Here is a 62,468-nt window from a genome sequence, read left to right as displayed (position 1 = left end):
CTAGAGCTTGATGCTCTGATACCAATTGTTGCCCATAGTTTATTTAATGTGTTAACTCTAGACTATTTATATAAAATTTCGAACCTCAATGGGTTCTGGTACAGATCGCAAATGATAAACGTAACTTTATTGAATACTGAATGTTGAATACAATGGAATGATTACAAATGAAACTATCTATCCCTATTTATACTAATCTAATGGGTACGAGTGTAGAGACATGTCCCTTCGTGAACGGATGTGTCTTTAGATCTTGTGGTTGTAATTAAACGCGAAGAGGTGCGTCTCTAAGATCCAAAAGTCGCGTCCCTTCATCCTTGTATGGCTGCGAATTCTGAATGGATGCCTCCCAAGGGGTTTTGCACCCTTTAGGGTGGTGGTTGTCAAGTTCTGTTTTGACAACTTCAGTCCCTGTACTTTGTAACCGCCATATAACTACCTTTTAACCGCCATATAACTATCTTTTAACTAATAACTAATAAACCCTTGCACTTTGGATGTGTAGAGATTAAGGATTTCACTAAATAAACTTAAAGAATCTAAACTAACTTATCAATGGGAGTGTGATTTCATTTTTACCCGGATTGATGTTAAAGCACCCAAATTAGTTGTGGTTACGTTCTCAACTACCCGAATGAACCAACCAATGAGAGAGTGTCACCTCTTATGCATCCAACCTCTTTCTTCAGAAAAATCTCGAGTTCACCAAAAAATGATCTCAATCATTTGCGGCGATGTACCTGATGAACCCAATTCCCTGCCCGAAATGCCCCCTTCATCCATAGGATTTGATTTTATATCAAAGTTATAAATTGAGTTGTTAACTATGGTTTTGAGGAACGCCAAAACAAATTGATCGGGTTGGGTGGCTCATCGGTCCTGTCATTTTTACCGGTTCAGTTTTGAAGGTTGAACGTTCAGAGCCGAATTTTTTTCTATTAGTTTGTGTTAAAAGTTTTAAAATGATAAAAGTTTTTCATGAATGTAATACTTGTATATAATTGCATATTCTAAAAAACACACAATAAAAGCTAAACAATTGTTTTGATTTATATGGACGTTCTCAAGTTGTGTATATCAAATAATTTTGTTTCAACAAGGACATGCGTCACATTCTTATTGGCTGGTCAAAACCCATTAAGCATGCAAATGGTAGCGCTCGACGTATTTGTGCACAATGAGTAACCAACGTGCGTAATTGTGTCGTGCAACATGTTTCCATCTCATTGTGTCAACTCAATCACATGTTACACGGTATAAGCTAGCCTATTTTGTAACCACTTGTGTCCGTGTCCCCTCGTATTTGTCCACGTATTATTTGAGTTCAAAGATGCCACTTGTGATGTTGTTATTGGCTGGATAGGTGTTGAGTCCAAAGATGCCACTTGTGAGGTTGTTACTGGTTGGATAGGTGTATGTAAATAGAAAGTATAGCTTAGTCCAAGTGACCATTTTTATCCTTGCCCTAAACAAAATACATTCATTTTCCTATGATAAAACTAGTGATGAAAAACCATAATTCCTTCGTATTCTTCCAGCAAAACCTTCAGTTCGTAACTTTTGTATGTTAAGATATTTGTATTTTATCTTTATTCTCCACTACAAGTATATCATATGTATCACTAAAAACTTGATATCATATTTAATTGGAAAGTGACTCAACAATCACATGATTACATTCTATATCATGTATATATCACCAAAAGCTATAGTGATCTCACATTTAGTGGGAAAGTGACTCAACAATCACATGATTACATTGTTTCCGTTGTCCTTTCATTCTGTTTCCTTGTTTATCATATGTTTGTTAAAATTATTTCCAAATATTAAGTTTTAGAAGATTACTTAGATTAAATTTTAGGTTACAATTAGCATAAAAGGAAAAACATGAACCAAAGAAATTAACACCAGTCACTTAAACCAGATTGCAAACATATAAATAGTGTGTACAAAGTTGATGAAAAACCATATTCTATAGTTGATGCAACTCATTTCCATTTTCACTATTTTCCCAACAAAGTTGTTAACTCTTTGTAACACAATCATTGTATTTGTATTCATCTCAAACTCATCATACATTCTGAAGAAGAAAAGTCAAAAGGTCAAAAGTCAAACAACTTATAATCAGAATCATACAAATGGATTAGCTCATTAGCCCCACACTACATAATTTACACACCAAAAACTGGACATAAAACCACAAAAAAACCAAATAATAACAACCACAGACCATGCTAACAAAACAATCATAGAAGCCTCAACTACTACTGCTCATGTTATACGCGGTTTTAACAATAACCGACAAATGAATGTTAAGCGCATGACTCTTATCACCAAACAGTCCAATTCTTCCAAAGCTTGCAACACTGCTGTTCATCGTCGAGTTCAACAACACATTCAGAACCTGTTTTTCGCCGTTGGCAATAAAAAAGTGCGATGGGGTCACCTTCATGGAAACCCCATAAGGCGCACTCCAACCCACACTGTAGGACTCGTTCCCGCCGATGTTGGTCACGGTTCGTTGAACGGTCCGAGTCCAGTTCAGGTTCGCAATCGTGATTGAAGGTAGGTTCAGGTCCGCACCATTAACCTTTGTGGGCCCACAATTTGTGCCTGTGTAATTTAGGACCACAGGTTCTGACCCGTTTATGCCACAAAGGAATGACATATAGTCTTCATAGCCTGCAAATACACATAATACGGTTTAGACTTAAATCATTTAATCCTAGCCGTTGGTTTAGATTTAAATATTTTAATCCACACTGTCGATTAGAAAGTTGACGTACCTATATCGAGAATCAGTCCCGGGTCTAATGCTGCGGTAGCATTTACGAAACCACTTCCCATGTCAAAAGGTGTTGCTGGAGACTGGTTTAGATCGGGATTAGCATAAGCCCGTTGGGCCATTATGGGCCCACCACCTTTATCATGTTGAGAAGCAGTTGTTGATAATGCAGATCCAATTGCTGAAGGACTAAAATATGGAAATTTTTGTTTAATTAATGCTGCAAGCCCGGCAATATGTGGAGCTGCCATGCTCGTTCCCGACATCATTGCAAAGTCCTCACCTTAAAAATATCAAAAGAACCTAAACTTAGTGTACGACCATGACCCGTTTACTTCATATTGGATAGATTTAGGTTGTTTTTTATCAATGGGTCAAATGTTAACCTTCACTAAAAAAGAGGTCAAATGGGTCAAACAGGTTGTCGCAGATGTTTACAACCACCAAAATTGCTTTACTTAAAAAGTAGACAATTATTTTAACAATTTAGTTTCTTATAATCTTATTTAATACAATTATTTACTTTAGAGTAAATTCCTATTTAAGTCCCTAAGTTTTGGTGGTTTTAACTACTTGAGTCCAAAATCAAAATTTTTAACTATCTGAGTACCTGGTTTTTCAATCTGTAACTATTTGAGTCCAACTGACTAACAATTGCAACAATATGAGTCCAAATTGACTATCTCGGTTATAATTTTCTCTGTTAATTTTTTATGAAATGACCAAAATACCCTTACCAATAACAATAAAAATGAAATATAATAGTTTATTAAATATTTTGTAAGTAGCTTATGCATTAAAGGGTTGCACCTAGGTGAAAATAACTGAAATACCCTTGTACTTAACTGACTTATTGGATGGAGTTAAAATTTGGACTTAAATAGTTACAGATTGAAAAAACAGGTACTCATTACCCGCCTACCTGGATTTTGTAACCTAAATATTCATTGCCCTACAGCCGAAAAATAAAGTATTACCAAGAAATTCGACTGATTCTGTGCCACCAGAACTCCAAGCAGCCCAGATAAAATTTCCCGGTGCGACTAAATTCGGTTTCAATATTTCAGCATCTTGAAAAGAATTATCTTCTGGATCTGGTCCTCTAGCCGAATAATACATTATCTTTGGTGCACTGTAACTAAAATTTGCTTCTACTCCACCCGCAATGCATGCAAACGCCCCGGATTTGATGATCCTTTTCGAAACCGGATCTCTTTCCAATGACGAATTGTAGTACTCAAGTAAAATCTGCAGATAAATTCATATCACCAGTAAGTATCAAGTGCAATAATATTCATGCCATACATTTAGTTGCCGATTCAAGTCACCAGTAAAAACTTAAAGCTTTTGACCCATTTACATAAATGGATTGATATAAAGGAGTAAAATGTCATTTTCGTCCCCGAGGTTTGGCCGGTTTTGCGACTTTCGTCCAAAAGTTTGTTTTTCCGCATCTGGATCCAAAAGGTTTGAAATCTTGCCATTTTCATCTGGCTCGTTAACTCCCTCCATTTTTCTCTGTTAAGTCAGGGGTATTTGTATTTCCATCTCTTTTATTAACTTAAAGGGCAATCCGGTCTTTTTCAGCAGTATTTGGTCTTTTTACATAAAGTGAAAAAGACTGATCGCCCTTTAAGTTAACAAAAAAGACGGAAATACCCCCCGAATTAACAGAGAAAAATGGATGGAGTTAACAAGCCGTATGAAAACGGCAAGATTTCAAACCTTTTGGATCCAGATTCGGAAAAACAAACCTTTGGACGAAAGTCGCAAAACTGGCGAAACCTCGAGGACGAAAATGGCATTTTACTCGAATTAAAGTTATAGAAACCTTTAAAGAAATTAATTCTATAAAGTTAATAAACACTCTTAAATAATAATACTACTCACCTTTGAATCATTAGCAGACGGAATAATTATGCCAGGCAAACTCATTGGAACAGGATTAAGCTGAAAGCCAATAATAAAAGGATCCATGGTGAACACGATTCCAGCTGCACTCAAATTCTTAGCTGTCTGTACAGCGTTATTTATAGTAGATTGTCCGAGAACAAATTTTATGGAATAGCTACAAATTAAGAGATTCCCTTCAACAATGGTCTGGTTCAAGCTACTAGAATCTTGGCATTCATTCACGTATTCATCGTTTGGTGTTTCTGAATCTTTTAATGCATCGTTTGCAGATACCAAAGTGTAACTGTCGTCGGTTCCCGCTGAGAAAACACAGCGTGTTAGCTTTTTATATGATACAATAAGGCAAGAAAGATTTCACGCACACACACATTGCAAACTCTGTCGTCTCTCGACATGCAAGATCTCCGGTGACTTTAGATTTTAGAGGTATGTTCTCTTTGTTATTCATGTATTAGGCTATTAATCTCTAACACTCAAACGGGGAAAACTAAAAAGGAAACGAGTCTAAAGTTGCCCATTTTTAATGCATAAATCCACCTAAATTATTTCACTCAATAGTTAGATTAATATCAACATAACACAATTTTTTGTAATTATAATTTAGGGTAAAATGTCATTTTCGTCCCTGAGGTTTGGCCAGTTTTGCGATTTTCGTCCTAAGGTTTGTTTTTTTTGCAGCTGGATCCGAAAAGTTTGAAATCTTGCCATTTTCATCTGGATCGTTAACTTTATCCATTTTTCTTCATTAAGTCGGGGGTATTTTCGTCTTTTTTGTCAACTTAAAGGGCAATTCGGTCTTTTGAATACTTGTACATAAAGTGAAAAAGACCGAATTGCCCTTTAAGTTTACAAAAAAAGACGAAAATACCCCAGAGAAAAAATGGATGGAGTTAACGGACCAGATGAAAATGGTAAGATTTCAAACCTTTTGGATCCAGATGCAGAAAAACAAAGACAAAAATCGCAAAACTGACCAAACCTCAGAGGGATGAAAATGGCATTTTACTCGTAATTAAATTTGATAATGCAAAATATGACTTATTAAAACGTTGCAACTTTTGGATCAAGTGTTTTGGGTCAACCCAATCTGGCCTGTTTCTAACAGTTCGAACCGTTATCCCCACCTATAGTATTAGAACCGGAACAAAAATTAAACTGGAAAAGAAATTAAAAAGGGCAGAATAGAAACAATCATTTAATAAATCAACGTACGTGCAAGTCCAACTCCGGTAATGGTGACGTTGCTCCCAAGTAGAATAGAGTTGCTGTACTTGCGATCGTGTGCAGCTGCACCCACCGTAAAGATCCAGGGACTGAAGGAAGAAACGCTCTTAGGTGATGGACCGGTGTTGCCTGCTGCTTGTACCACAAAGATACCGCTTTTAAATGCTGAGAATAATGCCATGTCTATTGGATTAAAAAATGTTGCGATGCCCGGAGGACGTCTGTTTGGAGTTATCGATAAGCTTATGACATCTACTCCATCTTGTGCTGCCTGTAATAATCAAATGAGAAAAGTGAAAAAAAAATGTCAACGTAAGGTTGAGTTGACCAACAAACATTTTGTCCATTCTATAAAAAAATTATTATGAACAATTAGTGTGTGAGCACAGTTGTCGAAACTATTACGATAATAATTATTATTTTATTTTAATAAAACTATCTAGAAGGTTGTATGCGTTAAAAATAGACTCTTGAGCAACTGTCAACCTGTTTGACCCGGGTCACAACGGGTGCAGGTTGAAATGGGTTGGTTTTAGTACGGGTTGAAACACGCTAGTTCCGGTTGAGTTGACCCACAAACATTGTTTTATTCATTATCTAAAACTATTATAAACAATTAATATGTTAATACGATTATAAAATATATATTATTAGAAAAGTAATTTAAATCTTTGTTAGAAAAATATTTAGCTCAAATTTGAGATAAAACACCATCCAAATCGATTCATTGGTTTATAAAAAATCGTAATTGTTAATCATAAGACCTTCCTAATCCGCTATATCCGTTAGAAACTATATATTAATTAACATATACCTTTTCTAATGGAAAGTAAACAATGAAATATTCTAAAGGACATTAATGTCATTTGTGATTCATACCTGATCAATCGCAGCAACCACATCAGCAGCAAAGCCACCGAAGCTTTTGTACAGTGCCTTGTAAACAGCGATGCTGAAAAGTGTACACCCACGGTAATAAATAAGAAATCATACACGCCAAAAAGAAACTAAATAATCCAATATGGTTTTGTTGAGTAACCTCAGGAAAACTATAATTTAATATGTTGTCTTCAACAGGGGAGTGGGAAATTTGAGTTGACTTTTTCATGTAGACTTTGACTTTTGTTATAATTTTAGCAATAAATCAAGATTGTTTGAAATCAAATTTACTCACTGTGCACGAGGGGCCATTCCACTTGCATTACCGAAGTGATGCCCGGCTACTACAACTGGAATACCATGGTTTCCTGCAGCAATAGAAGCTGTGTGCCTGCAATATATATTTTTTTTTAATATTTTAGATTATTACTGAAATTAAAAATGAAAACACACCGCAGAAAATATTGCAGTTTGAACAATATAAACGAAAATTACTCACGTCCCATGGCCATCGCCATCAAACGGTGACGCATAATCTTGAGAAGCATTAAAAATTCCACGTGTAATAGCAGACGCTGCAAAATGGCGGGCCCCAACAAGTTTTCGGTTACAGGACCCAGATGGGAAATCACGGGTGACCTCACAAACACCCGTGAAACGTTTGGGTACCGGATAACTGTTTTCGGAGAGCCTATCAGCAAAGCTTATATGGGTCGGGTCAATACCGGTGTCAACGAACCCGATTACGACCCCTTCGCCAGCTGTCTCGTAACCACCCTCTTGCAGCCATGCCCCTTTAGGTAAACCCAAGAACTGTGGGGTGTGTGTGGTTGCGGTTCTGACGGAGAAATCGGGCACCACATTTGCCACCTCTTTTCGACCCGATAACTTTTGTGCCTTCGCATTTCAAACAACGTCGAAATAAGACAAGTCATTTTCATACAGTCAAGGATATGGATAAATATAATATCTAGAGTAAATTGCATTTTACATCCTTTAACTTTGAGCCAAATTACAGGCGTTGTCCTTTAACTAACGAAATTACACTGGATGTCCTTTATGTTGTTGTTTCTCATCAAGTGGTATCCTTTTGTCCTAACCCTGGTTAATATTTTCTGTTAACTCTTAACACGTGCCACTCATATGAGGGCATAATGGTCATTTTCACTTGATAACTAAAACAAAATTAAATAAAAATAATATATATTAACAACAAAATAAGTGAAAATGACCATTATGCCCTCATATGGGTGGCATGTGTTAATAGTTAACAAAAAAAGTTAACGAAGTTAGGGCAAAAGGACACCGCCTGATGAGAAAGTAACAGTAACAAAAAGGGCATCCAGTGTAATTTCGTTAGTATAAGGACCACGTCTGCAATTTGGCTCAAAGTTTAAGGACGTAAAATGCAATTTACTCTAATATTTATAGAACTCCGGAAAAGTGTATTCTAAAAACCGATCGTCATAAATTTATAATATTTATGACATTGCTATTCTAGCATAATAAATACGATACGATAAACGTCAAACCCTAACTAAAAATAGAGCATATAGAGATTATAATATACCTGTTGAGGAGTAACAAGAACAGCAAATCCATTAATTAAGTAATGGTAACTGTATAGTTTTAGATATTTCTCCCCTTTTAGAACCCGTCTCAGTAGCGAATCGTGAACTCTTGCAATACGGGAACCAAAACGGTGGTGGCCCCTTTTCGTGACGTTACCAAAACTACATTAGAAAAAACAAAAGGAGGAAAGAAACAACATAAGTAAAGGCTGTAAGGTACTATAGCTGGTTCCCTTTTAGAAATGAAATTAAATGCTCAACCACAATCAGAATTAGCTTTAATCCTCATTTAATTACTTTTGACCCCCAAAGTCAAAGTGCATACCAATTCATCACAAGTAAACTTTCATAAACTGGTATAATGACTATCACAACACATTTATTTTGTCATCATACCTGGTGGTCATGTAGGAAGCACCAAAAAGATACAACTTATATATTGCCTACAACTTTTTTTCACTAATTAGGTCCACTTTCAAGTTTCAACCCTAAAATTTGTACAAAAAAACTAGCACAACCTTGCAATTTCCCATTTCATATTCAACTATTTTAAAAAAGAAAAGAAAAAAAGATTAAAAATTAACAACAAAACTAACAAAACCCATGTCAAGTTTGCATAAACCAAGTACTAAAAATCAAAACTTTATAATTGAATGCAATTTCCCAATTCAAATCCAACAACTTTAAAAAAAAAAGATTAAAAATAGCAAGAAAACTAACAAAACCCATATCAAAATTGCATAAACCAAGTACTAAAAATCAAAACTTTATAATTTTAACCTAGGATTTTCATATTTTCATATTTTCAATTTCCCATTTCAAATCCAACAACTTTAAAATTTAAAAAAAAAAGAAATAAAAAGATTAAAAATAGCAACAAAACTAGCAAAACCCATGTCAAATTCGCATAAACCAATCACTAAAAATCAAAACTTTATAATCTAACCTTGGATTTTCAAGTGTATTAGCTCCTCCAGAAGTAGAATCAGGAACCCCAAAAGGATGCACAGTCTTCTTCACATTGGGCCGGTAATTGTGAAAAACAGAAGGCGCTTGTTTAAGAGTAACCATATACACACCAGCAGAAGAAGAAGAAGAATAAGACCCATCATCTGTACTCTCCTGACACTCACACACAACCCCAAACACCACCAACATAACCACCAGCTTCACAACGCCCACCATTGCTGACTGCCTTATCTTTATTTCCCCAATTTGGAACCAGCTTTTTAGCAGCAAAGAAGCCATTTTAGGTGGGTTTGAAAAGTTCTGAGAGGAACCCAGAAGCAGGAGCCCATTGAAGAAGTGAAATGGGGGCAATGGGGGTGAAGAGAGTAGAGAAAGATGCAAGCTTTTTGATGAGAGAGAGTGTGTGAAAGAAAAAGGGTTGCTTGCGGTAGTGTTGGGTGGTGTGCACATGAACGTTTTAATTTGTTTATTTAGCAAAGCAGAAGAAGATAAAATGATTGTGAACGTTTAGCTTTTGACTGTTGTTGGATTTGAAGCCCTACACCGCCTTCTTTCTTCCACTAACTTTCCAAGGTGTAGTACCTAATAGTTTCATATACTTGTGAAAATAGTCGATTTTATATTTGTATTTATATACTTTTGGTTAGGTCAGATATAGAAAAAAGACTTTTGTGTTTATATATATGTCTGTCTGTATGTGTTAATAATAGACTTGAACTAAAGGAATTTGTGTATATAATGGTGGAAGTTCGGTCAGTATTGGTATGGTTTGTTATGATACAGACACTTGTTATAGCTTACGATACAAATAAAGTTTTATTTTAGATAAAACTTTGTTTTCAACGAAATTTATACCAACACTGAGAAAAAAGTTAAACAAAACGATGTATTTAGCTTTATTTCTAAGTTGACGAATGCAAGCTTATGGAGAAAAAAACAAAACAAAACAAATCAAATGAAAAGTAATTAGGGTTAAAGACGTATATTATATATAGTATAAGTGGTGAAATTGAAAATTAAAATTTTAAGGTTGAACCGGCAGGCCATTAGCTAATGTCAAATTGGATTTACGGGTTGGGTTGTACTCAATCTAGTTAAGAAAATTCATGGTTGCAGAACCAGAGATAGTTTGTAGTTAAATAAAACTTTAAAAAAAATATAGATGTAAGTCACATGTTTTTTTAACGAATGGTTGAATTGGAGTGGTGACAAAGTGCACTAGGTGTCGAGTATAATGTGCGGCAAAACATAACCTAATGGACCAGTGTTTTTCCATATGTTACCAGCGGCAAAGTATAGAAAGGGCAGGGAGGGGTGCCTGACCCCCCGAACTTTTTGCTCAGTAGTATTGTATATGTAGTTTTCGTATAGAAATTTTTGGGTATATACGTTTTCGACCCCCCGATTCTATAGAAATTTTTTGGTATATACGTTTTCGACCCCTCCGTTATTCGGGCCGAGCTTCGCCACTATGTTACGTATGCTACAAAAAATCGATCGACCATGTAGTACAATAAAAGGTAATATGATGTGTATGGGAAATGTTTTGAACCATGGACCTCTAATATAAATGCATTAGGTATAACTAGTTGTGCTTAGTTAGTAGTCACTAAATTGTCAAGCATGTGTATGTAATACTTTCTTTCTGAATAAAAGTTTATAGTCGCTGTTAAAGCTTCACTAGAAAAGCTTAATAAGGAAGAGCAATTCGTTAGCTTGTATCTCTCTCCTTCCCTACGTTCATCTCTTCCTTTTTCATTTGACAAAAGTCAACTTCCATTTCCAGTTAGCTCCAGCATAATTTATTTTCCAAGAATGGCCTAAAGAACATGCATGATGGGAACTATAGGGGTGTGAAGGGGCTTGATAACGCCCTCAACACCGTTCCCCTGGGCGTTATAAGGTATGAAGTAGAGATGAGTACGGTACCGAACCGATACTGATCCCGAAAATCCCGATCCCGATATTCATGAAAACTTGATACCGAATACCGTACCGATATACCGATACGGTACCGGTATGGTATCGGTATCGGTACCGGTTTTTCGGTATGATACCGGTTGATACTAAATTCTTAAATTGATTAGTCATATACACTTTCTCTTGAGCAGGCTGCATGCGTAAACATTGACATTAAAGTGAATGGATCTGGTTGTTTAAGCCATCATATACTAATATTTTGTTTCAAGCATGTTAATAGTTTAATAAACTCGTATATTGTCTTCCTGCCTTCTCAGTTAGAAATTAGAATCACCTAAATCATCTGCAAGGAAAAGCTATTCTGCTGCAGATCCATTCACTTTAATGTGTGTATACTAGAATGAACTGAATAAAGTTTACTGATAGAAATATCTATCAGTACATGAATTATGGGTGGGAAATTCCTAGGTAGTGGGAAATCGGTATTACCGAAAAATACCGGTACCAATCCCGAAAATCTCGATCCCGAAAAAATGGTAAAACGTAATGCCGATACCGATACCGAATACAACCGGTATGGTATCGGTACGGTATCGGTATCTGGTACCACATGCTCATCCCTAGTATGAAGAGGAGTGACGTTTCTAGTATAATGTCAAATGAGGAGAAAAAAATGGAAGGTAACGAGTGAAAGGGCATTAAGAGGTGTTAACCATTACACATTTTTAAAGGCGCGTTATAATGCAGATGTGATGAAAAATGCCCCTTGCATTAACCATTACAGATGGTTAGGGTTCTCCTTCAACTAACGCTTGACTTAGGCCATACGTAATGGGGCTTTATAAGGGTGTGAAAGGTCAATTAACCGGTCCTGAGATACTACAAGAGACGACTGACAAAATCCTCCATTTGAGATAAGACAGATCTTTTTTAGGCATTAAATAGGCCGAGAGAAAAGTATCATTTTTACATAGTGGGGCGATTGGGAGTGAGGATTCGTAATGCCCTTACACCATCCCCATGGACATTATAGGGGCATGAAGATGGAGGACGTTTCTAGAATAATGCCCAATAAAGAGGAAAAACAAGGAAACTAATAAATGAAAGGACATTATGAAATCTTAACCATTACATGAAGCATTATACTGGTGATGTGACAAAAAATGCCCCTTAAAGGGCATTAACCATTATCCATGATCTTAACAATAGAATCCATAAATTCTTAAAAAAATCAACTTACTCAATTACTTCCTAATATAGTATTAATAATTACACTGAAAAAAAAATTTGGACGGTACAACAGAGCATGAATTTTCAACAAATTACTAGCATATATTACAACATTTGAGATAGATGAAATATATACAATATCTCTTAAAACTATAGTGTAGCAAGTAGAATGAAGAAGTTAATACTAATCTCACACCAACAACCCATTCGATGATAGTCAATAAGTGTACCTCGCCTCTCAATAGGGTGATAGCTAATGGCGAAGGTTGACCTGAATGACGGGGGGTCGAAAACGTATATATCAAAAAAATTCTATATCACCGGGGGGTCGAAAACGTATACACCCAAAAATTTCTATACGAAAACTACATATATAACACTACTGAGCGAAAAGTTCGGGGGGTCGGACGCCCCTCCCCGCCCCTTCTATACTTCGCCACTGGTGATAGCCTATAAAGTCAGACATCATCAATCACACGAGTAGTCAGCCATACATTACGAACTAACCACGAGCAACCATTGATCTTGTGATTTGAAAGACATTATATACTCATTTGATGATTCCATACAATACATGTTTAAATGAATGTATTTAAGTGATACTCATATTTTTAACTTCATCACAAATTAAAAAAATGTCGTCTTCAGTGATACACGACTTATGTTCCATTATTTAAAGGATTAGTTACTTAAATCAATCTACAAATAGGTTTGTTAGTGCAAAATATTGTGTTCTCATTCTCGAATCTGATTCACGAAGAAAATGTCATGTATTTAGTGAATTTTTATAAGCTAGCGAGCGCCGAATGAATGTTTAATGATATTATGATAACTTAAAGTTGATACGCTATATGTCAAGTATCATCAAGCTTAAGTCAATATTAATGGAAATATAGACCGATACAAGAGTATGAAGTCACATATCTCATGACCATATAATTGTTTTTTCTAACATAACTATGAAGGTATATGCAAAAGTATTTTTTTATGATTTCATATTTATGTATGGGTATTCATCAATTCTTAATTAAACTTCGTAGTTAAAATGCTGTCAATAAATAATGAAAAAGAAGTATTAAGCATGCATGAGGGTAATTAATTCACACTTTTAGCACAAAAAGAATCAAACTTTACCTTTTTGGCATGATTGAAGAAACACTAAGATTGTTCCCCTCTTTTATGTTTGTGTGCTTTACCAAAATTTTTCGGAAAAAAATCTCGGTTTATTTTATTATTTATTTTCATCCATTTTAGACTAAAGACTTACTTTTTTTAACGGTGAGAACCCGTTACCAAAAAACTCACGAGGCACACAAATACCAGGGGATCATTTTGCATCCATGCTAGACCAGCACATGGGTCGTAATCTGTTTTAACTTCAACAACCTGTAACATATACATTAAGGTTTCAAGATTTGAATATGACAACATAACGATTCATAATGACCGTGTTCAGTTATGATACAAAAAAGTCTTCTTATACGATGTAAGCGTCATTGGGTTAGAGGGACACATTCAAGCTCGATTTGCAGCACACCCTTTTCGACATTTTTAAGTTTAAGAGCGATTTCTTGTTTCACAATTCCTTTTGAGATTGTAATGAAACCATCTTTGCTTTCTGCCCATTTTCCTTGTTGCAATGTTGACTCGTCAACTTGAGAATTCTCGGATGCTTTGGCAGCAGAAACCAACGGCTGGATATCGATCTCAGCATCGCCCATAAAATCATCGGCTTTGAATGTATCCCTATCGTAAACAATCTGCAACATGATATATTATAATCAATACAAAAGTAGTTATTTTATATCAAAATTATTTAATATGAAAATGTAGAATAATTTCGACTTACCACTTTCAAAGGAGGAATGTTGTTAGGAATTGATAACATTAGTTTTTCATTCCATACAGGATTAAGGTTGCTCTTTATAACCCGTGTCTTCACCGACTGCATCAAATGTTACGATTGATTTCATTACTTTTAACTACCTATGAACCTTAGTTATATTATTACCGAAACATCTGTCTAATTTGAGGCTTACTTGGTTTCCTAATGAGAGGATAACATAAGGATCACTTGTCATCATATCTCGGACAGCTAGGTTGGTGCCTTTGACCACGTTGACCTTGATCAGACCAATAAATTCAACCATACCTGCCTATACACAAGATATAAGACGTACACATTAATTATGTTTTGAATAGAACAGGTTGATTTTGCAGTTTTGACTCATCTAATCATCAATGAGTCCATCTGGGGTCTATTTAATCTCGAACGGGTCAAATTTAGTTAAAAAAGGAACAAGTCAAATGTGTCAAATTTAGTCAAAATGATATTGTTTTAAGAGGCAGAATAACTACATTATTTATTTTAGGAATTATGGATTTTAATAATCCAACTATTAGCAATTTTCCAGAAAATCGTAGTGGTGGTGGTATTATTTTGCGATTTTCCAGAAAGATTGGGGGTTTTGAGGGTGGCTGATGGTGGTGGGTGGTGGTGATGGCCGATGGCCGCGGCGGTGGTGGTGAGAGTGCCACATAAGCAGCCACCTCATCAAATAACAAAGGTTTGTGCCCTGTCAGCATCCACGTCACCAAAAAATTAACTGGGTTAGACTTGAGGTAGAAACGGCTCATTGAGAGAAAAATATGTTAGAAGGTGGGACCATTCATAGATATTTCTGTAGCTGGGACTGTTGCCGGCCAATTGCTAATAGTTGAGATTATTAAAAAATTCATTATTCCTTTATTGTATAACAAAACTTAAACAAATGAGCGAAAAAGTGTTTGCGGGTCACCCATTGTTTTTACAAGACAAAGGCACACAAAAATTACCATTGAACTACTTTTTTTAGTAGTCTTAACTTCAGCATCTTTTTTCTTCCAGCTGTTACGAAATGCTTGACCAATACTATGCGCACGAACATTATTCGCGTTCTTTTTGTCCATAATCGCACCAACGAAATTTGTTGAAGCACACTGCATAGCTGAACAAGGCCCAAGAGACATTTCTTTACTGGAGTCCACAAATTCTTGCATCTCATATTTTCTCCTGTACGTTGTGCATTAATCGATTTACTAATTACTAGTTAGTAAATACTTAAGTTATGATAAATCAAACAAGATTAATTTACCTGATAAAATCAAGCCGTTCCTCTATAGAAGAATCTGGCTTCGGTTTTTTACATTTTTCAGGAATTATGGCTTCAAATTTTGAATTAACCATTGCATTCCCACCACAATTTATTACGGTATTCACTTCTGCGTGTGTCCATTCATCTAAATTGACCGATAACACCTGTACGCAAATACTTTTATCCAATTAACACACAAACTGACTAGAGTTCATTTTAGGATTATTTTCTTCACTTTCAAATATAATATATATAAACTGTACTTTTGATATATGAACACCGAGGCTTCTATGTGCTCCAGAACATTGGATGCAGATAAACGCTCCAAAGCTAACAGATCTGGTCACCCAAACAAAATGTAATTTCGGTTGCTATATATTATATGACCGATGAAGCCAAAAATTACATGCGTGGAGTAACATAAATGAATAAATGAGAAATTAATATAATCGTGTCATATCATCGTATGTGACGCCAATATGGAATATGGAGCTTAACACTTACACCCATTTTGGATCTGGAGTTCCACAATCCGCACATACCATATTACTCGATTCAGAGATAAATCCCGCCAGCTTTTCTTGGGGGCCTAATAAGTGAAAAGAATCATATTACATCAGAAACAACCAACTAGTTAACCATAATCCGATCACTATAACTTATATTGTAAACCGCAAGGTCCGCAAGACATGTCATTCACAGTAAAAAACATGTTATTTTGTCGCAACAAATGAGAAGACGGTTAGGCTAGACGGTATGGAACCGTCCTCAGCCCGTCCTCCATCCGTCGCCGGCGTCATCCCATCCCGCCCCCCTTCGTCTTCATCTCGTCCCCGTCTTCTCCGTCGACATACCGACGTCCAGGACGATCCATCTTTGTCTTTGTTTGTTTGTTTGTTTGTTGAAGTAAAAAGAAGGAATTTGCAGACTTTTAGAGAGAGAAAGACGGAGAGCGGCGGAGTTGCAGAAAAGAAGATGGAAGAAGGTGGAGGTCTTTTTGGCTTCTAGCTACTTTTCTGTTTTTTTTAATAATATTATTAAAAGTGGTGGGTAGGGTAATATTGAAAATGGTCAACAGTCAGCAAATGGTAGCATATAATTGGTGGCATATTTTTTTGGAGAATTTTGGATATTGGATATTCAAAATTATCAAACTATGATTGCTTTTAGATATAAAAAAGATTTTTAATAGGGTGTCAATTATTTATGTGATTTAGATTCTTAAATAATTAAAAGATTAAAAAAAGTAGAACATTAAAAAAAACATAAAAATTGTGGGAGGACTATGACTAGGACCATCCTCCAATGCCCTCTAGTTTTGGAGGATGGACCATCTTTAAGAGGACTATGACATGGCGCCTACGTGGCGGATCATCCTCCAAAGATGGACTATCACCATACCCACTAGCCTTATATGCGAATCATAATATATGGTGCACAATAGTTGCCAATGAGTTTTGAAGAATGGGATTAAACATACTGTAAGGTCGAGTAATTTGTCCAGATAAGCGCCTCCATTTTTCTCTATTTTCTAAACATAAGAGGTCATAGAGGGACGTGTAAGATTAAATATTTTATTTATATATTTAATCTAGTAGCCATCATTATCATTTATATAATATGGATCAAAATATATTAAAACCTATAATAAATTAGTTGGTAATTGTTGATGGGCCAGATTACCCTAATTAACTAATTGGGTTTCCCCTTGGGTGTATATAAGGAGATTACTAGAGAGGGATTAGGGTTAGACATTCATAACATCACACTCAATATCGCCCCTCCTCTCTCTCCATTACTACGAGTTCTTCAACCCTAAAGAACTCGGTACAACCATCAAGAAGATACATCCTAAAGGGGAACCAGACCAATCTGACGAACATGACGTCTACTTCCCTCTCTGGTGTGGTGACTGCTAATCAGGTACACACCTCTTATTTTATCGTTTATGATTGAATCTACATCATTAGGGTTTATGTTTTACCCATGATCTTATGATATAATCAACATGTGGTATCAGAGCAATGTTGATTACATCAATTCAATCAAGAAACTCAATGTTTTAGGATTTAAAATGTTAAGATTGATTTTCTTCTCCTGTTTTACGTTTTTTTATGATCTTCAATTAATTTGAAAATTAAAATCAATCAAAATTATACATGTAATGATGGTGGTCGAATTGCTTGTGTAATCAGTGGTTCACGTTATCTATTTCACCACATATTCCATTATACTTTATTTTACTTTTGATTTGAAATCATTATTCCTAATCAGTGAATTGTTTATGAGATTTCATCTCATGAAATCATTATTTAAAGTTAAATGGATATTGGTTTCATTAATTGAAAGCTTCGTAATTTTATTACGAATTGTTTAAATTAGTCATATGAATGGCTTTGATAATATTACATAACTTTGTGATAAAATTAAGTTAGATTATAATTCTTAAAATTGTGTAACTTTATCTCCAAGTTTCGAATAAATATAATTTTAATTATAATCGAATAATTAACTTGGATAGATACACATAAGATATTTTGAAATTATAATCAAATCCATTAAAATTAGTTGATTCAACCTTATCACAAAACAGCTGTTAACGAGGTTGCTACTCGCAACCATGAGGTTGCTACTCGCAACCATGAGGTTGCTACTCGAAACCATGAGGTTGCGACTCGCAACCATAACGTGATTGATCGAAACCATGAGGTTGCGACTCGCAACCATAACGTGATTAGTCGAGACTAAGGTTGCGACTCGAAACCATAACAGCATAACTCGAGACTAAGGTTGCGACTCGAAACCATAACAGCATAACTCAAGACTAAGGTTGCGACTCGAAACCATAACAGCACGACTCGAGACCATGACTCGAAATCTCAAAACTTAGGCTGTTTAATGTGAACTAAGACTTAGCTAATTAATAATTGGTTTTGTAAATACTTAGTTAATTAATAAGGATCAAATAATCTTTTACAAAACCAAAATGGCTTAACTTGAATGAGCTTCTGATGTATCACTTCTGGCCAAAGCTGATTTGATGCATCTATTTATTGTTCAAGTATTATAAAAGCTATGTTAAGCATGCATTACAAACGTGAAATGTCTTAATTCTGGCCAAAGCTGATTTAATTCATTTATGTTTAGCATGCTTGACAAGTGCATAACTAAAGTGATTGTCTCATTTCTGGCCAAAGCTGATTTGTCACGATTACTTTGCACACATACTTAAATGATTACACTTCTGGCCAAAGCTGATTTGTCTTTGTTTAAGTAGGACTTTACTAAGTCTATTATTTTGATGTTAGTAATAGACATATCACAATCTCTTCATATAATGATCCTTATATCAATGATCCTTACATAATTTTATGATCTTTTCGTCTGCTTTATTTTAAGTACCCATAATTTTACTCACTATAATTTACTTCTACCTATATCTCATCCACTCTAATTCCTAAACCCAAAATGTTTGCTTTATTTAAAGTTTCTATTGGAATTAGCTCTTAAATTAAATCCTTGATTATTTCTTAAGACACGATAATCCTATTGCTCTCTTCTGATAAAGATTATAAAGAAGAAAATTAGAGCATGATGATCAGGACAAATCGAACATGATGTCTCTTATAATAATCAAGAACTCTCTAACATAATGCTATCACTAAAGTTATTCCAGATTAAGATTTCCCTAAGGCTAATCTCTTATATATGGAATAATCACTAGAACTCCTAAGATGCATGCCTTCTTTTAAAATTCTAAACTATAAAGTTAAGTGGTATATGTGAATACATAATAATGTACGATACCATGACCCATAAAGTTAAGGGCTTACGCATGGAAATAAGTACATTTTTCCAGTACATTACATACTAAGATTTTCACTTGTACAATTTGATGCCTTATAAATCAACTATAACACTCAAAAGTACCAAAGTATAATGAGTGTGTTGATAAGCAACATATGTACAAATAAATAAATGTTTAAAGCTGGAAAATAAGTTGTTACTCACCTTACAACCACTTAATTTAAAAGAGGATTGTTTTAAGGTCTATAGACAAATTACAAGTAAAAATTCCAACTTTTAGTTTCTTCAAAGGAAAATCTCACTGCATAATTATGTCATTAGACTAAACATAAGCAACGAGACTATCCATTATTCTAAAGAACAGTTGGATGAATTAATTAGGTAGTCACTTCCTATGATATCTAAGTCTGCTAATTTTAATATTCCTATTAACACATGATTAGTTGACTCTAGTTCCACACGTTTCTTTACCAGAACTCGACAAATAACTAACATGAGAGTTAGTGACAAAATTAAATGTTAAGACTATAAGAACCATAATGAGCAGTCTTCTAACAACGCTTTTCGATACCTTATATATTATGAGTATTAATCAGAATATAGTATCATAATTAAGCAATGTTATGAAGGTTGTGAGGTTTGCATAGTCAACATAAAGTCACACTTATCTTAAACTCTCATCTTATTTGTTCTAAATACCTGGATTGAAACATTATTAAGATAAAACTAGATGATACCTTACACTTTCACAACTTTTGTCATCATGCAAATGAAAAATTTGACAGAAGGAAAATGAGACTTACAAATTTCATCCATTATAACCAAAATTCATGAGAAATCATGACATGGTTAATGAGGATGATTTCTTATCTAATCTCATTCTAAGTGTTTTTTTAAATCATGACGTTATAGCCCTAAATATCACTTGGCTCAAGGAATAAGTATGGGTCCATCATAAGTCATTCATTGACATTCGTGGAACTTATTCCAAATGGAACATTAAGACATAATTCATTTATCATTTAAAGACTATCTACTTGTATCTAAATTTGTCGTATATGGCCCACAGTTTTTAAAAGAAATCTATTCATATATGTACTTAATAAGATTTCTATTAAATATGTCCCTAAAGTTTCTCATGATATCTGGACATTAAAGGAATCAAATAAAGTCTAACGTATATGTGATAGGTTCCCACGTCACGTAGCTTATTGAAACTTCTCTTGTAGCATTCTAGAGATATTAAAGATCAGTGGGAGCATTAAGTGTCTTAATAATAACTTGCAATAGTTGCAAGAGGTGGGGAGTGAAAACTTTATATTACTTCAATTTACACACCTCTTGTACAAGACACTGCTCCATCTTGACACTGTTCTATCAAAATTTATCTCCTTAAAATCTAAAGCTACCTTTACAAAAGTTTCATTGTTACTTAATTGTGGGCACACTTAGATATCTTATCTAACCTAACATAATCCTCAACAAGAGAAACTACAATGACTAACGTCATTAATATGTTCATTAATATGTTTTCTCTATTAGAATTTGTTTGGTCGTTAAATATTGACCCTAAGCATGCTGAGTTCCTAAAGTTTTCTAAGGTCAGTGGGAGCAGTCAAAGTCCTTATAATGACTTGCAAGGAATACAAGAGGCGGGGGGAAGAGTGTCATTAAATTTCACTCCAAATTTAACTCCGATTACACCTCTTGTACACCATACTGCACCAACTCTTACAAACTTAGAATCCTGAAAATGATAGAAACCTAATCAAGAGCTAATTCATAAAACTGAAACTTCTAACAAACCCAATAATCAACTCAGGAGGTCATCTAGGTTTAAAAACCTACTAACTTTGATGATTACATAACCTCCCTAACTGAAGTTGAAATGGATTTTGGAAAAGGTTACTGATCCTATCTCTTCAAATTAAGCCATTAGTGTCAATCAACCATCTGAATGGAATAAAGCAGTTTTCTAGTAAAATTGATTTTATGTGTTCGTGTAACGTTTGGGATTTGATTGAATTATTTAAGAGTGTTCATAACTAAACCAAATCCTAATATATAAACGTTAAGACACTAAGAAGCATGATTGATTGTCAAAGGTTATACTTAGGAAGAGATAAATTATCAAAGATTTCTTTGAGGATCATCACTGTTCTAGTAGCTTATAATAGTTTAAAGCTACATTAGATGAACATTAAAAGAATTTTCCCTAACAATGGCTGACACATTTACATGTTCATTAGATAACAACCTAAAGTTTCAAACTGAAGGTTAAAGAACGCTTCATTGTAAGCCAATAATATCCATGTATGGGTTAATGCAAACATCATAATGTGATGAAATCTTAACGTAATTATTTTCATCAAGAATCAAGTGGATTAATGAACCTACCTCAAAATGAGTGGGAGCAACTAAATTAAACTTGTCTATATAGATGATATTCTTTTGACAGGTATATGTTACATAAGTCAAAGCATTGTTAACACAAACTTTGATATAATAGATCTCAGAGATATCTCTTACATAATAGATATCATAACATGTTGAGATAGACCAAATGGGACATTACTTCCGTTCCATAAGTTTAACATTAAATTGGTCCTTACATATGTAACAAACAATACTGCTCTCCTTTAGAGGATAATAGGATAAATGAGATTATTTCTTACGCTTCACTAATTAGAAGCCTTACGTAAGTTTAAGTCTATACTCGTTTAGATATTACTCATATTGCAACACACTAGATATGTCTAGATTAATGTGAAGCATTTAATTGAGTATTACAATATCTTTAAAAGAAACGAGAGACTATAATTTAAAGAAGAAGTGAGAATTAAAACCGGTTTATTACTCTAACTTTGTAATATTCAAAGATGACAAAATGTAATTTCGGGTATATATCTTTATGTCAGCAGACAAAACCTATCTTATGGAGGAGTCATAATAAACTGATAATAACAACCTAAGATATGACGATATAATATATTGTTGATCACAAAGCAATAGTCACTAAAGTTGTTGAAAATTTATCAGTGGACTCATAACTTTATTAACTCCATATAATTAATATATTGAAGACTTATTGTGATAAAGTCAGCTACCATGTCTCCTTGAACAGTAACAGTTCGAGAGGTGCTGCATTAACTTTCGATACACAATTAATTATTCGTTTATGAACGAATTGAGGAAACTAAATCTTTGTATCGAATGCATTCATGATATGCTTAAGGATCCTATAACTAAAAGTCTATCACCCATAACTATTATGTAAGCGCTTATAATAATCACGGGTTTATTGATGACTATGTACAACTGCATATCGTACTATGAATGATTAACTTTTAATATTCCTCATCAGTTTGATTTTGTATGTCTCTTACATATGTTCTGCCGGTGTAATGACATATAGACAACTATAAATACAAATCAAACGCTAAAGGGCTTGTTTGTATTTTGATCATAACTGTTAGGTTTTAAATTAAGGCTATAGTATGACTAATGGGGGTCCTGAGTCGCATAATGATTCAACGGCTGTATTTCTCTGCTATAGTACTTGTTTAAGGCTAAAATGAGTATTAACTTCTGATCAGACTAATCTAATACTCATGATAAATGATTATTCGGCTAAGTGGGAGAATGTAAGATTAAATATTTTATTTATATATTTAATCTAGTAGCCATCATTATCATTTATATAATATGGATCAAAATATATTAAAACCTATAATAAATTAGTTGGTAATTGTTGATGGGCCAGATTACCCTAATTAACTAATTGGGTTTCCCCTTGGGTGTATATAAGGAGATTACTAGAGAGGGATTAGGGTTAGACATTCATAACATCACACTCAATATCGCCCCTCCTCTCTCTCCATTACTACGAGTTCTTCAACCCTAAAGAACTCGGTACAACCATCAAGAAGATACATCCTAAAGGGGAACCAGACCAATCTGACGAACATGACGTCTACTTCCCTCTCTGGTGTGGTGACTGCTAATCAGGTACACACCTCTTATTTTATCGTTTATGATTGAATCTACATCATTAGGGTTTATGTTTTACCCATGATCTTATGATATAATCAACAGGACGATCCTGAGATGATAGTTATACCGTTTAGCATTACATCAAGGTGAATAAGTATGATCAGGAATTAAGGAGTGTACAGATAATCATACACATTTGCACGTAATTCTGAGTTAGTTAACTTTTTACAACATCATATTTGGTTTTTGTTGCTAACTAACTAACCTTAATTCTTGTGAAATAAACAAAGGGAACACAATAAATTTCAAGAATAAGCAACTTTAAATGATAACGGAAATGTAAGTGCAAAAGAAAACAATCATACTTGTTTGACGGCTTTCCAGGTTTTCTCCAAGTTGAGAGTTTTTCCCCTTGGTGTTCGCTATGAAAAGCCATAATTTACAATGGTCAAAACTTATTCTAACTGTTAAAAACGACAAAATCTACAACAATAAAAAAGCACGACTTCTATGGAATTTGGACCATAGCATAATTTAAAAACAGTGACCTTAGAAACATCAATTTCATAAAGGAAGCATATCATGGCCCCAAACATAAACAACAATCAGCGAATAAATAAATAGATAATACGGAGAATTTGATCATTACCTGATACATTTTCGGAATCCCTTTTCTTCTCTGTCGTAGCCATTTGTGCCTCTGAAATTGAAATGCAGCCACAATTAATAAATATCTATGCATCTGCATTATCGTCCACCTTATTAATCATGCTTCAAGGTAAAAGTTCTTATCCAAATGAAAGTATTAAAATCATTTTGGAGTTAGAGCCCAAAAATCTCATTATTAACTTTTTGAAACATCATATTTGGTTTATTGTTGCTAACTTTTTTTTTGAACGTTGACTTTCTTTTTGAGTGACCCAACGTCACACCGCCTAAACGGCAAGAAGGAGCAACTTTACAAAAAGATGAAAAAGTAAGTGCAAAAGAAAACAATCATACTCGTTGAGTTTTGGCAGCTTTCCCTGTTGTCTCCAGGTTGAGAGTTTTTCCCCTTCGTGTTTGCTACGAAAAGCCACAATTCAAAATGGTCAAAACTTATTCCGACTCTTAAAAACGCCACATTTCACATAAATAACAAAGTACAACTTCTTTGGAATTTGGAACATAGGGTTTTTTGAAATCACTTAATTTGAAAAATACATTTCATAAAAGACGCATATTACGGCCCCAAACATGATATAAACAACAATCAGCATATAAATTTATAGATAACACGGTGGACTCGATCATTACTTGATGCATTTTCGGAATCCTTTTTCTTCTCCGTCGTAGACACTTGTGCCTCTGAAATCCAAATGCAACAAGTTGATTAATAAACTACCTATGCATATGCATTTCATCCGCATTGTTCATCATGATATCCAAAAGTTTGCAACATCAGTGACATCGATAAGTATTTTTCTTTATTTTCTAAACATAAGAGGTCATAAAAGGAAGATCCTGAGTTGATAGTTATACCATTTAGCATTACATCAAGGTGACATGGTATAGCTAGTAATTAAGGAGTGCCACATATAATTCTACTATTAATACATATTTTGCCTGAATTAGTTCCATTCTTTGTTTTCTTTTAAATACAGTCTATAATTTACTTTGGGAAATCAAATGATGTGTAATTAACAAGTAAAGTTTAAATGTGTTGCGGTAAAAGTTCTTATCTAGATAAAAATTTTAAAACCATTTTGGAGTTACAACCCAAAAATCTCATTTTAACTTTTTGAAACATCATATTCGGTTTTTTGTTGCTAACTAACCTTAGTTCTTGTGATATCACCAAACGGAACACGATAATATGAAGATAAAACGACTTTTGTGAGTGCAAAAGAAAACAATCATACTTGTTAGATTTTGGCAGCTTTCCTTGTTGTCTCCAAGTTGAGAGTTTGCCCCCTTTGTGTTTGCTATGAAAAGCCATAATTCAAAATGATCAAAACTTATTCCGACCGTTAAAAACGCCACCATTCACATCAATGACAAAGCACCACTTCTTTCGAATTTGGGTCAATGCATATTTTGATAGCATTGAACTTAAAACATCAATTTCAAATAAGAAGCATATCATGGCTCCAAACATTTTATAAAATAAAATCAACAATTAAATAAATAAAATAACACAAAGGACTCATGATCATTACCTGATACATTTTCGGAATCCTTTTTCTTCTCAGTCGTAGACATTTGTGCTTCTGAAATCGAAATGCAGCCACAAATTAATAAACTATCTATGCGTCTTATTAATCACGCTTCAAGATAAAAGTTATTATCAAGATGAAATTATTAAAATCATTTTCGAGTTACATCCCATAAATCTCATTAACAACTTTTTTATGCATTAATTTGGTTTTCTGTTGCTAACTAACTTTAATTCTTGTGAGATCACCAAAAGGAACACGATAATTTGCAAGAATGAGCAACTTTACATACAAACACGAAAAAGTAAGTTCAAAGAAAAAAAAATCATACTCGTTAAATTTTGACCGCTTTCCTTGTTGTCTCCAAGTTGAGAGCTTTTCCCCTTCGTGTTTGCTATGAAAAGTTATAATTCAAAATGGTCAAAACTTATTCTCACTGTTATACACGCCACAATCCACATCATTTAACTTCTTTAATAATTTGGATCATAGCGTATTTTGAAAGCATTGAGCTCACAATAATGAAAATGCAAGTGCAAAAGAAAACAATCATACTTGTTACATTTTGGCAGTTGTCCCTATTGTCTCCCGGTTGAGAGTTTTTCCCCTTCGTGTTCGCTACGTAAAGCCACAATTCAAAATGCTCAAAACTTATTCTAACCGTTAAAAACGCTCAACAACAAAACACAACTTTTTAAAAATTTGCACATTTTGAAAGCATTAGACTTACAAACATCATTTCAATATTTCATACAAGAAGCATAATATCATAACCTCAAACATTATACAAACAACCTGAGACATTATCGGAATCCTTTTTCTTCTCGGTCGTAGACATTTGCGCCTCTAAAATCCAAATGCAGCCACAAATCATCAAACTATCTACACATCTGCATTTCATCCGCTTATCAATCATAATATACACAACTTTACCGGCATCAATAGCATTAACAATAATCATTTTCTAACCATAACCATAATAACAAACACAACAACATAGAAAACACGATTATTACCTGAAACATGATCGAAATCCGATTTCTTATGCATCTGCAATAGAATTGACGCAATGAATCATCAAGCTTTGCATGCATTCAATCGCCACTCGATCGCGATCTTTATACAATATTCAAAATTGAAGTTTTTTTTTTGTTTTTCATATTCTCATTGTGCGTATCGTTGTGAACGGATTTCAATCAAACAACATGAACGATATAACTGATGGAGTAATTTACATGTTTGCCCCCTTATCTTTTCCTAAATTGATATTTTGGTATACTAGAAATAAGTTTTGCTGTTTTAGTGTCTCTTTTAGTTTGTTTTACATTATTGGTCCCTATCTCAGTGTCTCGAATAAGGTTGATGACTTTTGGTTACAGTAGTTGACCAACTAAAGTAATTTTTTAATTTTCTGAAACCAAGTTAGTTTAATTCGGTTACCAATTTGGTTAACGAATTAATTTAATAAATTCAACCCAATTAGATTTTAGATCAAATGAAAAAGTTATGCCTACTAATATAAACAATATTAAAGGTTAGTTTAACAAAGGTCGATTGATTCAGTTAGTTTTGGTAATCTATACGCATAATTATTACGAAACCATGAAACTCTTGGTTATTAAGAAAACATAACCGGATCACCCTTTACACACACGTATGTTTTACATACAAAGGATCGACTAATTGTATCCATATATTATATTATTATATTTGATAAGAAAGCAATTAGGATGTCGCTCATATTATTTATCATGTTACATCATTTATAGGTGTTTGAAGCACTTAAAATTACACCTTACACCTCTTAAACATATCATTTACACCCTACACTTCTCCCTATGTATTTTTTACTACCGGTACCGACACGGTATCGTATCACAACGTAACTTTGTAACTCGCAACTTTATGTTTATATCTTTTATTTTATTGGGTATGATATTGTTGGAAACAATATTTTATGTTTTGCGCAGTGTTCATATACTAAATTCAATCCTCAACGCACTTGAAAACTCCACTAGTTTTCTTACACAAAGGGTACATAGAATTTAAAGAGTAAATTTCAATTTTCGTCCCTTTGCTTTGCTGATTTTAAGACTATTAGTCCAATAGTTTAAAATTTGTATTTATCATCCAATAGTTTGCATATTCTAACACTTCTAGTCCACCACTCTATTGGATGGCTATTAGAGTGGTGGACTAGAAGTGTTAGAATATGCGATCTATTATTCTATTGGATGATAAATGCAAATTTTAAACTATTGAACTAATAGTGTTAAAATTAGCAAACTACACTACTACAGGGACGGAAATTGAAGTTTACTCTAGAATTTATGATAGATGATAGAATGAATTAGATACATACTTTTTTAACGACAAACACACTCGTATAATCAACTTCCAAAACGTAAAAGTTTCTCTTGTTGTTGCTTAATCCCCATACAGATGCCTAAGTCCACCATTGGCTTGATTACAATTAGCATCAAAATGTTAAAGATCAATAAATTGTAAGCAAAAACAATTCAAACACTAAAAGCAAAATATTACAACATAAAATCGTAAGATAGTCAAATTTACTCATAGATTTCTTCTATGGAAAGTTATATAAAAAAAACACCCTTATGGAAGAAGTTTGACTATATAATCAAAGTTTTAAAGAAGATTAGCATCAAATTCGACCTCTTTTAGTTTTTTATTTTACAATTATTGCATTGCATTGCATATATGATTTGTAAGAGCATCGGAGATTATAAAACACAAAAGATAATTCCTGGGTATCAAATAAAAGACACATGTTAGTTGGGGGCATGTATGTGCGTGGGACCCATTAAGATTTACAGAAAGTTTTCTTTAATCACATGTAAAATCTTCATAAATCAAAAACTGCTTTTTAGTTGTCATAAACATGTATATATTTTCTAGAGCATCAAAGTAAAAAGTCACACATGCATTTAAACCTATTAATTCTTGTTTGTTTTTTTTTTTCTTTCTTTCTACAAAAGTATAAATCTGAGAGTTTACGGGGTAAACAAAAATCTAACAAAAATTGAGGATTTAACGTAGGTTTTATATATACATTTTTTTTTTCATTTTGAGGAACGGCATATAGTCTATTTTGTATATTTTTGAAACAAGAAATATTTTGTAAAGAGTTTATCAATTACAAAAGGTGTCAAACTGCCTTTGAAACAAGAAGTATTTCGTAAAGAGTTTATCAATTACAAAAGAAGTCAAACTGCCTTTGAAACAAGAAATATTTCTTAAAGAGTTTATCAATTACAAAAGTAGTCAAACTGCTTAATAAGTAACTAAAATATCATTAATCGATTAATCTGCATTTTACTATGTTTTAAGAAGTTGTCGTGTGGTGTTAAACAAGTCGTGATTCATATCACAAGATTAACACAACTAGTGAATCCAAACACAATATATTTATTAAACTTATCATTTTCCTAAGAACTAACATATGCATGTTTAATAACGGGTTATGTAACATGGTGTATATAAGACATTAACCGGGTTGGTCCAACCTTTTTAAAGGCTTAGGGTGGAATGAAATTCCGGGGACCTTTTACCTTCTTTGATGGTTATAAATGATACCTTTTTATCCGTGCTTGGAATCAAGCAAAAATCTAACACAGCTATAACAAAAAGTGGTTTGCTTGCATAAGGAATCAATAAAATAATAAGTTTGCACTAATATTAATAGTTAGCATATATCATTTTTTTAGCGGAGGCCTCAGTGGGTTACTTACACGATAGGGCCAGTCCTGGACGTTAAATCTGACCAAATTAATAACATGAATGAATTGACCATTTTATTAAATTAGATATGGCAGTTCAATAACGCAAATAGCATGACACATTTAACACGATTAATTACAACAATTCGCTAAACACAGTTATGTAATTAAAAATTTAATCAGACAAAATAAAATTTACCAAAATCACAATTCATATTTAATTATAACTAGTGGGGTGCCCGCGCGTTGCAGCGGGGACCACAACAGTTCGGTTGGTGATTTTAAGGGTGTGCACAATGCGGCGGGAACACAACACTTAGGTTAGTGATTTTAGGGGTGTGCATGAGGCGCTTCGTTTAAGTTTGAGTTCAGTTTTGAGGCATAGCCATAACAAAACCAAGTTAGTTATAAAACATGACATTCTAACGCACCTAGTTGTAAAAAAAAATTACTCTTATCTTAGACCTAGTAATTGAACATGTTTCATCTCCTGTTCATGGTAGTACAACCCCTTTATCCAAACTGATTATTTTGGCTAAGTAAGAAATAATAAATTCGTCCAAAGGTATATTTACTTACTATGTGAATAGTTATGAGATAATCAAAATTGGCTTGAACTCGGACTCGACTTATAAAAAACTTACATGCAGAAAGGAAATTTTCACTTGTGTATTGATAGAAAAATTGTGATAAGAAATATATTATAGAAATATAAAAAGTAGTTAAAATAATAAGAAGATGAACTGATGAAGTATCATATGAAAACAAAGCGTAAAATAGTAGTCATGTTCTTTCAATAATATAATCTTACAACAGAGATGCATGCATACATACATACATACAACTTAAGGTTAATTTTCTATCTTGGCGGGTTATTTTAGACCGACTTCCTACAGCAGTGGACTTAGCTCGGTTGAAACATTTCAGTACCATCGGTTAGATGTAAAATTTGTGACGAGGGTAAGGAGACGCCAGTCCATGTGTTTGTGACATGCAAGCTGGCCCAACAGTTATGGGATTTCTTAGCCCACTAGTTGAAGCTCAACTATTTTAGAAACAAGGGATCTACTTAATGTTCAAAATCAGAACCGTGGCTCGGCAAAATGGAAGAAGGTAACCATGTCACTTATTCGGATTGCTTTGTGGGTTTTGTGGAAGAGTCGAAATGATTTGGTATTTTAATATAAGCAACCAGTCTTCGATAGAATAAAGGAAGAGATAAAGGCGTATGGGTTTTTATTGATAAAGAATAAGGCGAAATGCTTTGCGAAAATGGGAAGAGTTGTGTAATTTCGAATTGATTAGTATAGGTGTATGATGTATGATTTTCTGGTGAACTTTGTAATCTTGCCGGGTTAACACGTTTTGTTGACCTGTATCAATAATCATAAAACTATACAACTTTGTCGTATTGACAAACAGATCATAAACGTGACAAATCAACCCATTTAACATGATAAACTCGACGTGGTATGTCCTAAACAGATCAAACGGGCTCAACCCTTTTAGAGACATCTTTAATGGTGGCATTACACGTCAACATGTTTACCCCAAATGCTAACACGTACGTTTAGCTTTGTATCGACCCATGCATGCTAAAAAGACATGTTATAAATTATCAGGTTTACATTTTGATTCCACAATAAACTCAAACTATATTTATGGCAAGAAGACTTTTTCAACACTACACTTGTTATTGCATCAAAGTGACTTTAGAAGTCATTGGTGATACACCAACTGATACACATTATTTTCTTCTTTTGACCCAACCGTTGTCATTTTAGTCTACTGGGTTAATTTCATTCATTTTGTCTGTTAACGAGAAGTGCAATTCAGTCATTTTATATGTAATTTTGTTAACTAGAAGGGTAATTCTGCCATATAAAATAACTGAATTTCCCTTCTCGTTAACAGAAAAGATGGATGAAGCTCCCCCAGTTGACCAAAATTGCAACGGTAAACATTTTTTGGACCCACAAACAAAAAATGAAACTTTTAGACTAAACTGACAAAATGACCCAAACCAGAGGAATTAAAATGACGTTTAACTCTATTTTCAAACACATGACTCATTTGATAATGCATAAGTTTGTGTGTGTTTTTAGTAATTAAAGTGGCTGATCACAAATTAAAAGAAACTTACCATTTTCAAATAAATTTTAAAATACATTTCATTATTTACCTTAGATATTTATGTTATATCATTTTCAAAGATTTTGTTTTATATTCCGTATTAAATTCAATATGCGAGTGTGATTTAATATTTTTATGTCTATTTTTTCTAGTTTAATAGCCAAGTCGCAACGTACGAGTCATAAGTCGAGTTAGTTACTCTTTCTATGATTTACATTTTGGTCTTTTTTTTTTTTGCAAATTAACATACCGTAACACGCGTATACATATTTCAACGTTTTTACGTCTATTTTTATGTTTGATTTAACAGTCCCAACGCGACGTCTGGATCCTAAATACTAGTTAATATTATTTCAAAAATAATGGTATGACGTGGCAATATAAATTGGCAATAACCGTCAAGACAACAGCAAACAACCTCGTCTCCTCGAAACCTATAAATAAAATTTGGGACGTTGGGCAGTTAATCGTTTTTGTTTCTCAAACTATTCATACTCACACACCATCAATTATGTTTATTCAGACGATTCATAAGCAGTTAATTTCTACATCTGATTAACTTTCATCATCATATAATCAGTTCCAGAATCATATCCCTCGTTCATCTGTAAACTGTACGTCTTTCCTCCTGTAAATTATCTCAATTTGATTGTTTATGCACAAGGGTTTTGTATTAAATGATCAAATATCGGATATATTTTGTTGGAAATAAAACAAACACTTGGTGTGCAATGATATTTTAAAGGGTGTTGTGTGTAAATAAATGTTCATTCATTGGTGAAAATCTTTCTGTTTCAACAGTTTATGAAGTGGGATTTGTAGATAAATGACCAAATTTCTAATATAGCGTTTCAATTTTCGTTGGAAATAAAACAAACACTTGGTGTGCATAGACATGTTAAAGGATGTTGTGCATAAATGATCGTTCATTGGTGAAAATCTTTCTGTTTGAACAGTTTTTGAAGTGCAATTTTGTATATAAATGATCAAAAAATCTATATAGGGTTTAAATGTCGTTGGAAATAAAGCGAACACTTGTGTGTAAATGATCATTCGCTGGTGAAAATCTTTCTGTTTAAACAGTTTACGAAGTGGGATTTGGTGTGCCAATGATGGAACTTCTAAATGACTACTAGATCTTAACTTTTTATTGCAAACTTGTTTCTTCAATTCTTCAGGTTGGAGTGTTGAGTCGAACTATGCCGATGAAGCTGAAGCAAAAGATGGAATATTCATCGTTTTCAAGCCATAAGCAATCACCTAAATCAAGTAAATCCACAAAACATTTAAAGGCGTTTCACGCAGACCGCACAAATGATGATCTGGAATGGACAAATCAAATTACAGAATGTCCTGTTTATCATCCTTCAGTTGAGGAGTTTGAAGACCCGTTACGTTATTTTCAGCAAATTGCACCAGAAGCATCAAAATATGGTGAAATCCGATTCTCTCATCTTCTTCTCTTTGAGTCAACTAACGTTTATTTTATCGCGTTTGGAATTAACTAACTAGTCGTTCATAGGAATTTGCAAGATCGTTCCTCCTTTAATCCCTACGGCTCCAACTGGTGTCGTAATAAAGAAGGAGAAGCCGGGTTTCCGTTTTACACCTAAAGTGCAGCCCCTTCGGTTTTCTAAATGGACTTTGAATGACAAGAACTCATTCCTCATCAGCAGCAAGTAAACAATTTTTTATTCCATATTTTTTTACGATTTGTTTACCTTTTACCATATGTTGTATATAAGACAAACACGATATTTACTTATAATTACGTTGTTTCAGAAGCTACACTCTTCGTGATTTTGAGGTAATGGCGAATAGGGTATCGGCTAATAAATACTGTTTATCCGGATGCCTTCCATCTGCATACATGGAACGGGAATTTTGGCTTGAGATGACACGTGGCAAGAAGGGGACGGTTGAATATGGAGTAAACGTAGATGGGAGTGCGTTTTCGTCTTCCTCTGATGATCATCTTGCAAACAGCAAATGGAATCTTAAGGTCTCGTAGTTATCCTTCTGCAATGTGTTTGATTTCACTAACATTTGTATGCATCTAATAAGTGTAGTTATCATTTGTTCCTATTTTGGTTTCAGAAACTTCCTAGGTTGCCAAGATCAGCACTTCGTTTCTTCGAAAACGATATTCCAGTAATGTGATACTTATCTTGATAGAATGACTAAATTGCATTTTACGTCCTTTAAGTTTTAACAAAGATGCAGGCGTTGTCCTTTAACTACAGAAATACACTACACTGGATGTCCTTTTTGTTACTATTTTTCATCAGGCGGTGTCCTTTATCCCTAACCTGGTTAAATTTTTGGGTTAAGTCTGACCATGTGCCTCTCACATGAGGGCATTTTGGTCTTTTTACCTTTTTTCTTTGAACAATCTTATGGATGTCCTTTATGCTACTATTTTTTTATGGGAAGTGAAATGACCATTTTGCCCTCACATGAGTGGCACATGGTTACATTTAACTTAAAAAACTAACTAGGTAAGGGTAAAAGGACGAAATGTGCATAAAAGTGTTAACATAAAGGACATATGGTGTAATTTCCATAGTTAAAGGACAACGCCTGCAACTTCGTTAAAACTTAAAGGACGTAAAATGCAATTTAGTCTTATAGATATGCTCACAAATGTAAGATTTTTCTGCACATTTGACCATATCCTTTGCATTTGACCTTTTTCAGGGAGTGACTGATCCCATGTTGTATATTGGAATGCTTTTCAGTATGTTTGCATGGCATGTAGAAGATCACTACTTGTATAGGTATACTACAATTCTAGTGCTTTCTGCAACTTAATATCTAGATGAGGCGATATGGGCTTGTTCGGCTGGTTAGGTAATGGGTCAAAATGGGTCGAGTTGACCCGAAACACTTTTTTTCTTCAATTTTTTTTTTTTAATATAGAAAGTTAGTGTGTCAAATATGATAAACCAAAACTGTATGATTTTAATCATAATATAGTTTCTTGAATAAAATGATTTTTGAGGTTTTATACGTTCGAACTACACTTTAGTCAATTTTCAACCCGATTAACCAGTTTCTTTCTTTTTCAGCCATTAATATATAATAACAATTCACATAGGTTCTTAGGAGCAGTAATTTTTTTTTGTCTTTTTATAGTGAAATTTTTTTTCTTCATTTTCAGTCCCTCGGGATTGTATTTTTTACTTTTGGCCCTTTAGGTTTTGCCCTTTTGTTGGTCTTTAAGTTAAAGCTTTCTCGTATAATTTGAGTTTGTTTACGTTTTAGGCCAGGTTGCGGTATAAGTTCACTTTTGTCTTTGCTTTTGCTTATGTTTACATCACATAATGATACAAATTTGCATTTTTGTTTTACAATTTTTCCCGGTTTTGATCGTCGTTTCTTACTACTTGGCACGATTTTACGACCCCACGCCCATTTTTGGTAACTTGGTTTCTGGTATAAGACTTGAACGCGTCTTTTTTTTCCAGCATAAATTATCATCACTGTGGGGCACCAAAAACATGGTACGGAGTTCCCGGTAGTGCTGCTGATGAGTTTGAGAAAGTTATCCAGAATCATGTTTACACTAGAGAAATATTATCAACAAACGGGTCAGAAGGAGCCTTTGAGATGCTTGCGGAAAAAACAACTATGTTTTCTCCAAAGATCCTGTTGCAGAATCACGTTCCGGTTTACAAACTTGTGCAATTACCGGGGGAATTCGTTGGCACGTTTCCTAGAGCGTATCATGCCGGTTTCAGTCACGGTATATGATATTATACATTCAGGAATCAATATGTTACTTTTCAAGTCAAAAGTTTGACCGACCGGCTTAACTTTGCATGCAGGCTTCAATTGTGGAGAGGCGGTGAATTTTGCAGCTCGTGATTGGTTCCCGTTTGGCGGGTCTGCTAACGAGCGATATGCATTTCTTCAAAAGAAGCCCATTATCCCTTATGAAGAAATTCTCTGCAAAGAAGCTATGCTTCTTTCCTCAAAAAATCCTAAAAAAGATTATACGTGTGACCCTGATGCAGATTTTAACCGTTTCGTCAAGGGCCCGTTTGCATCTCTTATACATAAATATGATGATGCGATATCATATTTGAAGTCGTTGGACCGATCACTTAGTATCTTGTCGAATTTGAAAGAAAGCGTTAGCTGCAGCATTTGCAAACGGGACTGTTACGTGGCACATGTTAATTGTAACTGTCGTGTTGATCCCATATGCGTTTTTCATGGTATACCTACAAGAAACTACTTTCTGTTAACCAGATTATTATGGAAGTGTTGTTAACATCGTATTAAACTTTGGTTATACAGATAAAGAACTTTCTAATTGTACTTGTGGGATGAACCGAACTCTTTCGATGAGAGGAGATCTACCCAAAATGAAAAATGTAGCAAAAAAGTTTGAAGACGAGCTATCGGTACACTTTCAACTTTGTTTGACGCAAAATTTATGTAGGGTATTGGTGGGTCCTGTGAGTATTCCTGTGACGGTTTCTCACGATCACCGAAAAAGATTTATGTAACTAATCTTTTTGTTGTTATTGTTGTTGATATAAACAGCAGGGTCACAAAGGAGGAGTGGGTGGGGTTGAATATGTTGACACAAAGATTCAACAAAGTAATGCAAGTGCAAGAGAGAGTAAGAGGACTAGAAAACAGAGAACATGTAACACTGGCAAAGTTAATGCGGGTGGTACACATGTAAATATGACAGGGAAAAGGGGCAAATCTGGAATTTCATCAAGGATGAGGTCAGGTGGTGATAGTAGATTGAAGGAAGTTAACAAGAAATGTAGAAAGAGGGCTTCTTAGTGCCATCTTGGTTCCATAATTTGCCATTGACAGTTATATGTAATTAGTTGTTAATTAAATTAAATTATTTTTATTATGAAGTGAATAGTGTGGTTTGGATTACATGGATGTATGATTATCCTAAAACGTTTATAAATATTTGTTGTTACCCAAAACCCGATCTAAGACTTATCTTAAAAACTAATTTAATATATCAAATATGTTACTTTTTAAGATTATGTATATTAATATTAATATTAATATTAATATATTCCTTTCTAAAGGAAGTAAACGGTTTGAGTGATTGGAAATCATCTATCGTAGGATGGCAAGGTGTTCTGGTTCTGGTCTCTTATTTTGATTATTCTCACACTAACAAAATTTTTCATTTTTGTTAACCTCACATAATAATAGTGATCAAGTTTCCTTTTTGTTTCATTGAAGTCACTCAATCTTTTTTTTGTCTCTTTAAACTCACTCAAGTTTTATGTTATGTTCCAATAATGCGTAATTACCAGGTCATCAGGTTATCACTATTTAAAAAAAAATCAATGCCTAAAATCTTTGGATTAACAACTGATAACACAAATCTCTGGTTACCTAGAAATCAAATCGTTTCCCAAATCAAATCCATCTGTTCATCAAGAATTCCCAAATCAAGGTCGGTCATAAATCCATAATCTAAACCATATTCATTGAGCATTTCCCAAATCGAATCCACTGTAAATCGATTCTTGCAAAGTGGACTCTGAAAATCAAAGTCGTATGTTTTAGGCAACTTTGCCTATTTAAGCTTCAACACTGAAGAGTTTGGTACAACGCAATATCAGGGATAAACCTCATGTTCCTTTATGTACACTTTATAGTGTTTGGATTAGCTTATTTTGGAGCAACTTATAACTTATTGACTTATAAAAGTTAATAAGTTGTTTTTATAATGTTTGGTTTAACTTATTTAAGCTGTTTTTTGTGTGAACAAGTTGTTTTGAGAAGTTAAAAATTCTAACTTATAACTTATGACTTATATAAGTTAATAAGTTGTTTTTGAGAAGGAATCCTAAACACCCCCTAAGATGAAATAATTGCAATTAAATTTGGACTTTGATTAAGTGATAAGGATGAATAATTGACTATCAAGATAGGCGTATAGCTTTATAAGTGATGATGAAGTTCAAGCTCTTACACCATCCCTGTTTCAAGTAACAGAGATAATTTATGCTTTACGCTTTAAGAAAGGATTTTTAAACCTAAAAATAATATTTTATTTTCAATAATCACATGATGACGACGAGCGGGAGTTATATGAAAGATATAAATGAAAATGGTCCATTATAAAAGACTTAAAAAGTGGTGTGTGTGAATTGAATCTGATGATAAACGAGGGTACCAGAAAAACGATAAAGATGATTTTTTTTAATTAAAAATGTTATATAATCTGCGTTAAACTAACTCTTTCTTAATGTGATCTGACACATCATCAAGGTAACCTGAAAACCTGAAAATTGTATATGATTGAAAAACAAAATGAAACTTGAGTGATTTTAAGACCGGAAGGTATGGAGGAGGCAAGTCCTCCAAGGATGGGTCGCCACGTCACCACCACGTAGGAGTGGATTGGAGGGGATGGACCTAGGGGGTGGAGGATGAACCCCTTTGTGTATATATATGTATGTATGTATAGGTATATGTGAGAGAAGAAAGGAGAAGGAGGCCCGGCAAGAACGGTCGTGGGTTGCTGGTGAAGCCGGGACGGGCCGGGGGGGAGGGGTGTGGGGGACCGGCGCCGGTCCTCGCCGGGCCTAAACCGGCCCCCATACCTTCTAGTCTAACGAGACAAAAAAAAAGATTGAGTGACTTAAATGAAATAAATGTGAAACTTGTTTACTATTTTACAAAGTTGTCCCATTTGTAAATGATAAAAGTTGTTATTTAATGACAGTCTATGTCTATTGATTCTTTAAGTCAATTTATGACATTTTAATCATTTTGGAATATTTAGATGTGAAGAATTTAAAACCTAGGGGTATTTTATTATTTTATGATATGTAATTTTGTTTTTGTTAAAACATATAAATGAAACCATATTCATTAGGTGGCATCAAAACATAAATAAGAGGAAAGCTAAAATACAACATTAATATACAAAATAATAAATAAATAAAGTCTTTAGATGTCATCTAAATACTAAAAATTCATGGTTTTATCTTCTTCATTGTCTTTTTAGCAAATCATCTAACGTTGTAAAATATTTTGTGTGCTTCTTAGCAAGCCTAGTTGGAGTGTTTTGTCTTTGATTGGTAGAAGGTTGTTTTAATAACTGAGTCTATCTTAGTAAAATCTTTTAAGTACTAAGGGAATTTGTGTATAGATTATCCTTTATAGAAGCCTATAAATTATATATACTCTTAAAAATCAAACTTCCTTTGTGAGGGAGATTTACTGTTCTCTATCAACAAATCTTAAGACTTAGCATACAACACTCTAGTGCATGACTTGCCACGTGGGATGTTGAAACACCACTTGCCTTCGTTTGATTACACGTGTAAAGAGAGAAAAAGGAAACCACAAAACCCCTCCCCTTTGAAAACCTCTTCTTCAGAAAACGGACTCCAAAGTCCGATCAATAACGATTGTCACCGTGATAGATTTATTATCTATATATTAATGTGCAACTTTCTCTTCTCTCTCACTATCAGTAATCAATTTTGTATAAATCTTTATGCCCTTAGTACAAATGTTCAGTTCACACGCCTTCCATATATAGTTGAACGATAATATTGAATATACATGGACAGACTCATATGATTGGCTCTTTTCTCACTTTGTGTTATTATCAAAATCGTCGAACTTGCAATGTTCACGCCATACAATCAGGGCCGGCTCAAAAATTTTTAATTTTTTCTAGGCCCAAAGCGGATAGCAAAATTGGGGCCTTTTTTGTAAACGAAAAAATTTGCTATGAATCTATTATTCATATATCATCTTTGTATACGCATAATTATAGATCATAAACCTCAATGTTAACAATTTTAAAGCCAAAATTACCAAAATATAATATATTTTCTTAGAACTTTAGGCCCTAGAAAAATGGAGGCCTAAAGCTCTTGCTTTATTATACTTCCTCTTGAGCCGGCCCTGCATACAATATCCATGGCATTGCAGGTGGTGGCGCCTCTTTAGTTGTGTCCACTACGCGCCAATGGAGACCATTTATAAATTAATAAAATTTGTTATAACAATTTATTTCCACTAAAAACATTTTTTTCACAGGAACAACTAACTAGATCATGACAAACTGGGCCTGGGAGAACTTGGTATATTAGTGCTTAAAATTCACGGTTTGAGTTGGTCAACTGTAAAGACCCATGGCTGGCCGTTCAATATGTAATATGTCTAGGAATCTAGGATCCTGTTGAGTCTGGGACTGTGATTATTGGTTCCTTTAGTTGTATCTATCAACAAGTAGATAATTCTGGTCCATCTTTTTGGAATAGTTATGGTGTAAAAGCATAATCGTACGTAGAAAATACATAAAGTTCACGACTCAAGTTGGGTTCGGAATGCGATTCTGTCACTGTTGTTATATTCCATTGAAAATAGACATTGGCATCATCCGAATGGATTTTCTATCATAGGCATAACTTTATTCGTCGGCGTTGGTAATAGTTTTATATTTTTTATTCTAAAATATAATTATACATTGTTCGTCCGCGTTGGTAATAATTTTTTTTCATTATAAAAGATAATTATACTTTGTTCTTTATTGAGCAAGTCAAACCAGATACATAGTATTCATATCCCTTTCATCATATTTTTGCTATAATTTTACTAAAAACGGGTTAAGTTATTCTACAAAGGCACATAAAAATAAGAAGTATACAAAAACATAATGCATCGCACAAGATGATACAATGTTAAGCAAAATATAACACAATGCCGAAAAATATAACACAATCTCGAGGAAAAAGACACAATGACGCAAATATAGAAAAGACACAATGATAAATAAAAGACACAATGGCAATAAACAAAAATTCTAAAATCTACAACCTGTAAATTCAAAAGTGAAAACCTAAAATCTCATATCGTAGAGTTCGATGAAACGGTTCCAATGCCGCATGAAGGAGACCAATCGGAGTCTGTTTGATACCCTTTGTACGACTTTTTATTTTTAAAAGCCTTTGAATTTAATCCTAAACCTATTTTTATATAATAGTTCTCATTATAAAAAATGTTAATAAACAGAATCTTACTCTTAGAGTTGGTTATACAAACTTTAAAACATGTTAGTTGAATTTTAAACCAACGGAATGGGATCAAATACAAACACTTAAGTTTGTAAGAACCGTAAGAACCAACAAATAACTGACAAGTGTCTATCAATAAAAAAATTAGTTTAAGGGTAATTTAGACCTTTTGACCATATTTATTTAAAACTAATTAAAAATAATTACAAAAAATGTAATCAGCACAACACTATATAATTAGCATAACATGCTTAATCGTTCTTCATTATCAGCACATCATCCTCAATCGTTCTCCATTATCAACATAAACGACATCAGCACAACAACCTCAATTGTTCTCCATTATCAGCACACTAGATGTGCTGATTATATCTACTTTTGGTGTTTGGTTGTATTATTTTGTAATTAACACATAATCAGCACGTTATCAGCACAATTATAAAACACCTTTTGTTAACTTTTTTAAAAATCACTTTTATAAATACAAAAAAGTATAGCAATATGGTACTCATATTAAAGATAAAAAAATACTTGATTTTATGATATATTTTTTTTAAAAAAATAATGAAGTATATAAAAGTTATTTTAGTTTAAAAACCTTGGTGGAATTTGTATTTAATGGAAAATGGTCAAATGACTAGCAATTTTACAAAATTACCCCTAATTTTTTAGTAGTAACTTTTAATTATAAGGGTTTTTTTTTTATAATCAATATCAACCCTTGATTTAAATTATCAATGGTTCAGATCTGTTCTTACGGTTCTTATAATTAGCAATGTTTGTACAGGATCTCAACCCTTAAACCAACTTCCTCATTTTTTCATATGTTTTTTAATGTTATACTATAAAAATAATTATTTGGCTCTATTTGAGTATAGTATTGTTATAATTTCTTTTTATTTAAAATACTAACATGTTACGCGATTACAAATGACTATTTTTGGCACGTATTGCGCAACCACGCCACTAATGTATGTGTGTGCTTATATGGTAGAGATTTTTAGTAAAACAAAGGGAATTGAGAACTTAAAGAACTAATGTGTACCACCTATTGTTTTTTTTTATTTTAAGAATTAAAGTAGCACGGGCATAATGGTAAAGTTTACATTTTTCTCTCTTCAACAGATTATTTAATTACATTATCTATCATTTTTTCTATTTTAACTAAATAATTTGTACATATATGCAGATTATCATTCTCTGTCATAGTTATATAAATTTATACATTATCATATCCTCCGATTAAATAATTTTTTACATTATAAATATATGTGCATTATCAAACCATGTTTAGAACACGTTTGTTACATTATACATATATGTACATTATCAAGGCCATGGTTAGCACAATTAGGTACATAGATGCACATTATCAAACAATGGCAGAATAATCAGCTTCTTCATATGTACATATAAATACAACCATATTAAAAACAATCAATTTTTTTTTTCAATGTACAAATGTGTACATACATCTGACCATGTTCAAAACAATCAACTTCTTCAAGGAACATATATGTAAATTATAAAACCAAGTTCAAAACAATTTATATATATACTACAAACTCCATTTTTCCTACAAAGTGTACAAAGTCATAAAACACCATAATTTCAGCTGTAAAACACACAAAACCCACAAATAACAGAGTGAAGATTAACATGGACCATTGTGACACCCTAGGCAAATCACACATCGGCCGTGGCCAGGAGAGATCCCTGGTTCATAAGTAATCCAATGTCTCTTAAATCACTAACGCGTTTTGGGCTTAATACTAGTGGATGAGAGGAGAACTCCATAGTTAAGCGTGCTCAGGTAGGAGTAGTACCAGGATGGGTGACCTCCTGGGAAGTCTCCACCGGGCAACTAAAAACAAAGCCGTGAGCTCCTGGATGGGCAACCCGTAGGGGCAAAGTGGACAATATTGGTGGATGAAGGGTCCGGATGTTACAGTTACCATCAGCTGACTAGATTCCCCACAACCATGGGTTGTAGTCTAGTATCGCCACTACATTTAGACTCTCTCATTGTGGGCTTGAGTCTCATGTTCATTGTTCAGTACATTTACACTAGTTACATATTCATTTGGTTACATGTTGTGTACATTTGCTCACTTAATTACCATTTGAGTTGCATGTTATTAGTTACTCATTTCAAAACAAATAAACAAAAACCATTTTTCATTAAAACCGTTTTGATTTCCTCACCAACTTTTGTTGACTAAAATATCATTTTTCCAAATGATACATGTAAATGTTTAAAGATTGGATGATGACATTTAAGGAAGATGCCTTAGAGAAATAAACCGGATTTATGTTATATTACGATCATTGTTTGTACTTGTGACTTATAAAATTAAATCATTAATAATATTTCAACTTTTAATAATGGTGTCATAAGGTATGAGCAATCGGATCATGCCCCGGTCACTTATTACACTGCGGGTCGGGGTATGACATATATGACACGTGATAAATATGTAAGAAAAGTGGGTTACGTAACTTGAATGTGTAGTGAGAGATTATATAGATAGGTGGTTATATATGTGTATATACTGTATATATATATATATATATATATATATATATGTTTGTGTGAGAGAAAGTCCCCCAGACCGCCGCTATATATATCACCCCTTTCAATTAATCCCCTCATAGCACCCTCAGAGTCTGGGACGATGTTCTGAACGCTATGAGACACTATGGGTTACATAACCCCCTTTATCTCGCTCAACTACACAAGCGCTTATAACTTTATTAGTTGGAAATGAGTTCGACACCTGCTTTTTGTTTTTTTTGTGCATACTTTTTATCAATATTTTTGTCCTATTCAAATAAGAAAAGGCTTTTGTAATTGATACACCTAGTTTTTTTATCGTCGTGCGTTGCGCGAGTGCAAGGATGCGTTTCTGCCTTGGTCCAATTCAGTATTAAAATGTGGTGCACAACATTCAAAAGGTGCTTAAAGAGTGGCCACATCACATATGTTGGTGTCAAAAGATGTCTTTGCACATGAGGTCTTACATGAAATACTATATTACCAACACAACGCTGGGGATTCTCGGTGTTACGCTTTCGACTTAGCGCAATGCGATTTGGTAGACGACGAAACAACATTTGAGTATTTAACCAAACTAATTCAAGCAGATCAAGGCCATCAAAAACATAATATATCAATATAAAATCAAAACGATATTTTATCATTTTCTTACAAAATGATATTTGAAGATAAATGGAGATTACTGATTAGTGCAAAAGAAAAAATAGTCTTTTAGTACCAATGTAAACCTTGCTCGATCTTTTTGGCTATTCATCCCATTCCTTGTCACACTCCAAATTTTTAAAGTTCGTATGGGATGTGCATGTCTTTATATAAAGGAAGAATATGATTTCACATGCTGCTGGTTGTTCCCTTTCGTTGAATTCACTGTTGTCATGTATATGGTTTATAAATTCACACATGTTGCATCTCTTCTATTTGATGCTTAAGTATGAACAATCATGATACCTAGTCAACTGAATCCAGTTGAATGATAAACGTTAAGATGCCATTGTCCCATATCTTGCTTCCAAAAAAGTTCTTGACTTCATCTCGAGAAACCTACTACAACACTAATGTTTTTTTTTTTCTTTTTGCAGAAAAGAACCTATTTATTATATCTTAAATAAGTAAAGAAAACACTCATTTATTTTTAAACAGGTCATTAGAAAACAAATGGAAAAAAAACTTCAACCTTTTTGTCAATATTTGTACAGTAGAGTGTCCTTGCAAACAACTCCTCATCCTCTATGACTGGATTTAGATGTCATTAGAGTGATTTCTGATCTTGCTGCCATCATGAAAAAAAAGTCAACCTGGTCAAAGGGGAAGATAACTTTGATATTCCAAGACAAGAATGCCAACACCTTCTCCTATGCTGCATCGAAGACATGTTGAATATTATATATGACTACATTGCATAAGTGATAACATGGCATTCCATATGCACAATGTACTGCAATGCAATGTAGACAGCGGTAGTGACATGCATGCCATGTGTACCGCAACCTAGACACCAATGATGACATGGCATACGACACAGCCTGCCATGTGTCAGTGTACTGCTACCTCATCATGCAGAAACCAGTAACCTGCCCAAGAAGTACAAACTCAAAAAGTCCTTGTCCTTTTTATATGCCCAATCATCCAAATATACTAAACTCGACAGAAAAATAAAACTACTATTTAGAAAAACAATAGTCACTAACTCATACAATGCATTAAGCCAGATTGGTACACAGTGACATATGAGAATTTATTGAGATACACATTACAATAGAAAAACAGAAGACTCACTTCACCAATATCATCTTCTCCATCAACGTCTGTGCTTGGTTAATCATATCCAATCCACCAACAATAAACGCACATATCAATTTCAAACACGACTCAAGTTAAAAATGGATCAGTGTTCAAATAACAATTTTTGCTATCTTTTAAAAAAGGCTAGAATAGTCGCAACTCGAAGTCTCAATCCAGCCCATTACTGGCTTAAAAATCACCCAACCACCCATTTTGTCACCTAAAGTATCATACTTACATTTTGAATATTGGTAACCTTTAACTTCTGGCTTTATAACCTTTCACTACCTGCATTCTCCATTTTGCTTTGAAGAGCTAACATTTAAATAGTATTTAAGCTTTAAGTTAGTGATATACTTAAACATAGATTTGGCATAATAATGTAATATATATGGCACAATAACAACCTTTTCTTTAAAAGGATATGATTGTTACGTATTTTGAACTTTGTTCCGATTGACCTCTGTTACCCATTTGACCCGTTTAAAAGGAGATGATTGTTTTACCAATTTAAATTATTTAATAAAACTAACTTGCTTGCCCCATTTTATAAAGCTGACCCGCTCTATAAAGATGACTCTCTATGAAGATGACTCGTTTGATCCACTTATTAGAACGTTAGAAATAAATGATAAATAAATGAAAACTCTTGGTATCTAGTTTGACCCATCCGCATGAGATGAAATCTCACTCGGACAAAATGAAGATTTAGTTAATAAACCATCTTGTTACAAGAACATGTTCCAGATTAGCAAGTCGCGGAACAACAACTGAACCATCTAATTTAGGATGCTCTTGAGACCCAATACAATCACAACCATCGAAAATGAGTTCTATGGAAAAAATATGGATAAATATAAGCCATTGTTAAATGCCTACATCAATATTCCATTCAAGTACCATGAGTGTTGCACATTTTGATACAAAACATGTTGATATTTAACAACCAAGTCAACCAAATCCTAAATTCGTTGATTTGGTTTTCTCTAGATCTCTAGGTAGTTTGAACGATTTAAATCTAAACCAAAATTCAATTAGTTTTACCTAATCTCAAAAATGCTGAACCCTTGCAACACAATCAGACCAACCAAACTCCATTTTCTTGTATAGATATGGCAACGATTATACACAATCCCTTTACGAAACCTCAATCACCAACAGACCGTCGGCGAAGGTCATTCATGGTGTCTAAGTTGCAAAAAAATTGCATTGCGAGGCTCAGATTGTTCATGAAGATAACAACACCATGGTTGCATGTAACACCCCGAAAATATAAATCTTTTATTACAAAAATGTTGTCGGTAACTAAGCAAAAGTAAACTAACTAGGAATAACACTAATCTAGTTAGATAATGATTTATGAGTGGGTTAAACACTTAAAATAAAATTAAAACGAATATATAGGGACTAAAGTTGTCAAGTGTGAAACTTGACATATTAATACACCAAACACACACATAATTGTGTGTCTGGCTTGTACAAAACGCAGGGGAGCGACCAGGAACCCTCACCAAACCCTAACTCACATAAATCTCACAAATTGAAGATCAAATTCGTCCCCAAATCAAAATCCGAACATAGAATAGTGATCTCCGTTACGAGGGGGTCATAAGGTATGTAAATTTCATAGAAAAGCTTTGTCTAAATTTCTGGATAAGCGTAAGAAATTCAAAAATCATGTTGCATGAATGTTGTTTTGGATGAGATAGGAATGATATTGTGTCTAGGAGTAAAACCCTAGTCAATCACTTGTTGAAATTAGGCCCATTTCTTGTGAATTCATGATCACCACTGAAGGTGATAAGTGGGTTTTGTATGAGCATGTTAAACACTAGAATTTGATAGTTGTTCTAGTGTAATTTGAATTCTAGTAAGTAAATTCAGAAGTTCTTGATGCGAAAATTAATATGAACATGTTTAGTTGATGTTAATATCGGCTAAATAACAAGCCATGAACTTGATTATAAATTTTGAGAAATTGTGCCCTTAAAGTGTTTGTGAAAATGCCTAAAAGAAGGCTTAAAATTAGAAATCTGAGCTAAAACACATGTTTGTAGAATTAAGGCGAACTATGCGTTGTATGTTAAGAAAAAGAGTTCTAAACAGATTGTGTTTGAACTCTATTGGAAAGGAAACCGGAGCGTCAAGTGGACAAGCCGGTGGCGACGTGCGTTTAAAGGGTGTACTTTAAAGGTATGTAACTTGTTTCGTTACATTAAGTAAATTTGATATTGAAATCGTTCATAGTCGTGTTCCAGAGTAAGAAATTGTATTAGTAGAGGTGATAATGGTCATCACCAAATTGAATGAATCAAATAAGCATATAGAAATGTTTGGTAGTCATTACAAATGGTGGAATTCCATAAATAAGCCAAACGGGTTGAATAACTGTTTATGTTGTAGTAAAAATATATTTAAATTGTTTTTCGCGTGGAAGGATCACAAGAGCGCAAAACCATAGGGTTGGTACTGAAACGCCGGTGATCACAAGCCCCGGATGTTGGGGTAAACACGCCTTGTAGTCATAAAATTGTAAATGGTTAAAATTAGAGCAAATCTATACGGGTCGAATAAATACATTGTGCACTTATAAACTTCCAGCCCATACATTCCATTTTTGACTCAATAGTTATGATAAACGCGTCGGTAATTTTATTACGGGCGCATAGGAAAAAGAATCGGCTAAAACGGACGCTCGAGTCGTAAGTTATGAATGTTTGAATTTGAAATGTGCAAATTTTATGAGCTGGGAATTCTGCAGCCCAAAACAAGCAGCAGGCTGTGAAATATAGGGTGTCGCGTCACGCGACACCAAACTAGAAACACCGTCACGCGACGCGACGGTGGTGGTGGGCCGCGATGGCTTTTCCGATATCTGTCGCGGGGCGTGACAGCCCCAACTCGCAGCATTTTGTTTGTTTTTCATTGTTTAAGCCATAGAACTTGTATATACTTGATTTTAAGATGTCAAAACTAACAATTGATGTGGTTTTGACCATAGGTGATGATGGACTTAATCCGGATGGCGATCAAGCATCTTTTCAAAAACCGAACACAATCTTTTGAAGCTTCCGCGATTAGTTAACTTTGTTTAAGACAATGTTTATGGCGTTGACACTTTAATATTTGTTTTGGGGTTGTTAAACTAGTAGTAGTTATCTAGAAGGCTAACTTTATAAAAACTTCCGTTTGGTATGAAATATAAATTGAAGTTTTTGGTTTAAAAATGCTTAGTTTATATTAAATTATTATAAAAACAAGAGAGGTTGCATGAACAACTGTCATCTTACAACCTTGCCACGCCATAGCGCCATCTTCATTCAATTTTTACTCAGATCTACAAAATCATCATAGCCTCATCAGAAAGGAGAAGAAATATACACTTTGCATTGGTATTAGGGTTTAAACCCGTTACGATTCCATCCAAAAATCACAAATTGGCAACCCATCTGAGACTAACCACATAAACGACGGCAAAACCCAAATCGGAAAACCGAATAGGGCAAGTCGGTGGCCGGGAATCAGAAATCCAACTTACGAAAATACTCCGAAACAAATATGGAAGCAACAAACCCTAAATCAATACTACTATGGAAACAAAAGTTACCGCTTCCTCGACGGCGGTTGGCGCTGGTTCCTCCATACCGTCGCTCCGTTCTCGACCTCGTCTCTCTCACTCCTCTCTCTATCTCTCTGCTATGTCTTGATACCGCAAAAGAAACGGGGATTGAAAGCTGTGGAGGGCTAAGGAGCCTCCCACATGTCTGATGTTAAATGCCTTAAATACCCTTTAACACTGTTCATTTCCTTTGGGTTATTAATAGATATAAATAACTAATGATTTATAATTGTTTTTCTTTTCTTTTTAGCTTTTAACTTTTTTTTATTATATTATCATGAACAATTTTATTTGCTATTTTATTATAACTAGAATTACCACCCGCCGCAATGTGGCGGAGATTCTTTAGTTATATATCATATTAGATGAAATGCAAATGTTTCTTACATGACCACGAGCATGTGTGTAAAATATAGAAAAGAATAACTAAGTCGATTTCTAACCCGCGCGTTGCTAGTTTGCTACAGACCTATCAAACGGGAAAAATAGACGCGCTGCGATAGGCCTGTCAAACGGGAAAGGTAGATAAAAAACATTGAACCCCACACGCACATTACGACGTGTTAACTCGGAAAATTTAGAACGAAACGTTAAACGGAAAATTTATGAAAGATGAAAAGTCTAAGGGATCAAATTGAAAGTAAAAAAGTGTTGGGGTTAAATTGTAAAAGATGAAAAATTTTGTATTAAAAGCAAAAAAAAAAAAAAATCAAAGGGGTTAATTACAAAAGATGAAAACTTTAGAATTAAAAGTGAAATATCAAATTAATCAAAGGGTAAAATTACTTAAGATTGAAACTTTAAACCTAATTTGCCAAATATGTAAACTTTAGAGTTAAGAATGAAAATTTCAAAATTAATTTTGAAAAAACTCCCAAAGCATCATGTACAACACATATATGCATAAGTAACTTGCTAATTTATATTATTTAAAAAATTACTTTTAACCATGTTATGTTTTTCATTTATAACTTTTATTGGAAACGAAGTTGTATTTGCACTAGAGTATTATTTAGTATCCGTAAGCTATCACGAGTGGTAGTACAGTAACAGTTACGTGACGAACCGAATTGGTACAAGTTGAACAACGGTACTAGTACGGCTATTTATTTTTTATAGGTTTCTATCGATGGAAAAGACGTGTCAGTATTACGTGTTGTTTTCGGTTTCTATTATGAGTGCCGATTAGCACCTTATGGAACCTAGCTAATATCGACCAAAAGCTTGTTAAGCGTTGCAATTTACTATAAAACGCAAGTGATGAACAATGAAACCTCAATTTTTTTAGCATGTATTTGCAATTTTGCATGTTTTAATGTGAAAGTGTATTCGGGCTTTTTATTAATTTCATTTTCACTTTTTATACGAATATGATATACATCTTTAATCTATTAAATTTTTATTTATTCATTAATAACTTTCGTTAATCAATTTGTAAAATGAATTAAGACTTATAATATAGTCTTTAATCTATTTAATGTTTACTAATTAATTTGTTTTTACTCATATAACTTTCGTTCATTTAAGTTTTGTAAAAAAACTTAACACACAACTGTGTTTAATTTTTTTTTTCTGGATCGTTCGGTATAATTAAGTTTTATTAAAAACAAAGTTGTATTTGAAATATCAATTCTTTTTAGTATTGTATGCTATATCGAGTGTCATCATCGGTATTACAGGAAATGGCGACGATATTCCTTACTATGGTTTTCGATCGATGCAAACCACAACTTTATTTTCTTGGGTTACACAAGACAACTTTTATGTAATGAAACTGTTGTACTTTTATTATCGTAAACAATACCGAGTACCGGTATCGTAACGAGGCGGGTTGTGTTCTGAATAATGTAATTTATTCTTCGTAAATCTATCGATTACGGGTACCTTACTAGAAATCTACACAAACCACACGCTGATACCAACCGAACAACGTTGGTACCGGTAACGGTATTGGTTTCTATTGTCTTTGATGTTTTGATATACCATATTTTGTTTCTTATCAAATACATGGTTTTATAAAATTCTAAATATATTACTGCGATGTACTAATTTTTTCCTCGTTTCGATATAAGTTTTAATTCCACATGCTACCCACTCGTTATATAATAATACGAAATTGTGATTTTCTTTCTTGAAATCAAGCAAATAAGTCAATCACTAGATATGATAAGTCACTAGTCACTACTAATCACTAGATATGATAAGTCACTAGTTGCTACTAATATAGCCGATCTTATTTGTTTTTATGAATTCTACAATTGTCATTGTCATTATGTATTTACTTTTATAAACATTGTTATTACTTATTAAAGGACCTGAGGCGTCCGATCCTGAGCTAGCAGGTAACCTATTCGCAACTCACACATCGCCGCTGGTGGTGCGGGTATAGCCTGACATGTAGGGGAGGGTTTAGGTGTTTGCCGCTTGATACTATTGTATACATTAAATGCATTTGACCGTTGAACGATCATTTGTATTAAATATTATTATTATTATTATTATTATTATTAGTAGTAGTAGTAGTATTATTTATTTAAAACCCACTATAGATACATACACATCTCACACCAATTTTATAAAAATAACTCAACCATACACTCTCACATACTCTAAAAAATGGCAAAAGAGTGGAACGAAGATGAAGAATTACTTTTGGTCAACTCTTGGTTACACGTTATAAAAACAGACGAGGATACGTTGAATTTTGAATAGACTTATTTCAACAATTCAGCCAATGTGTAGGAGAAACGTATGGCTCTTCGCACCAAGCTTGGGTTAAGTTTTGTTTTATGTTTAGGGAGGTTGCAAATTTCATCAAATCCACATATTACGATGGCCAACGGTCACGACTTAACAAAGGCACTAAGGATTGCCTAGGACCGTTGTGAATACCAAATTAGATACAACGGAGAATTTACTTGCATCGAGCCTTGGCGATTACTAAGAAACCATCCTCGTATGCAACAACTTGTGCATTCGGATGCCAACTCCGACGGTTCTTCTGGCGTTCAAGATTAGTATGTTTATTTATCTAGTTTTTGTCTGTCTGATTATCTAGTTTGTTTACGTACGTTTAATTGTCATGTTTGTGTCCGTTTAACTATGTAGTTTGTTTACGTTTATTTATCTAGTTTTTGTAAGTTTAATTATGTATTTTTGTGGATTTTAATTTTAATCAATATATTGTTTTGTATATTTCAAATTCATATGATATATTTGCTTATGTAAAAAAAAAGAAAAAAAGAAAGATGGTAGGAATATATAAGTGGCGCTATAAAGAAGGTAGGAGATATACAAATGATGTGACACAAGGAGATAGAAGGAAGTTAGGGTAACTCTGGTCTGGCCACCCCTTTATGTATTGGCCTAACATGAATATAGTGACATTACATGATAGAATAAAACGAAAATGTTAAGTGATGTGACATATTATAACTTTTAAGCTCTAATAATCTCAAGGTTTTGTATGAAAATCAATCACCTCCTTTTAATAACATACAAAAAGAACAAACAACATTATGCAACAAAAAGTGATGGCTATGCATCAAAACTCAAAAGCATCCTCTAATATCATGAAACTCATCCTTGAAATGACTAACTAGTAACTAGTTAACCAACACAAAGAACAAACCAAAAGGTTCATTGAATTATTGTCGTAATCTTTTTCATATCGTTCGAATCCAGACCACACACATATTAAATCTAAGCTTGTGTTGGGTCATGATCATCAACATTCTTGTTCTCATTCTCCCTCATCTTCTTCTTTTCTTCCTGTGATTTCTTTACATCCAAGAAGAAATCAACCATCACAGATTCATATAATGGTAACTTCTCATAACCCGGAAAGTAATTTATATCAACCACAAGATACCCATCACTCTTATCATCCTTAATCATATCAAAGTTAAAAAGATGCAACCCAAGAGCCTCTCTCAATCCATTAGCCACCTCAACAACAAACTCCGGTTCCGGCATTTTCGGCTTCTCGGACTTTTTATCACCATCCCATGCATCATCACCAGCAATCACAGCACTTGAAATCTGAGAAAAACTCATAACTCCACCGGGATATTCCAATTCCATCTTCTCCATCATCTCGCTTGAAACATCCGGTAACGAGCTCCTTTTCACACACTTTACATACTCCCCGGCTACGTAAACCTTAAAGATTACACCACCATGGTTAACAAACTGTTGAAGCACCATGGGTGGGTCTAGTTTGAGCCCTTTGGTTAACCCTGCATGGTTAAGTACTAATGACATGTTGTGTGCGTTGGTGGACCCATCAGCCAACAAAGGCTTTGCTATAAGTGGAAATGTTAATCTAGTTAATGTTTGGTTAGTTGTATAAATAGTTTGGTCCGCGGTTTGAATGTTTTTGAAAGAGTCTAAATCTTGAATGAGAAGTTGGCTTGGGATGTTGATGTTGGGGATGTTGAGTTGGGCGATTGGTTCGAGCATTGAGATGCGGTTGTGGAGGCGTTGGATGGCCGAGGGGCGGTCGATGATGGTGGCGTTAGGGTTGGTGTTGAAGAAGTGTTCGAGGTTGTGGTTCCATTCATGACCGTATAGTTTGTGAATTATGCAATCAAATGGACCTTGTTCGGTTAGTGGTTTGGTGGTGTCTATTGGGATGAATTCAATGTATCTTTGTTTTGCGTATGTGATGAATGGTTCCACCATGAATGCATCGGTTTTTCTTGTGGGTAACGCGTAACCCACTCGAAAAATACAAGGTTTTTCTGCTTTGGATTCTGGCATTTTGTTGTGTGTTTGTGTGTTGGAGAGGTGGGTTTTGTTTGATGAGATGAATTGGTTTTTATACATATTAAAATATAAAATCTGGAAAAGAAAAAAAAAAGGAGATTCTACCAAATTTAATAAATTAAAGTAAACGAATCTCTATGCCCACTGATTTTATATATTGTTTTTTCCTTTGGGGATTGATGAGGACGGTTTCACACTTCCACTCATTTAATTCGGGCCTCCTGTATATTATGTTCATTGTTTCAGGGTCAAGTTATTCTACAAAGGCTTCTAATTGTAAGAAGTGTAAGAAGGATTTATACAGTGACAAGTGTCTAATGACCTAAAATTAAACTCACTACATCACCACCAAAAACCTAAACACCCACCCCCACCCCACCCCACCACCACCCAAAAACCTAACCCCCCCTCCCCACCCAAAAATCTAAACCCACCCCCACCCCAAACCCCCCCCCCCCCCGGCAAAAAAAACAAAAAAAAAACTATACCACACCAAAAAACCCCCAAAAAACCTAAACCCCCCCACCCCCACCCCCAAAAACCTAAAAAAAACCTAACCCCCCCCACCCCTCAAAAACCTAAAAAAAACCTAACCCCCCCCACCCACCCCACCCCCCAAAAACCTAAGAAAACCTAACCCCCCCCCCCCCCTCACCCCTCAAAAACCTAAAAAAAAAACAAAAAAAAACTAAACACCCACCCCCACCCAAAAACCTAAACCCCACCCCTCGGCAAAAAAAAAAAATTTTTTTTTTTTATTTTTTTTTTTATTTTTTTTAGGGTGGGTGATGTGGGGGGGGGTGTTTAGGTTTTTGGTGGTGGTGGATGTTTAAGGTTTTTTTTTTTTTTTTTTTTTGTAGTGGGGTTTTTTGTGTAGTGGGTTTTTCAAGTTATTGGACACTTGTCACTCTATAAATCCTTCTTACACTTCTTACAATTAGGATCCTTTGTATTTGATCCTAATCCCATTGTTTCTATCAACTTGTTTTTTCCTTTTTTTATTAATATTGTATTAAGTGGTTCAATATTGTCAGCGAAAACTGGTTTCTTTGATTTAAAAAGTGAAACGCATATGGGAATTGATGAGAAAGTATTTTGAATCAAGTGAAAAGAGAATTTGAGAAGCATATCGAAAAGTCATAAATCATCACGTTACGTTGTAATTTTTTTAATATTTTATTAAGTGGTTCAATGTTGTCAGCGAAAACTGGTGAAACGCATATGGGAGTCGATGAGAAAGTATTTTGGATCAAGTGAAAGAGAATTTGAGAAGCATATCGAAAAGTCATAAATCATCACGTTACGATGTAAACAAGTTGGCAGAATCTAAATCTGACTAAGGTCGAGTTCAAGTTTACTTCTTTTCAAAATCTTATCGCTATTGTTCGAGCTTGATTCTTAAGCAATGGTACAAGTTTAACTCAGACTATATTTATATGTATACTTGTCTTTAATATAATTATATTATACTATATCATACAAGTACTTACAGTTATATTTATACTTTATTCTCATTGACTTTTGTTACTCAAAACTCGTTATACCCATATCAGTTTGAGTATAACATATTTCCATACTATAAATTAACAACATATCTTCTCTTCGTGTTATTGTACCCTATGTTTAGACGATATTTCAAAAAAAAAAAAAATGATTTTTCATTTCTAACCCACAACATCTTATTTTTACAATTTAACCCATTTGTTTCTTTTTTACTTTTAACACAAACATTTTTATGTTTTAACCCCAACACTTTTTTTACTTTCAACTTTAGCCCTCATATCTTTCGCAAGTTTTTCGTTTTGCGTTCGTTCAAAATTTTGCGAGTTAACACGTCGTAACGTGCGTGTGGTGTTCAAAGTTTTTTTGGCTATTTTTCCCGTTTGACAAGTTCGTCGCAACGCGCGGGTTCTAGATCGACTTAGTTATTTTCCTATGTTTTACGTTTTAGCCTAAATTTTTTGCATTAACACGCCGCAATGGGTGTGTGTGTTTCAACGATTTTACATCTGTTTTTCATTCTTTTTATTTTTTCCTTTTCTATTCATTTTGTTTTTACGAGTTTTTCGGTGTTAGTCGCTACCAGTGGTGTTACATTGGTGGTACTTTACATGGTTTCACGTCCCCGTCGCAACGCGGGAGCCTTAATACTAGTTAAAAAAATTTAGCATCGCTACACCTGGCTTTTTGCAATTGCAAGAAATATTACTATATATAAATGAATTGAAATAAATAATGATTTTAATATTATAATAATATATAATTTTTTAATATTTTATTATTTTAATATTATAATAACAGTTATTTTCTTTACTTTTAAAATTTACTCCTTTTTTTAATATCAGGGGTTGGTATAAGCTTGGTGTCAACCGGTATCGAACCAGTACTGGTATCGAAAATATCAGGACGGTCCTGTTTGGTATCAGTACATGAAGGTAAAAACCGGCACTAATACAGAAAACGCCAAAAGTTGGTGCCGAATTGATATTGGAAATCTTTTGGTTCGGGAAATTAAGTGCTCCTACCTGGTACCATTTGTTCATCCCTGATCACGGTTACCGTACGAACAACGGTATCGTACAACTTTTTTTTTTATTTTCTTCAACTTTTAATTTTTCCTTTTTTTAGTTTCAGGGGTAGGGATGAGCTCGGTGTCAACCGATACAGGAAACCGGTTACAGTACCGGTATATGAAGGTAAAAAACGGTTTTGAACCGGTACCACGAACGCCAAAAGTCGGTACCGAATTGGTACTTAAGATCTTTCGGTTCGGCAAATTTGTTACCGGTACCGAGAACAATTTGCTCTTCTCTGACCACGTGTTTCATACGAACAACATCGTTACCATACAACTTTTTTTTGTTGATTTTCTTTCGGTTATCTTCTAGTGTTTTTTTCTACATTTTCTTTTTATTCTTGTTAGCAGTTCCGTTCGCAATGCGCTCGTAGTGATTTTAAAATACATGTGAACACAGACTAAAAAACAAAAGAAATTCGCAGCAACGCGGCGAACTTCTTTAAACCTAGTTACAATGAAAGCATAAAGTGTCGGTCATTAAAAACTTTAACATCGCTACATGTGGCTTATTGCAAGAAATAATATAATGAAAGCATCTATAAAGTATCGGGAGATCGACTTTGGATAAACATCGCCTAATCGGGCTTTTTCTAAAGTAAATCTTTTTTGGGCGTGTTGTTTTTTGAATATTGGGGGACTAGATATATATTACAAGAAAATGCTTTAATGTTAGTCTCTGTAGATCAATTTATAGGACTATATGTCGTTTCTATATCGTTTTTCTATCTTTTAAGCAAGGCTATCATTCCTATAGGGTTAAAATTGTTTTTCTATTATTTTTTTATAAACGAAAAACCTTTTTTTTTAACGTCCAACGAAAGAATATTTTTAAAACATAAGCAGATTAGCAGGGTTGGCAAAGGTTTTTTTTGAACATCCAACAAAAAACCTTTTTTAGTTTCAATTTGTAGAGACGAAAATATCTTCTTATTCTTTTTCAGGAGTGATGAAAATATAAGAAAATAAAATATATATATATATATATATATATATTTATCCTATAGGAACGACATGTCATCTCTACAAAGTTTAACAAAGTTTAACTGGTAAAAGATGTTTAATTTAAGTGGCAAAATTTTCCACAACTCTGCCAAAAATTTCCCCACACTTTGCCAACCCATGAAGACGATGTGAGATCCTTTAGGCGAGATGTCATATCATAAACAGTTTTTAAGCCACCTCAAATACATAATTCAGGTTACCAACTTGGTTTAACCGAGTGGTTTATATCCATGTGTTGCCGCAACTCAGTTTTGAAAAGTTTATATCAAAACGTAGATAAAAATAAGTACGTCGCGACGATATAATCGGTATGAAATAAAACATTATATATGAAAAAAAAATAAAATTTGTTACATCGATTGAAAACAAAAGAAACGAAAACCTACATTGGTTCCGGTAACACCAATAGTGGTACCGAATTTGTTTGGTCGGTATTGGTCTAATTCGTTTCGTTACTAGTACAGTATCAGCAATCTGTATGCCTTGCGACACAAAAAATATATTATTCTGAACACATCTTGTACATAACAAAAAAAAGGTTCAATCAATACTAAAGTAAGTTTGTTTGTAAAAAGTGTTTGATATAACACAAAAAATAAAGTCATGTAACCAAAAAAATAAAATTTTATTTTACATCGACCGAAAACCATAATAAAGAAAATCAATACCGTTTCCGATTACTGACGATGTATTGTAAGAGTTGGTTTCGTTCATCTTGACACCGATGCGACACTGACACTCGATATAGCATCCGATACCAAATAAATAATCTATCTCGTATACAATCCGGTTTTCATCAAAATTTAAACTGAAACTTCGAGAAAAGAAAACTAAACACAACCACGTATACATATTTTCTTTAAATGTAATGAATGCGAGCTATAAAAAAACTTAAGAGTCCGCGCGATGCAACGCGAAACATAGACACTGGTCAAATAATGTAGCATGTTAATTTAGTTTTTATTTAAAAAACAGTAGTAATACCATACTCAAATTAAAAAGGATAAAATGTTTGTTTTCATGATTTATTTATATAGAAATAGCAATGTATGAAAATGTTATGGTCATTTAAAAATCGTGTAGGAAGTTTGTTAAAAGTCAAGAACATGTTTTAAAGGATTGTACCATATGCTTTAAAAAATATAATAAAATTTTAAAACTATATAAAATTATTTTTATGTTCTCGTTATATGTATTATAATATAGTATAGATTTATATAGGAGAAAATAAAATTTTTAAAAAATATAATAACCTTAGTGTCATTTTTTAGTATTAAGTAAATATTTTGACATTTTTGAGATACGTAATGAGTACAATTTATTTCTCTTAATATTAATATATATTATTTTTATTAATTAATTTATTTATATATTATTCACACCAAATTTCACATTTTTACGTTCTTTATCAATGGGTGAGTCGAGATATTTGTTGCCGAGAGTCATTTTAGGTTTACAAAAAGGCCACATACATCTTGTACATCGCAAACAAGGCGCAATGCCACGGGCCCTTTGAGTTTAGTTTCCCTTAGCACGTGTCGTGTTAGGGATCCATGATGTCCAATCGGATGGGGCAAGCAAGAACTCACGTCGGTAGGACCTCACAAGGGTCAAAACAAAAGCTTCGAACCCTCTAAGATCGGTTGTTTTTACTTGTTCACAGGTAGTTCTATCATGTTGGGTTCGACAATGATCTTTCCGTAGGTTCACCTATGGAAACCTTGTTACGATTCTTCTTCCTCTAAATGATAATGTTTAGTGGAATTCTAATGACGTCCTAGGAGCGAACCGCCCACATCTCCATGATCTTAACACTTCATCGGACTATTCAATCGTTAGCGAGGCAGTGTGTACAATGGGTAGGGATGTAGTCAATGCTAGCTGATTACTCTGGCTTATAAGGAATTTATCGTTTTAGACCAATAATTACAATGATCTATCCTCATCACGATGAAATTTCGAAGATTTCCTGGGCCTATCGGCCGAGGCTATATAATCGTTGAATACATCAATGTAGCCTTGACGTGGTGTGGTGTGCACGTAAAAGATGGTATATTTTTAGCCGTTTTATGCACTAGTTCAAGTTTTAATATTTATAAAAACACGATAAAATAATGTTATACTACACTTCACGTTGGGAAAGTGCACCCATCGTTTGCGTAATATATTGATGGTAAGATACTGAGGTCGTCCAAGAATACAGCGAGTTTTAGTACCAAGTCTTCGTTAGCGTCTAATCAAATCAATCAAAAGTAAAAGGTTAAAAATGGCTTAAAATAAAAATGAAGAGGTTAGTCAATGAAAAGAAAAAGGGGTGTTTAGATCAACTTAACTCTTGATGTTCTTTTTAACTAAATCTTACCATGGGTTAAGAGGGCTCGATTGTTAAACGAGAAACTATTTGTTTTAATGCATAAAGTTGTGTAATACCTGGGTCGAGATCCCAACACACTCGACCATATCGTTTTGAATCCGCAAAGAGAGACCACTCAAGGCCGGATCAAACCATAATAGTACCGCCCAATCAGCGTGGAAAGTATATACCACTATGATTTAGCTTTAGTTAATTAAATATTTTAAGGGGTTTAAATTAATTGTCACTATGATTCCTTTGGTGAGTTGTCAATTCCTCTAAAGTAGTTACTTTTATAAAAACTAAGTCCTTTACGCTTTGGTACCAACGCCACGTAATGGGAAGAGCTTACCAACCCCAAGTCCCATTCCAAAACATTTAACCTCCTTACAGAGCATCAACATATTTTGACTCTACATAGACATAGAAAACATGAACGACCCAAGCTAATGGCGATGCAAGATAATTGGAAGATTTTAAGAGTTAAGCCGAAAGACTAATGACCCAAGTTAATGGCGACACTAATACTTCCTCACTTTCAATAAACTATATATTAATTAATCAAAGCCATTAACACATACACACAAACATACACATCTTATTCACCCATTGTTTACCTTAGTTAACTCCCCATCAAGGGGGCAAGTTTCCCCCAAAACACCATCAAGAAACTTAGCCAAGAATGGCCATGGAACTAGTTTTCATCAAACATGAAAAGATTATATTAATACACCATGATTTTGTGTTTTTTTTCTTAGTGATTACAATGATTAGAGATAGTGGGTAGAATAGAAATGTGGTAGTGGCGAAGGGACGAATAAAGGAGCAAGTGAATATGGTTAAACTGGCCTTGTATGTATAGGCTGTTGGAGGCCCAGACACGGGGCGTGCCTTCCAAGCATGCTCCATGTATGGCCATATGACCTGTTATAGCCAGTTAGCGAGGCACAAGCAGTGTATGCCAGAAACAGGCTGTGGTCAACTCTTGTAGGTCCCTCGGATCTTCTAGTGTTTTTTTCTACATTTTCTTTTTATTCTTGTTAGCAGTTCCGTTCGCAATGCGCTCGTAGTGATTTTAAAATACATGTGAACACAGACTAAATAACAAAAGAAATTCGCAGCAACGCGGCGAACTTCTTTAAACCTAGTTACAATGAAAGCATAAAGTGTCGGTCATTAAAAACTTTAACATCGCTACATGTGGCTTATTGCAAGAAATAATATAATGAAAGCATCTATAAAGTATCGGGAGATCGACTTTGGATAAACATCGCCTAATCGGGCTTTTTTCTAAAGTAAATCTTTTTTGGGCGTGTCGTTTTTTGAATATTGGGGGACTAGATATATATTACAAGAAAATGCTTTAATGTTAGTCTCTGTAGATCAATTTATAGGACTATATGTCGTTTCTATATCGTTTTTCTATCTTTTAAGCAAGGCTCACTACTAGAAAAAACATCTTTCTTGACACGCATTGTGCGTCATGAAAGGGTGTTTATGACACGCAAAAGCGAGTCGTTGATTGAGAAGTCATAAAATTAACATGACATGCATTTGTGTGTCATGTTTTCATGACACGCATTTATGAGACTCACTTTATGACATTATTTAATGACACACGTTTATGACACATTTATGAAACATATTTATGACATTCATTTCGCGTGTCATGCTTTCAATTATTTAAAAAAATTATATAGAATTATTAATTTACCCTATATACATATATAATAACAAAAACAATAAATATATTTCAAAAAAAAATACACATATATATACCAAAACAATTTATTACATAATCATTTGTCAAAAATACTACAAATATTTTAACGTTAACCAAAAAATTGTTTGTAAATACATTCATCGACACCTAAAATACGGCTTGTCACTTAAAAATAGAGGTAGCTGCATAAGTCGACCAATCATCGCGAATGCTATCCGTATCCGTAAACGAGTATTCCTCTACTCCTTCCCCCCAACCTGAGACAACAATTAAATAAAATACATCTTAAACCTGAATATAAATCTTAATCTAGAATTTAAGCATTTGTTTGGATATTTAATTTCAAGACTATATCTAAAGCTATGAATTTAAACATTTGTTTGGACATATAACTACATATTTCTCTAAGATGCAGGCTAAAATATGACTAAACTTACATTGTCATCAAATATTTCAACTTATTCGTAAGCCATCTCCTTCATGAACATAGTAGACGCATTCAGTACTTCCCGGCCAACATGGAAACTACACAATTAAAAATATGAAGAAGTGTGAAAACGTTACGATTTAAGTTTAAAGTAAAGGGTTTATATATTTTTAGTATCGTTTACACCACAATTTAAATAAGGGCTTAAGTGCTCACCCTAGAGTTGGCCCAGTTGAGTTTAACCCTTATACTGGCACCACTTCGTGTAGCATACACGGCCATTGTCCTATAAAAAATTCAAAAAATTTCCGAGTATATTACAACTCTTTTATCATACATTATGATAATTTGTATTAGTTACATGTTAGTAATTGGGTTGTTTTTTTTTTATTTATTTTCTTCTCACTTTCCATCTTCTTTAGTTTTGTGATCTTTAGCTGAATGAACACTAAACCCAACAAAGTCAGAACCTAAAGATTAACTAAATCCTCCTTAGATAATAATACAAGAAAAAATCATAAGAATAAAATATCTAAAATAACCTTGGTAATAAAATACAACTACTTATGTGTGTTCGAACTTCGAATCTATCAATGCTCCAAGTTACCTTTAAACTAGATACTCTTACCCATCACAACAATATTATAATCAAAATATATTTCATCCCACCACAAATTGCATAGCTTCTAACCTAACTTTTCTAAAGGCACCCTTTATGAAATGTAAATTCTAACTGAAACTAATGCAGGCTTCAACTATATAGAAAATAAAATGTAGACATATTCATATGAATTAGATCAACTCCAAACTCAAAACAAATCTGCAAAAACCGAACCGATGGATGAAGAAAAAACTAATACATGTGTTTGGTTTTAACTAATACATGTGTTTGGTTTTAAAAATCATGAAAAAATGGGAGACACAATGACATGATAGATGAAGAAAAAAATGTGATATTTATTTAACTCTAAGCTAAAGGCATGATTTATTTTCCTTATATAACAACATAATTTATGCTAATGGAATGGATCAGGGGTACCTTTATCCAAATCTTTTGGTAAATTGATGATCTCAATTGCATCAAACGAGTATTTCTACAGTAACAAAGTAAAAAATATCATGCTCAATATACAATTA

General features: G+C 33.8%; 4 protein-coding genes and 2 long non-coding RNA genes across 13 annotated transcripts in view; 2 read left to right on the top strand and 4 right to left on the bottom strand.

Moving 5' to 3' along the window:
* Window positions 1-2,030: 2,030 nt before the first annotated feature.
* Window positions 2,031-9,843, bottom strand: LOC110918267 (subtilisin-like protease SBT2.2). The gene is made up of 10 exons (XM_022162610.2): window positions 9,320-9,843; window positions 8,373-8,535; window positions 7,302-7,699; window positions 7,098-7,193; window positions 6,803-6,875; window positions 5,912-6,194; window positions 4,676-4,998; window positions 3,763-4,033; window positions 2,787-3,068; window positions 2,031-2,682 (listed from the first exon to the last, which is right to left on the bottom strand). Exons 1-10 carry the CDS (start codon window positions 9,790-9,792, stop codon window positions 2,258-2,260), a joined length of 2,787 nt encoding a protein of 928 aa, XP_022018302.1. The 5' UTR covers window positions 9,793-9,843; the 3' UTR covers window positions 2,031-2,257.
* A 4,005-nt stretch (window positions 9,844-13,848) lies between these two features.
* LOC110918269 (probable ADP-ribosylation factor GTPase-activating protein AGD11) lies at window positions 13,849-26,784 on the bottom strand. 5 transcript variants are annotated; one of them, XM_035984935.1, is made up of 17 exons: window positions 26,638-26,784; window positions 26,414-26,511; window positions 26,177-26,239; window positions 25,953-26,015; window positions 25,625-25,675; window positions 25,328-25,390; window positions 24,723-24,773; window positions 24,429-24,491; window positions 24,076-24,126; window positions 23,792-23,848; window positions 16,131-16,215; window positions 15,890-15,965; window positions 15,627-15,790; window positions 15,328-15,544; window positions 14,532-14,648; window positions 14,342-14,437; window positions 13,849-14,252 (listed from the first exon to the last, which is right to left on the bottom strand). In XM_035984935.1, the coding sequence occupies exons 2-17, from the start codon at window positions 26,493-26,495 to the stop codon at window positions 13,986-13,988; spliced, it is 1,566 nt and encodes a 521-aa protein (XP_035840828.1). In that variant the 5' UTR covers window positions 26,496-26,511; window positions 26,638-26,784; the 3' UTR covers window positions 13,849-13,985. The 5 variants fall into 5 exon arrangements, with proteins under 5 accessions (XP_035840828.1, XP_022018303.1, XP_035840829.1 ...); XM_022162611.2 differs by having other exon boundaries at window positions 26,417-26,511; XM_035984936.1 differs by lacking the exons at window positions 24,076-24,126; window positions 24,429-24,491; window positions 24,723-24,773; window positions 25,328-25,390.
* Window positions 26,785-31,948: 5,164 nt separating this feature from the next.
* On the top strand, window positions 31,949-36,440 carry LOC110918270 (lysine-specific demethylase JMJ706). The gene is made up of 10 exons (XM_022162615.2): window positions 31,949-32,108; window positions 32,673-32,928; window positions 33,017-33,173; window positions 33,277-33,496; window positions 33,592-33,645; window positions 34,192-34,271; window positions 34,962-35,239; window positions 35,322-35,714; window positions 35,797-35,903; window positions 36,046-36,440. Exons 2-10 carry the CDS (start codon window positions 32,694-32,696, stop codon window positions 36,295-36,297), a joined length of 1,776 nt encoding a protein of 591 aa, XP_022018307.1. The 5' UTR covers window positions 31,949-32,108; window positions 32,673-32,693; the 3' UTR covers window positions 36,298-36,440.
* Window positions 36,441-46,322: 9,882 nt separating this feature from the next.
* On the top strand, window positions 46,323-48,089 carry LOC118487988. Its single transcript, XR_004883107.1, has 3 exons — window positions 46,323-46,475; window positions 46,994-47,055; window positions 47,864-48,089. It is a non-coding gene; the product is annotated as an uncharacterized LOC118487988 (long non-coding RNA).
* Window positions 48,090-52,183: 4,094 nt separating this feature from the next.
* On the bottom strand, window positions 52,184-53,242 carry LOC110920107 (inositol-tetrakisphosphate 1-kinase 1). The gene has a single exon (XM_022164343.1). It carries the CDS (start codon window positions 53,240-53,242, stop codon window positions 52,184-52,186), a length of 1,059 nt encoding a protein of 352 aa, XP_022020035.1.
* A 7,688-nt stretch (window positions 53,243-60,930) lies between these two features.
* The window catches only part of LOC110918272, a 2,908-nt gene continuing 1,370 nt past the window's right edge, over window positions 60,931-62,468 (bottom strand). For 3 of the 4 annotated variants that reach the window (XR_002581193.2, XR_004883105.1, XR_004883106.1), the window contains 4 exons: window positions 62,371-62,425; window positions 61,548-61,617; window positions 61,342-61,429; window positions 60,931-61,161 (listed from right to left, as the gene is read on the bottom strand). This is a non-coding gene — a long non-coding RNA (uncharacterized LOC110918272). The remainder of the gene's footprint in view (window positions 61,162-61,341; window positions 61,430-61,547; window positions 61,618-62,370; window positions 62,426-62,468) is intronic. The other variant, XR_002581194.2, reaches the window with a different exon arrangement.

Source organism: Helianthus annuus, chromosome 16, assembly GCF_002127325.2.
Source record: "Helianthus annuus cultivar XRQ/B chromosome 16, HanXRQr2.0-SUNRISE, whole genome shotgun sequence".
Classification (NCBI taxonomy): Eukaryota; Viridiplantae; Streptophyta; class Magnoliopsida; order Asterales; family Asteraceae; genus Helianthus; species Helianthus annuus.
This window is presented reverse-complemented; position numbering and strand designations above follow the sequence as displayed.

Excerpts from the sequence above, each read along its gene's own strand:
- LOC110918267 (XM_022162610.2), bottom strand. The coding sequence starts at position 9,792 with ATGTGCACACCACCCAACACTACCGCAAGCAACCCTTTTTCTTTCACA. Across the intron at positions 7,700-8,372 it reads TTCTTGTTACTCCTCAACAG|GCACAAAAGTTATCGGGTCG; the intron begins GTATATTATAAT and ends TGAAATGCGAAG. Across the intron at positions 4,034-4,675 it reads CGTCTGCTAATGATTCAAAG|ATTTTACTTGAGTACTACAA; the intron begins GTGAGTAGTATT and ends ATTTATCTGCAG.
- LOC110918269 (XM_035984935.1), bottom strand. The coding sequence starts at position 26,495 with ATGATTTGTGGCTGCATTTGGATTTTAGAGGCGCAAATGTCTACGACC. Across the intron at positions 26,016-26,176 it reads CAACTGCCAAAATGTAACAA|CAAACACGAAGGGGAAAAGC; the intron begins GTATGATTGTTT and ends AACTTTTCATAG. Across the intron at positions 15,791-15,889 it reads TCGGTGTTCATATATCAAAA|GTGTTATCGGTCAATTTAGA; the intron begins GTACAGTTTATA and ends ATTTGCGTACAG.
- LOC110918270 (XM_022162615.2), top strand. The coding sequence starts at position 32,694 with ATGCCGATGAAGCTGAAGCAAAAGATGGAATATTCATCGTTTTCAAGC. Across the intron at positions 35,240-35,321 it reads TCATGCCGGTTTCAGTCACG|GCTTCAATTGTGGAGAGGCG; the intron begins GTATATGATATT and ends CTTTGCATGCAG. Across the intron at positions 35,715-35,796 it reads TCCCATATGCGTTTTTCATG|ATAAAGAACTTTCTAATTGT; the intron begins GTATACCTACAA and ends TTGGTTATACAG.
- LOC110920107 (XM_022164343.1), bottom strand. The coding sequence starts at position 53,242 with ATGCCAGAATCCAAAGCAGAAAAACCTTGTATTTTTCGAGTGGGTTAC.